The sequence below is a fragment of the Astatotilapia calliptera genome, chromosome 16, assembly GCF_964374335.1.
Source record: "Astatotilapia calliptera chromosome 16, fAstCal68.1, whole genome shotgun sequence".
Classification (NCBI taxonomy): Eukaryota; Metazoa; Chordata; class Actinopteri; order Cichliformes; family Cichlidae; genus Astatotilapia; species Astatotilapia calliptera.
The window spans coordinates 5,607,705-5,679,793 of record NC_137437.1 but is presented as its reverse complement, the minus strand read 5'-3'; the positions used below and the strand labels follow the sequence as shown (position 1 = coordinate 5,679,793).

The window sequence follows — 72,089 nt, the reverse complement described above, 5'->3', positions numbered from 1 at the left end:
TTCTAGAGAGCAAGCAAACTTAGAAAAATAGAGTGGTGCTGGTGGACTAGTTTTGGCATTTTAATAATGGATTGCATTTATATAGTGCTTTTCGGGACCCCTCAAAGCGCTTTACAATACCACTATTCATTCACTCTCACATTCACACACTGGTGAAGGCAAGCTACAGTTGTAGCCACAGCTGCCTTGGGGTAGACTGACAGAGGCGAGGCTGCCATATCGCACCACCAGCCCCTCTGGCCATCACCAGTAGGCGGTAGGTGAAATGTCTTGCCCAACCGAGACGGTCTGAGCCGGGGCTCGAACCGGCAACCTTCCGATTACAAGACAAACACCCAACTCTTGAGCCACGATCGCCCCTAGCATGTTTAGCTGAAAAGAGTAAAGAAAATACAAGTAACTGCACCAACTGATATATGAGCGCAGTATTTCTGTGAAGTGACCCACACATGCTTAACAACTTGAGCTAAATGTGTTAGAACAAAACTGCAAAAAGAGACATGCAAATTTCAGACTTTAGACAGTGTGTTTAAAATGAAAGAAAAAAGCCTTTAAGACCTTCCATGTGCTAGACTGCTGTACACCGTGACCTTTTGAGAACTCAGCTCTCTGAAGACCTGAGACGTGAGAACAATAACATTCAAGTGTCAAAACAAAACAGGGTCAGGAAGGCAAACGTTGTTACCAAAGACCTGAGACTAGACAAGAGTCTGTCCTAAAAGCATACATTTAACTGAAGAGGCTGATCTTTGACTTGCAGAGAAGATTTTTGAATCGATTTACTTATGACTTGACTTGGATCTAATATTGTGAGCGCTAATGTTGTGATGTAGTGTTTGAGACTCTGTGTGAGGCATTCAACAGAGGAAGCATTTCAGATCCAAGGAGTTGCCTGATTTCTTTTCAAGCCTCACCTGATCATGGGGGTCCATTATGGCTTGGTGAGGCCTCCTTATACGCCATCATCAGGCCTTTGCTTCTCTAAAAGCAGCAAGAATATGCGACTGAACGTCAGCTTGCATTACCTCCTGTTAGCTTCAGAAAGTCGGCATGACACTGAAGGTTGTGAAGTCTGAAACGTCATGGTGGTAGCAGGAGGCATTAGGCTAGACGCACATAGGGGGAGGGTGGATTATGTCTCACCGACCCTGCATTCCGAGGTTAGAGAGCAGAGAGAGGAGGGGGGGAGAAGGTGACGGGTAATGGGGACCAGGGCGGAAAGAAAAGAAGCCGTCGGTAATTAAAGAGGGAGGAAAAGAGACGGAAGATGAAAGGTAGAAAGGAGAGGATCCAAGGAGAAAGGGAATAAAGTTTTTGATGAAATGGCACCTCGTAGGTCTTGGCAGCTACTCGAAAAACTTTTACAGCTACAGTGAACGAGGCAGCTCCCTCTGCTGAATGCACCGAGAATAAACTGACAAAAATAGACGCACTGTGCCTTTAGTCGCCAGAAAATGACCCCCTGTCACCAGGTCATGTGGTCTGTGGCTGCAGGATGGCAACAAGTATCTAGTGTGAAATCCAGAGAGAATACGCAGAACTTTGAACCTTTCTATAATGTGAATAAAAATGTAAACACAGCGCATTAGTTGCAAATAAGGTGATTCTAGACAAAGATTCTAATGTACTCATGCTTTGATATAAATATTAGTGCAGCTTTTACTTAGTTTTCTGATAATGGTTACCTTATCTGAGACCTTGTCTACAGGGCATCCTACATGCTTGCAGTGCCACAGTCTTTTCTAAAGATTTTCTCTATTTCTATTAAAAAAGAAATAAAGAAAAAAAATGATAGAAAAGTCCACAACGTGTTGGCAAAAACAGACCATCCATTAGCCTCAGTATCGTGAATCAGTAGGCACTGTTACTGTTTCTGTGATGTCAGATAGCAGACATGTTTAATAGCATGCGCTTTTAGATACAAGCATCTTCCGCTGTGACATGAAGCGTCTGCAGTGTGAAGATATTTAACCAATAAAAACCTTGAAAGCAGAAAGCAGGGGGATGACAGCTTTTGCTGTGTCCGGGGCTGCTGAGGACATAAATGAACTTAAATAATAACAATAATTTGCATGCATGTTAATAATAACATGCATCGGCCATCAACCTTCAAATGCAAAAGCTGCTAGTTCAGTAACAACATGCTCCTGAAGGGACTGAATAATAGACTTGAATTCATCTATCAAATATAGTGGCTAACCCTGAAACTCTTCTTAGAGTCCGAGGTATGACAGGACCAACACTTCAGCACTAAAAAGCTTTTAAAATGACAAAGAAGCTAAGGAAGGAGAAGTGAAGAATCAATGTGTGCATGGAAACAACTCAGCAGTCATTGCATTTCTATAGCAACCATCAAACACAGCTTTCCCTCGATCTGCTGATAGAAAGCCTCGGAGCTTCTCCAGATGGTTTCCAGAGCATTAAAGGAGATAAAAGCCTAGACTGGGCTTTTTTTTTTGTTGCTTTGTTGTTTTAGTGTGTGCACAAATGTGTATGTTTGTGCACGTACAAGTGGTTTGCTCTCCCAAGCCATCCATCAAGCAATTTGGTCATTATGTTGGCTTATTATTATGGGTTTCTGAGGGTGACCTAGTGCAAAATATGCACGGGTCTGTCCGCACACTTATTGCACACGCTGCAAACACTCAGAAAAGACAGAAAGGCTAACAGAGATACAGATGGGAAAGAGTTGTATAGAGAAAAAAACACAGCTAGCAGGAAGGAAACGTGGACAGGCTGACAAAAACAAAGAGAAAAAAAGAAGAAAAGAAAACAATCTGTGATTCATCAGCACGTCAGCTGATTGGTGGATTATAAAGGGAAAAGAAACTGAAAAAAAAAACTAAGAGTGGATTGATATATATATACTGCACGCAAGAAAATGTGGTAGAAACATTTTAGGTCAGCTTTCCGCTAATTATTTCCTTGGTGCTCTATACAAGTGCACAGACTTTGATGCAGGGGCACTGTAACCATGTCAAACTCGCATGTGTTGTGATTGCAATATGTAAAGGTAAACAGTCTCAGCTGCTCTGTAGTGTTTAGTCTGCTTTAATTGCCATAAAGCTTTTTGGTTTCTGTTAAAGTTGTACAAGCTTCATAATGATTACAGTGTGCTGAAATGGTGACTTCCAAACTTTCAACCTCCTAGAAGTTTATGATAAGTAAAATACAAATACTGTATTTGGAACAAGGCTATTATGACTCTGGCTGCATGTTTTTGTTGGATTCCGGCTCTAATTAGGTTGTTTTCTCCTCTCATTTACGTCTCTGACCTCGTGAATCTTAAAAAGTTAAATGCGGGCCAAAACTCTGCACTTGCTCAACATTTTGAAACTTCAGCAAATTACAGTGCAAAGATGAGACATGCATAATTTCTGATATCACATAAAGCTTCCTGTGTTACTTGCTCGATGAGAGCCGGTGTTTTAACCAGCAATCGTCACCGTGCCTTTTAAATCTTATCCGATACTTTCTAGGTGAAGATCAGACAGATAGCCACGCTCTGCGAAACGCCACAGCCCTGACAGCTCTTGGCACTGTGGGTACTCACCCACAGTGCCAAGAGCAGCGGCGGCTGATATGAGTTTGGGTCACGGTTTGCGGTTGCTGCAGCAGATAAATCGTGGTTAATTGTTTTAGTGACAGGAAGGCATCTTTTCTTTTGCAGAAAGATGCCCTGCAATGCAGCTGCAAGAAGGGAATAACGGGAATAAAGCAGCAAATGCATTGCACTTATCTTTGTTGTGGGCAAGATGTCAGAGGCAGTGCGGATTAACATGTTGAAAAGCAGAACTGAGGTCAAACTGGACTTGAAATCAATTATTTTTTGATCCCAAACTGACTTAAAAATATAGAAATCATATATAACTCTCTCAGTTACTCAGTTTGACGTAGTTTGACGAAAGCTGTGCATTCATGTCTGCACACATCTATTCTGTATGCCCATTTATCAATACTTCAATCTCATCTCCAGAACGCAATCTGCTACTTCGCTCATATGCATTTCAGCTAGACTTGTAAGAACTTCAGATAAGACTTTTCACATATGAAGACTAAGACAGTATGACTCTCAATGTGTTGATAACACTCAGTGAGAAACAAAAAGACAAAGATCGAAAACTGAGCTAATTTTAGTTCTGTGCTCATTATCCGATACCACTACTTCTCTTCCACAGTAGTTGGAGCACTGCTATGGCAACAAAGGCTTTAATGACTTAAGTGAATGCTTGCATTTGTCTTTGAGTGTGTGTGTGTGTGTGTGTGTGTGTGTGTGTGTGTGTGTGTGTGTGTGTGTGTGTGTGTGTTTTTGCTCCTTTATGGTACTCTGCTAAGAAGTAAACAGAACTGTCTGCTAGTTTCTGTGTGACCATCTTAAAAGAATCACAGACAAGCTTTCTCTTTCTCTTCCTCACACACACACACACACACACACACACACACGCACGCACACACACACACACACACACACACACGCATTTGCATGAGACAAAAATCGTCCATGAAAACATTACGACCAGTCAGAGGAAGGGGATGACTAATAATGTTGCACTTTTATGACACAACACAAACTTTGCTGCTAATAACCACAAATGATCTTCAAAGGTCTTGTGGTGTTGAAGATGACTTGGTGCAAAGCACAAAACCTTCAGCACCATATCAAGCAGGACTGTGCTCAAACCACAATGCATAGCAACACTGTATTTTAACATCAGTTCTCAGAACAAAAAGTGAAACAAATGCACTCTTTCTAACACAATAATAACAAAGTCTTCTTTCATATCTCTTCTAAACATTCAGCTGTTCACTGTTAATGAGCCAAAATAGCTTCTGTGTTCTAGTCACACTCCCAGAGGACCAAAACTAAAAAAAACATAGATCCAAATATCAATATTATAAGTGGAAATTCAAAAGGACACACATAAAATCATGCAATATAAATGAGCTGAACAATATTCAGGACTTTTACAAGAGTTCAATTACTTGCTGTGCCCCTTTATGTCTATCAGAACATGATGAGCAAAAAGATTTGCACACTGTATAAATCATGAGACTTTGCCTTAGTGCTATTTCTGTCATTGCGACATATTTCCAAATGTGCAATTGAAAGAAAACAGGAATCAGTTAAACAAAAGTTTCTCCACCCAGACCAGAAATGTGGACATCAGACAAAATTGCCTTTTGCTTACTATTAAAAATGCAACTTTGCCCAAGGGTTACCCTGATGTTACAACATCAAACTTCAGCAACTTTATATATCAAGCAAAGTTTTAGAGCTTCCACTGTTAATGTCCCAGTGATGTGTCCAAGGTGAGAGCTGAGGTGAAGGTGTGTTTTCAGTCTTGTCTTCTCTCTGATAGAAAGACAGGTCAAAAAACACTGAAAAACAGCCCTATGTTAAACTATTAAAAGTGTGACAGAGATGTTTATCACTCTCCTTATTTTACATTTTAAAAAGTGATAGATGGGATGTTAGCCTTGATGGAGCGTGCCATTTTTCTCCATGTTGAAAATGCATCATGAAAACTAGAATCTGAAAATGGTGCAGATTCTTTTATTTGTTGGATTATATGCTATGATTGAAAAAAATCTAATGAAGAATCGTCAAATTCATTTTACTTTTAGGCTACATACAGGGAGTGCAGAATTATTAGGCAAATGAGTATTTTGTCCACATCATCCTCTTCATGCATGTTGTCTTACTCCAAGCTGTATAGGCTTGAAAGCCTACTACCAATTAAGCATATTAGGTGATGTGCATCTCTGTAATGAGAAGGGGTGTGGTCTAATGACATCAACACCTTATATCGGGTGTGCATAATTATTAGGCAACGTCCTTTCCTTTGGCAAAATGGGTCAAAAGAAGGACTTGACAGGCTCAGAAAAGTCAAAAATAGTGAGATATCTTGCAGAGGGATGCAGCAGTCTCAAAATTGCAAAGCTTCTGAAGCGTGATCATCGAACAATCAAGCGTTTCATTCAAAATAGTCAACAGGGTCGCAAGAAGCGTGTGGAAAAACCAAGGCGCAAAATAACTGCCCATGAGCTGAGAAAAGTCAAGCGTGCAGCTGCCAAGATGCCACTTGCCACCAGTTTGGCCATATTTCAGAGCTGCAACATCACTGGAGTGCCCAAAAGCACAAGGTGTGCAATACTCAGAGACATGGCCAAGGTAAGAAAGGCTGAAAGACGACCACCACTGAACAAGACCCACAAGCTGAAACGTCAAGACTGGGCCAAGAAATATCTCAAGACTGGTTTTTCTAAGGTTTTATGGACTGATGAAACGAGAGTGAGTCTTGATGGGCCAGATGGATGGGCCCGTGGCTGGATTGGTAAAGGGCAGAGAGCTCCAGTCCGACTCAGACGCAGCAAGGTGGAGGTGGAGTACTGGTTTGGGCTGGTATCATCAAAGATGAGCTTGTGGGGCCTTTTCGGGTTGAGGATGGAGTCAAGCTCAACTCCCAGTCCTACTGCCAGTTTCTGGAAGACACCTTCTTCAAGCAGTGGTACAGGAAGAAGTCTGCATCCTTCAAGAAAAACATGATTTTCATGCAGGACAATGCTCCATCACACGCGTCCAAGTACTCCACAGCGTGGCTGGCAAGAAAGGGTATAAAAGAAGAAAAACTAATGACATGGCCACCTTGTTCACCTGATCTGAACCCCATTGAGAACCTGTGGTCCATCATCAAATGTGAGATTTACAAGGAGGGAAAACAGTACACCTCTCTGAACAGTGTCTGGGAGGCTGTGGTTGCTGCTGCACGCAATGTTGATGGTGAACAGATCAAAACACTGACAGAACCCATGGATGGCAGGCTTTTGAGTGTCCTTGCAAAGAAAGGTGGCTATATTGGTCGCTGATTTGTTTTTGTTTTGTTTTTGAATGTCAGAAATGTATATTTGTGAATGTGGAGATGTTATATTGGTGTCACTGGTAAAAATAAATAATTGAAATGGGTATATATTTGTTTTTTGTTAAGTTGCCTAATAATTATGCACAGTAATAGTCACCTGCACACACAGATATCCCCCTAAAATAGCTAAAACTAAAAACAAACTAAAAACTACTTCCAAAAACATTCAGCTTTGATATTAATGAGTTTTTTGGGTTCATTGAGAACATGGTTGTTGTTCAATAATAAAATTATTCCTCAAAAATACAACTTGCCTAATAATTCTGCACTCCCTGTACACTTTGATCTTGCACACTTAATCCCAGGAATATCTGAATATTAGAAAAATATGTTCAGTTTCAACAGTAAACCTCATGTTTTCTGCATAACAGGAAAGTTCAACTCCAGTAAAGGAAAGAAATCTGTCACCACAACTCTCGGGCCTTAAATCTTAGGAAATAAATGTGTAACATTACAGAAATAGTTCTGGTAACTCATTGCTCAGACTTCACTATTAGTACAAAACATAAAATTTTTTGTTAATTCACAGAAAATGTCCTATTTTTAAATTGCTGTGGACTAAAATACAACAACAACAATGGAAATTTCTATAGTAGTAAAAAAAATTAATAATTCAGGACAATTCCTCTTATTTGTTTTTTGTTTGTTAGTTTTTTTTACTATGGCGTCATATGAGTGTCCGTGTGAAAGGTCGTTATCATGGAAAAAAATTTAAAACTTATAAAATACAATTAAAAGTCTAAAAATTATAACCTTCATATTCAACACGTTCTCACTCCCAAAGCGTAACATTTTACGCTCTGTGACAAATTGTCAGTATATCACGCTTTCAGGCACCCAACACATCCCTTTATTGTGAGATTGGAAAAATGAGGACACATGAGAACCATTTGGAATGAATCTACACATGTACGTTTATTTTACTTAAATCGCTTTGGAAAACACTAACGTCATTAGAGTGGCGGTTATGGTTAGGGCTTGAATACATGGCTGGAATGTCTATTACTGCAGGACTGTTGTTCTACTGGATTTCATCCACAAATCGGCGCGTAGCATAGGAACGCAGAAGGTCACTTTTTGCGTTCCCATGAAGCGCATCGGGACGTGACAAATCGTCGGTATATAACGAAGTGAGAATGGTCTGTCTTATTTTCCGAAGCTGTCCAGTGGACTTTATTAGAGTCTTTGCAGGGCTGATCTTAGCCCCTGGACCTTATGTTTGACACCCTTGATCAGAGCCATTCAAGCTGAGCTGAAACTGATACAGGACCGTTTTTTTGAAGTGGGAAACAGCACGGTGCCAACCAAGCAGAACCATTTTTTATTGATTTTATTAACAGGTGAAACATCACGGAGTGTAAAGGATTCTATTAGTGCTGCTCAGTTATCAGTGCTGATAACTTTTGGTTCATGAGGTTCTCAGTCATGAGTAGGGCTGCCACAAACGATTATTTTGATAGTCGACTAGTCACCGATTATTTTTGCGATTAGTCGACTAATCAGATCATCATCCATTGGACATAAACGTACAGATTATTGCACCAGCATGCATCTGCTCTTATATAAGTATTATTATCTTACAGCTTGAAGTGTTTAAGGTATGTGCTAACTAAAAATAAAGACAAGATGATAGTTTATTAAATTTTAATGAAATTTGCAGATTGTTTCGGTGAAGTTTAATAAACTCCTTGCTATCTAAAATATAACAGGACACCGGAGTATATTCTCGAGCATCTCTTTAATCTCAGCCAAACCGATTTACTCAGGAACAAATAAAATAATAAAAAAAAGCCAAACAATAACATTTTAAAGTTATCCAAGTGATTTATATATCATGTTTAACCTGAGTAGTGAAAGACGGCGGTGGATTTGAAAACGATTTGCCGGGAGTCCGGTGTTCTCACTGGCTCTAGTGAGCCTGGAACCCCGGCTAGCTATCGAGCTAGTGGGTAACAGACGTCTCCGAAAACGTCGGAGCGCTTTTGAAAATATGTGATGTCTTGATAAACTGAGCAGATATTTGAGGTTTACACAGCTACATTCTCGCCTGAAAACATGTTAAACGTTTATTTTGTGACCCAGAAAGAATAATAAGAGTAATATTAAAACTAACTAGCTGCCGCCGTTGTTGGAAACTGAGCTGGGCCGCGCTATGAATTATGGGACACAACTTCTTCTTCGGGGTTTAACGGCAGCTGGCATCTTTGTACATGCAATGCTGCCATCTTCTGTTTCAGTCTGTTATTACACTCTTAAATCCTACTACTTATTCCTGCGTCTTTTGGGATCTTACAAAGCTTCAAACGACGCGTTGACTATTAAATTAGTCGTCGACGATTTTGATAATCGACGTAATCGTGACTAGTCGACTAATCGTGGCAGCCCTAGTCATGAGGCAGAGCAGGTTAATTGTAAGGTCAGCTTCACATGTCAAAGTATCCTCGAACAAGATACCAAATCCCCAAAACTCCCCTTGACATGCGTTACTTAATGTGTGTGATGTCAAAGTGTCATATAAAAATGCACACTCACTGGTCCACCTGTTTACCATGAAGTACACGTTAAATGGACGATTAAACTACTTTTAAAACATTGACGACTGTATTTAAAAATCATACTCTGACATTACTAAGAGCAGTTACATGCTGAGGATGAGGTTATCTAATCTTCTTCGAAGCAAAACAAAACCGGAGCACCAGAAGGCCAAAAGACTAAAACAAAAAACGAGCCCAAAACCAAAAGAAACGAAGCACACCAGAACACAGGAAAAAACAGAGCCCAAAACAGAAGAGTCCAGGGGGCCGACAGCACAGGAGTCCAAACAGTTCAGGGGGCCGACAGCACAGGAGTCCAAAACAGTTCAGGGGGCTGACAGCACAGGAGTCCAAACAGTTCAGGGGGCCGACCGTGCGGACGGCAACGGCGGCGACGTGGACACAGTTCGGGGGGCCGACCGTGCGGATGGCAACGGCGGCGACGTGGACACAGTTCGGGGGACCGACCGTGCGGACGGCAACGGCGGCCACTAAGGCGATGGCGGTCCGGGGGCCGGCCGTGCGGAAGGCAACGGCGGCCACTCAGGCGATGGCGGTCCAGGGGCCGGCCGTGCGGAAGGCAACGGCGGCCACTCAGGCGAGATGGCGGTCCGGGGGCCGACCGTGCGGAAGGCAACGGCGGCCACTCAGGCGAGATGGCGGTCCGGGGGCCGACCGTGCGGAAGGCAACGGCGGCCACTCAGGCGTTGGCGGTCCGGGGGCCGGCCGTGCGGAAGGCAACGGCGGCCACTCAGGCGATGGCGGTCCGGGGGCCGGCCGTGCGGAAGGCAACGGCGGCCACTCAGGCGAAGGTGATCTGGACCAGGCGAGGCTGAAGACTCGGATGAGGCTGGACCAGGCGAGGCTGAAGACTCGGATGAGGCTGGACCAGGCGAGGACGAAGACTCGGATGAAGCTGGACCAGGCGAGGCTGAAGGCTCTGAGGCTGGACCAGACGAGGCTGAAGGCTCTGAGGCTGGACCAGACGAGGCTAATGATGATGATGCTGCAGCAGGTGGCTGGACGGGCTCCTCGGGCCCTCCAGCTGAGACAGGTGGCTGAACGGGCTCCTCGGGCCCCCCAGCGGAGACTGGAGACAACGGCCGGAGCGGTCCCTCAGACCCTCCAGCGGAAACAGGAAACAAAGGCCGGAGCGGTCCCTCGGACCCTCCAGCGGAAACAGGAAACAAAGGCCGGAGCGGTCCCTCGGACCCTCCAGCGGAGACACGAGACGAAGGCTGGACGGGCCCCTTGGACCCTCCAGCAGAAGCCATCACAAAGCCAGCAGGCATGGAGTCCTCTGGCAGACATGAAGGCAATGGGTGCTGTGCTGAGCACTGGCCCTGCTCAGACAGCACTGACACGGAGTTGTTCTCTGAGGGCTGCTTAATCTTCAGGGGTCCAGAATCAGCTGGGGACTGAGACCTAGCCTCTGGGGAAGCCCTGGAGTGCAGAACGGTGCCTGAAGCAGCTAAAGCGCGAGAAACTCCCTGACTGGACCTTAAATTTCCTCCCTGCATGGAGTGAATGAGTGGAACCAGTACTGCTGGAGCCAGAGCTACGGGTAGCGGGGGCACTGGAGCTACTGGGGCCTGCGCTACAGGCGGCACTGGAGCTACTGGGGCCTGAGCTGAAGGGGGCACAGGAGACTGAGCTGAAGGGGGCACAGGAGACTGAGCTGAAGGGGGCACAGGAGACTGAGCTGAGAGTAGCACTGGCTGCGGGGGAGCTAACTGAGCTGAGAATGGCTGCGGGGGAGCTAACCGAGCTGAGAGTGGCTGCGGGGGAGCTAACCGAGCTGAGAGTGGCTGCGGGGGAGCTAACTGAGCTGCCGGTAGCTGCACAGGCGATAAGCAGCTCGCGTTGACATCCGCCACACAAAACGCAGCCCCTGAATGAACAGTCATGCAGTCTGAAAATGAAAAAGAGTCCTCACTCACCACAGCCGGCGATTTAGAAGCCCGAACGTCCGGCTGTGGGGTGGCGCGCTTGCGGCGCGATCGGCGTTTCCTCCCCGCAGACGGCTCCAACGGGCCGGGCAAGATCACATCCGGCGAGTCGGGCAGCGAGGCAGGAGTGGCTGAGAGAAGGTGAGGTGTGTGCCGGAGAAAAGCCTGTATGGTCGGAGGAAGTGAATTCAGTAGCCGGAAAAGAGACGTTGTAGCCGACCTTCCACGGCGCGGCGAAGCTCGTACGGAGGATTCTCCAGCCACAGCCCGAGGAGGATCTCCACATTGTAGCCGATGTCATCCTGGAGCTCCTCGGATGGATTGACTGCCGCTGGGTCCATGGTGGCTGGTTCGTTCTGTCACGGTTTGCGGGGCAAGCCGTGTGGAGTAGTAGAAAAGGACCCAAAAGGCGGCAGCTCAGAAACGAGGATGCAGGGAGGTCCGGGGAAATACACAAGAAGAGACGCAGGGAGACCGAGGGGAAACAACACAGACGAACCAGCGATTACTGTTAACTTGTTATTTTCTGTTTTATCGCGAGAGTACGGTTGCCCGCGAAGTGTTGTTGTTGTGGTCCGTATGTAAAATGGCGGAACGAATAAAGCGCTGTGAATGAGAGTACAACGTCGTGTCTTTTGAGTTAACATTGGTAGCAGAGGATGGTTTCCAATTACAAAGTACCACCAAAGCTTGATGAAGCCAGGCCATACGAATGCTGGAAGAATGAAGTCAATATCTGGAGACGGGTTACGGAGCTGGATAAAAAGAAACAGGCCATGGAGATACCCGCGGAAGATTTAGACAAAGATGACGGTATGGAAATACTACTTGCAAAACTTGACGCGGTGTTTCAGAGAGAAGAGAAAGACCGCGCTTATGAAGCCTACTCGTGTTTTGACTCCATTGCAAAGAACCACAGCGTGTCCATGGCAGACTACATTATAGACTTTGAACAGCGTTATAACCCCTAGAGCTCACTAGTTCGGGAAACTATTGTGTGGACATTAGAGATGAAAATACTACAGAAAGCTGCAATGAAAATGAAGTTCTCATGGTAACTGTTGAAATGTCTACAAAAGAGAAACAGAAAGTCCTTGTGAAACTTCATAAGCAGTTTGGTCATGCATCTGCAGAGAGGTTATTGAGGCTCATCCAAAGCTCTGGCAATACAGATAAACAATGTGCAGTTATTCTACAAGAGATAGTTCGTAACTGTGACATTTGTCAGAAATATTGCAAAACCAAGCCGAGACCTGCTGTTGGTCTACCCCTGGCTTCTGAGTATAATGAGACAGTAGCGATGGATCTACATGAGCTGGAGCCCAATGTGTGGTACCTTCACATCATCGACCACTTCACACGCTTCAGTGCTGGCAGCATCGTAAAGACAAAGAAAGCTGCAGAGATCGTCAACTCCTTCATTCACACCTGGATAAGCATTCACGGTGCCCCCAGACGGCTCTACACAGACAACGGCGGAGAGTTCAACAACACAGACATTCGGGACATGGCTGAAAACTTCAACATTGAGGTAAAAACAACGGCGGGGTATAGTCCCTGGAGCAACGGACTACTGGAGAGACATAACATGACACTTACAGAAATCCTCCTGAAGGTAAAAAAGGAACGAGGATGTGACTGGCACACTGCGCTAGACTGGGCCCTTATGGCCAAAAACAGTATGCTTAATGTACATGGTTATAGTCCACATCAACTTGTGTTTGGCCAAAACCCCAACCTTCCTTCTGTGTTGATGGATAAGCCACCTGCCTTAGAGGGCACAACTGTAAGTGCAAGAGTAGCTGAACATATCTCAGCATTACATGCTTCCAGGAAAGCATTTACTGAGGCAGAGTGTTCAGAAAGGATCAGGAGAGCACTACGCAAACAACTTAGGCCTACAGATGACAAATATGAGGCAGGAGATAAAGTATACTACAAACGAGTCGACTGTACAGAGTGGAAGGGTCCAGGTGTAGTTATTGGGCAGGATGGAACTGTTGTATTTGTAAGACATGGGGGGACTCTTGTAAGAGTACACCAGTCAAGATTGACTAAAGTGGATTCACGGACTGGAGATAAACAAATATCACACAGTACTACTGATGATGACAACAAAGACGCAGTTGAAAATGATGACACTGACACACCCGATGGGGAACAGAGTATTAGTGAGGAAGAAGACATCACTATTGACAGAGAAACTAACACTACAGAAAACATGTCTGTCACACAAACTGAAAATGAGCCCTCTACACCCACTGATCATGTCTCTGCAAATGTAAAGTTAAGATCAGGACAGCTGATTGCTTTTACCAACAGCGACAACGGTGTTCAACACACAGCCAGAGTGCTAGGCAGAGCGGGAAAAGCAAAAGGGCAATACAAAAACTGGTACAATGTGCAATATCTTGAGCATGATGGTAGTGAAGGTGAAAAGAAAGCTGTAGACATGTCACTTGTTGATGGTCTTTGCACTGAAGCTGAAAACAGAGATGCAGATGTACTCATAACAAAAGATATTTCCTTTGATTCTGCTAAGCAGCAGGAGATTGAGAGCTGGCAAAGTAATGGTGTGTTTGATGAAGTGAAAGACCTGGGTCAAAAATGTGTGTCTACTAGATGGGTCTGTACACTCAAAGAAACTACTAATGGTGTTGTCCCAAAGGCTCGACTTGTGGCACGGGGGTTTGAAGAGGTAAATACTAAAGAACTACAGAAAGACTCTTCAACATGTGCGTCTGAGTCCCTCAGACTGGTGCTAGCTGTGATATGTCAAAACAAGTGGAGAGTAAATTCAATGGACATTAAATCTGCCTTCTTGCAGGGAATGGAACTGTCAAGAGACATCTATCTTCGTCCCCCACCTGAAGCTGGCAAGGACAATGTTCTATGGAAACTGAAAAAGTGTGTTTATGGACTTGCAGATGCTTCACTTTATTGGTACAATAAGGTCAAAGACATTATGCTCAAAACTGGTGGTAAAATATCACAGGTTGATCCTGCAGTGTTCTATTGGCAGAATGAACAATCTGAGGTTACAGGAGTGCTTGCATGTCACGTTGATGATTTCCTTTGGGCTGGTTCAAGTCACTTTGCAACTCATATCATTCCTGTACTGAAATCTACCTTCCTTGTGGGCCGTGAAGAACATGACAGCTTTTCTTATGTTGGTATGGACATTTGTACAGTTAATGATGTAATAGAGGTGCATCAACAACTTTACATTGACAACCTACAACCGGTTCAGTTACAAGCAGCACGGGCTGTACAGAGGGAGGCTTCCTTAAGTGAAACAGAACGTGAGCAACTCAGGTCAAAAATAGGACAGATTTTGTGGGTTGCCAAACAAACAAGGCCTGATGTTATGTTTGACACATGTAGCCTTGGATCTAATATCAAAGATGCAACTGTACAGTCTATTCATGAAGTGAACAAAGTTATCCGTAAACTTAAGGCAGAGAAAGTGACTCTTAAGTTTCAGCACTTGGGTAACAGTGAGGATCTGGCATTGGTTGTTTTCAGTGATGCTTCATTTGGCAACCTTCCTGATGGCGGTACTCAAGGAGGGGCATTAATCGTCCTTATGGGTAAAGGAGGAAAGTTTTGTCCTCTCTTCTGGCAGTCTAAAAAAATCAGGCGCGTGGTCAGAAGTACACTGGCAGGAGAAACTCTTGCCATGTCAGATGGAATAGACAGTGCTGTCTTCCTGGCAACACTTTTTTCTGAGCTTACAACTGGTAACACTGGTCTAAACGCTCTTCCTTTGATCTGTGTAACTGATAATCATTCCTTGTTTGATGCACTCAAGTCTACTAAGCAGGTTACAGAGAAGAGACTGAGGCTAGAAATGAGCAGCATTAAAGAGCTCATACAAGGCAAGAAAATCAGACAGGTTTGTTGGTCAGATTCAAAATCTCAACTTGCTGATTGTCTGACAAAAAAGGGAGTTTCACCTTTAACCCTTCTAAAGGCGCTAGATGAAGGACTCTGGATACTGTAATCCTTTGTCTACAAAGTTGTCTTTGCATTCAAATGTACCATTGTTTATTGTGTGCAATGATAGTATGCTTTAAGTAAAGCAAAGCACTTTTGAAATGTTTTTTTGTTTATATAAATATATACATATATGTATACAAATGTTTACAGGGGTGTGTTTATACTCTTATTTTTTTTAAGAAAGAGGGTGATTGTTAACTTGTTATTTTCTGTTTTATCGCGAGAGTACGGTTGCCCGCGAAGTGTTGTTGTTGTGGTCCATATGTAAAATGGCGGAACGAATAAAGCGCTGTGAATGAGAGTACGACGTCGTGTCTTTTGAGTTAACAATTACTAAGACAGAAAATACAACTTAAATACACTCAGAACACAGGGAGATTACACACAGGTGGGAGACACAGCTGGGAGTGATTAACATGACGAGACCAGGGAGGCAAACTGAAAACACTCACATAAGACGCAGACCTTCACAATAAAACAGGAACACACGGGGGGGAACAGGGTAAACACCAATTAGAGAACAGAACCAAAATCGCGAAGAGAAAACACAAAACGCTGGGTCAAAAGGACCCAGGATCATGACATGTACATTGTGCCTTGGTTTAGTGTCTGGAAGAGTCCTGATTCAGTCAATTATAGATGATTAAATAATTTCCCCCAGGGATCAATAAAGTATTCTGATTCTGATGTGAGAGGGCGGGTGTGTGTGTTTAGAGCATGGATGGCTTGGGGATAGAAGCTCCTCTTGAGTCTCTCTGTCCTTGCCCGGAAGATGCGGAACCTTCTACCAGATTGCAGAAGTTGGAACAGTTTGTTGCCAGGATGGGACGGGTCCTTCAGTATCTGCGCTGCTCTAGTCCGGCATCTCCTGGTGTAGGTGTCCTGAAGCGGGGGGAGAGCAATCCTGCAGCAGCGTTCTGCTGTACGGATCACTCTCTGGAGAGCTTTTTGGTCCTTCACACAGCTGTTCCCAAACCACGATGTCATGTTCTGTGTGAGGATGCTCTCCACAGCGCCTGTATAGAAAATCCTGAGGATCTTTGGAGAGACCCTGAACTTCCTCAGTTGTCGTAGGTGATACAGGCGCTGCCTAGCCTTTTTGGTCTGGACCTGAATGTGGGCAGCCCATGTCAGGTCTTATCAGCTGGTAAAACAGTGATGTTGTGGTCTTTGCTCAGGGAAGCGACGGCCTTCTTTTCCTGTATTGTGAGGTTGGATGGAGGGACTTTGGCACTGAGAGCGTGGCTGAGACTTTCATCCTGATTTGCTCTGCTTCTGTCTGTGATAATTTATTAATCCGTATGGCAGATTCTGTGCCCAACACTCTAATGGAAAAGAAAGACAACGCAGGAAATTTCACACCTTGCTTCCAAAAACACACACTCCTCATCCTGAACCTACACAACCCAGAGAAGAAAACACACCTGAAGTCAGTCAGGAGAAATGGGTTAAGAACTTTTCAGACAGGATTCTCACTGAACCTGAAAAGAGAGTATTAGCCAAAGGACTCAATTTTGCCATTTCTCCACAACAGTTGCCCATAGTGGACCTCATCACAGCCACAGAATCTGCCATACGGATTAATAAATTATCACAGACAGAAGCAGATGGCTGATTGGGACCCACACCCAGTTTCACACCTTGGCTCAGGCGATTAGAGGATCATCAGGGGGTCCTTTTGTCCCTCTGTGGGGGGAAACTCCCACTAGGTTTATATCTGGGACTCTCCACCATTTGACCTTAGAACTGAAGAAGCTTCTCGGATGAGAGGTGAAACGTCTTCAAGTAACTTAAAGAAGTCCAGACGCTTTTCTTTGCAAGCTCCTTTGACTACGATGACCTGGATGACTGAGAACCTTCACAGACATAAAACTCTGTATATTCCAACAGATGTTGATACAGTGGGGTGGTTGTGTTTCAGGGATCAGTCCAGAGTTCTATCTACAGTGGGATCCTGGCCACATGCACACGTTTCTCTCAGGCTTTGTTTTGACAGAGCACATGACTGAATGTGCAGCAAGAAGCTATTCCAGTGCTTGTGGCTTGCAGCAGCTCCGCTGCCCGCTTAAAAATAGCAACAGGCGTTCCCTGCAAGCAGAAGGGAGAAAGCTCCGTGTGTCTGTCAAAGTCCAACCAACACATTTTTGTGATTGTGTGTAAGTTAGCATGTGACTAATAAGCATCTGTCTGCATAGTGTGTGTGTGTGTGTGTGTGTGTGTGTGTGTGTGTGTGTGTGTGTGTGTGTGTTTGAAGAGTGCTCTTAAATTAGGGCGGGTTAATTGTGGCTGGAAACTGGAAAAAGTTCAACATTATAATTCTGGTCCTGATCCTGGTTTATTTCTGGCATTGCATAGCCAAGGCGTGCCATCTAGTCTAATTAAGAAATGCACACACAACCACACACACACACACAATCGTGCCTTTTAATAAAATCCAGGCCTTGCTTTGCTGGTTATTGCAGGGTTAGTGAAGCCACACTGGGGTGAAATCCCATCAAATTCCAACAGAGATCTACGGAGCCGTTCCTTCTCTGTCCAGTCAAATTGTTTTCCACACATACAAACTATTATAAAAGTGCTCTGTCTATTCTGCACTTTAGTGTAAATTGTCTGGCTGAGGGTTTGGCAGGGTCTTGGCAGTGTGCTGTTCTTTTGTATTATTTAATAAAGCACATAACAAAAGAGATGAAAAAGAAAACTCAATCCTGCACTTCATTTCCATTTAATTTCAATTCAAATTTATTTGACAGGAACAATTTACAGCCATAACAAAACATTAATCTCCTACGAGAAAAGGTGCAGATTTAGCTAACAGCTAATTAGCTAATAGCTAATTAGCTATAAGCTAATTAGCTATAAGCTAAAACTAGCAAACAAAAATGAGATGCTGAAATTGTTAATGATGACAAATCTGGTTTATCAAAATTCACCTTTTTACATCACATGAGAAAGAACAAAAGTGTATACTGGATTTCAAATAAGAAGCTTATTATCAGCCATTCCCTGATAGCTTTAAGGGATCTACCTTGCATTGTTTGCAGTGAGTTTATATTTTATAATACTTATAATCCACTGCAACTTGGAGAAAAATATGGCACTTTCTTTGTGTACTTGACCATGGTGGTGGTCAGAGGGCCCGGTGGCGCCAGTGTCCGGCAGCCTCGCCTCTGTCAGTGCGCCCCAGGGCAGCTGTGGCTACAATGTAGCTGCCATCACCAGTGTGTGAATGTGTGTGTGAATGGGTGGATGACTGGATATGTAAAGCGCTTTGGGGTCCTTAGGGACTAGTAAAGCGCTATATAAATACAGGCCAGGCCATTTATTTCATTAGATACTTTTCAGATAATGCTAATTTGAAAATCTTGCTAACACATTACTGGATTAGTCTAGTTATGCCGTATAACCTATTAGCAAGTCTATATCATAAATATAACACTGTAATCTTACTGTAGCTACAATACTTCAGTTAATACCTTATCGACACTTTCCAAGGTGAAGATTTCAATTCTTCAACCAGTGACTGATTAGCACTTACATAAGCCCTGATTCACATTCATATTCAGCACACAGTCTTTTGCTGTTTTCCAGTGACCTTTGACCTGATGTTCCTCAACCTCAAAAGGAAACTCAGTCTGTTAAATTTTCCTCTGGGGAACACTTAACTGTCCGTAAATGTGAAACTTTCAAGGCCCAGAGGAACCCTCCTCCGATTTCATTTTTCATTATGAGTTTAGGATCCTGGACATAGGAATGCAGACTTTGACCTCCTGACCTTTAACCCCTGCCGAGGCTGATAAGACTCGGCTGGTAGTGATAGGGGCTCACACACTGATCCTGGCTTATGCTGTGAAAGCATGCGCTGATTGACGTGACTCTCACACACAAGCAATGTGCACAAATCCATCCAAACTCTGGGAGACGGACTTTACAATCACACACACACACACACACACACACACACACACACACACACACACACACACACACACACACACACACACACACATACGCCTCTGGTGATAAAAGGATGAGGCTGCTGACTGAAGTGTACATAAACACAGTTGAAAGTGTCTGATTGATTAGCGCTTCCTTCTCTGCTGCCTGTCTGACTCCTCCAGGAGAGAGCAACCAGTGTTATGAATCCCTGAGTGACTCTCTGTCTCCTCCTGTCTCCCGGCTGAGCTTCCAGACACATTATTCACAATCTAATGTGAGTCAGCACTGTTCACTGCCCTTCAAAAGAAGATGCTCAGATCTTTTATGCAAATTAGTATCTAGCTGGGTACCAGTTCAGGAAAGTTTTCCATCTATTGTTGTTGTTATTAACTCAATTAAAGCATATCAGATGACAATTAAAATCATTAGAAGTGGAAGGAAATGATGGATACCTGCAGTGTGTATAGTGTTGTATAGTTTCTGCATAAACAGAACACACAGCCGCTGCATTAAAACAATGTGGATGGAGAACTGAAATACAGCAAAGTTGTCAGATTAAAAAGGAAATGACACAAATTGCTGTTAACACTCAAATGTGACCAGAGGAGCTATTATACTGAAGTGAGAGAGATTTTCCAATGAGTTTGTATTATTCGCTCCACCTCATCAAGCTGTCAGACAAGTTGCTGGCAGGGCTGATGGGGTCAGCACTTCAAGTCCTGCTGAGAGGGCTCAGCTGATGGACCGGATGGGAACAGATATTAAATGCCTGATGAGCGACAGTGTTGGCTTGCAGGGGGTGGGGCAGACTGACTGCAATTCTAGCTGGTAGAATAAGAACGGGTGGTAACCCAAGTTAACTATCTAACTATCCATAGTCTAGCATGCAAAGATAATACATTTTCAGTGGCACAGAGACCCTCAGGCTCAAGAATAACTAGCAAATAGGGTTTGACATCAAGTTCTGGACAATTCTGACATGGACAAAGACACGTGCTTGTACATGCTGTTTTCCAGCAGATCTGCCCAAAAAGTTGTTCTGCTTGCTCTTTACTGGCAATCCACTCGTCATATACAGGTTTTAAGAAAACGTGCAGCAACCTGAAAAAGTCGTGCACTGAATTATCTCATGCACATTATCTCTGGCCAGCTGATCCTCTGCACCAAGGTCAAACTGCTTGAGTGCAATTCTTGCTTTAGGCTCTCATATTTTGGGAGTGCCATAACTTACGGGGGTAAACATGACCACGTTTTTACTTAAACAGTTCACATTTTAGGAATGATCCAGAATCCTATCTGCTGTCTTTGATTGTACATTATCCTTTCTTTGTGTTGCTGTGCAAACGGGTCAAACGTGATCGTGTTTACTTTGGGAAAATATGCTGCTCAGCTGATTTAAGGGTGACCTCTGCGCATACCCGTCATAGTCATTTCCCGGAGGGATTTGTTCCTACATTTTTCCCTAAAAAAATACTAAAAAAAGACATGTTGAAGTGATGTTTCCCGTGTTGTTTAGATGACAAAGTTTCAAAACATTACAGTCAGAAACTGCCAAAAATAGATGCAACATTTCCTGGCAGCTTCGTGATATATTGTATCAACAATTCTGAAGTAACTCCTTTTCCTTTTCTTGACTGAGAAAGAAAAGAATCAGATATGGATTTTACACTGAAGCATTTTTTCACTGTTTATGGAAGAATATGGCTGCAAAGTGCAGTTAAAAGATTACCTTTGTTTGAAGATGTCATTGCTCAGTGGATGGGGTCGTGAGGGTCAGCCTGCAGGGATCTGAGCCTGGAGCTCCAGTATGTGCTTCCGAAACAGACTGCTGAGTAAGTGCAATGGTTTCATTACTTTAAGAGTGGAAGAGCAGTAATTGATAGAGCTAATATTTTTATTAAACATGTATGATTAAAGTGTTATTGGTTGTATTACTGGTGTGTATCAAACTGTGCAGACCATGAATTTGCAGCGATCCTGGAATAATAAGAACAGTACGCTTTCAGGTTTTCCACTCTATGGATTAATCAACACTTTGGAAGCTTCAGTATAACCATCAGACATTTTTATATTACACTGTGAAATGTGTGCAGAGGACAGGCTGTCTCAAGTGAGGATCAAAAGTTCTCCAAGTTCAGTATAATTTATAAATATTTAATCTTTGACCCAGACTGCGGGCGTAAATGTGCACAACTCTCCTACTTTGGAGAAGCCTGTGGAAAGGTTCTGCTGGTGCCTGATGCTGCAGGTATGTAAAACACTCAAATTAAACAGTGCTATAAACATCTGGAAAAAGGTGATTTTTAGCCTTCTTTGGCATTTTAGCCAAAACTGATCATTCACTGCCTACAGGTGGTATCCTGAAGCTGCAATTTAATTGAAAAAATAATGTGTAAAGCACATAAAACTGAAGAGAACAGTGAATTAGAGGTGTGTGGATTGATCCAAATATCCATGGTATTAATATCCATGCAGGTATTGGTATCAGAGCTATACCAGCACAATAGGACACAATCATATTTTTTTATCCTCTAATTTTAGCATGTCATCCACAAATTGTGTTAAATTATTTTATTTCTTTAACCCCTGGAGGGTCTTGGGTCGATTTGTGGCTCTAGGTCCGATAGTGTATGCATTTTTCTAAGACCCCCCAGGGATTAATGAACAAATATAACTCAATCATTCACAATGAAAAGTGTCTGAACCTTTTTGTACTGATCGACACATCTGCGTTTTTTTTTTATAGCCCCTGTCACATTTATACAGCAGGCACTGACCAGTGATGCTTTAGAGACAGACACACAAAAGCGACAGTTTTTTTCAAATACATGAAAAGCTGAAAGGTGTATTTCTTGTGTTAAGTCATTATTGTGGACATAAAAAATCAATGTGATATAAAAAATCTATGTGATTTAATAGTCATTAAAATGTGTTCAGAATGATTCACCTCATAAATTACGGCACTCTGCTGTCCCCTACATGAGCTACCTCTATACGTTAAAAACACATCAGTGTCGGTATCGATATCGGCGATGCTGGAGACTCGGTACCTATAAAAGCAGTTCTGTGTGCGCCTCTGACAGCACAATGCGTGTTGTAATCCGTTCCGATTTTATCCATCATTCAATAGAAAGCGGGTTTTAAAAATTCACCAGCGTTTTGAGGCTATAGTTTGCGTTCTCCAGAGCGAGAATTTTCGAGATGCTAGGAGCAGCAGATGGGTGGGGTGCAGCGCAACGTGCAAATTTTCAGGTAGGCTTCATCTGAAACAGCTGCATACCTCGAATAGCTCACACTAGAGAATGTCACTCACACCCTGGAGACGTTTAAAAGAGGAACACGCGCCTTTTCTAAGTTTGGAGGAATGTGATGAAGCCACACCAACTTACTTAAATTAGCTGACTTTAAGACACAGGTGCACATAGATAGTGCCCCTTAATACTTGATTTTATAGAAACGGGGGATATCCAGGGATAGGCGCACGTGTGCCACAACATCCCAGTACCACATTGGCTGATCCACAGCGCCAGTGCACAGAGGATCTCTGGCTCTGTAACACAGAAATGTGGTGTGGTTGAATCTGCACCACGCACAAGTTCTGAGTTCTGATTAAATAACCTAACCCGTGTTGCTGCATCCTTAAGATATCTGTGGGCGAGCACGCGTAAACACATGTAAGCAAAACATGTGCACACTCTCCCATTGTCACGGTCCGCTGTGACAGACCGTGTGGAGAGTGCGTGGAGGACTCAGGTGCAGACACGAGTGACACGGGAGTAAACTTTAAACAAAAGCGAGCCTTTTATTGTGGCTGGTAACGCAAGAGAAACAAACAAGAATAAGGGCAGCTCAAAAGCAATAACTAAACAGAAACCTAAACTGGGAATGAACTGAGGTAAGACTATGAATACAACAGACCGGGCATGGAAACATGGAGGGTGGGAACACAGACGACGCGACACAGACTGTACGAAACACAGAGACTAAATACACATGAGGGAAGATCAGGGGAAGTGGATGCACACGGGGAACACAGGTGACACTGATAATCATAACAAGACACGGCAGGAGTGAACGTAACACTGATGGGAGATGGGCAAAGTAAAGCAGGAAGTACACAGAGGTTCAAACAGGAGGAGAGAGAGCACGGGGAGAACGCAGACATAACGGGCTGGGGAAAACATAGAATAAAGCACAAAGAGAGACGAGGGCTCATAAATACACAGAGGGGCACACAGGGGGTAAGAGTCACGAAGGGAAAACACATAAGGAACAACGTAACAGATCAACCCAGGAAGCATGGCCTAAATAAAGAACAAAATACAAAAATACATGAAAACTAAGAATACTGGGCCCACATGGCCCAGGACCATGACACCCATATACGCAGGAAAAAGGAATCCCTGATTATGAGCCAAGTCTCAAAAGCTAAATGAGTCCAAATTGCGGAAAATAAACGGAATTAAATTAAAGCGTAATGAATGTATTCTAAATGGCTTCTTTGTTCTGGATCTGAGTTTAGCTTGATATATTTCGTATTGTTAAGATACTGGATGCAATGCACACTGCAAACTAAGCGAGTGATATAGTGACAGAGAGTCCGTCACAACAACTATAAAGCACAAACCTTCAGTGCATCAGTAGCATCTTTCACTCTGTAGGGATACTGTGCTAATCAGATTACAAGGGCTAGAGGGTTTGAAGGCAGGAGGGTGTGTGTGTGTGTGTGTGTGTGTGTGTGTGTGTGTGTGTGTGTGTGTGTGTGTGTGTGTGTGTGTGTGTGTGTGTGTGTGTGTGTGTGTGTGTGTGTGTGCGCACCTAACTAGAGAGCAGATGTAGCAGGCCAGCAGCCAGGCTTAGACCGTCTGTTTCTCTGATTTCAGTCTCAGTATCTCTGACTGAGTGAATGACAGTCTGTCTGTCTGTCTGTCTGTTTTTCTCAGACAGCAACGTTTTAGACAACAGAAGGTTTCACACAATTCAAAATGGCCATTAAAAAAAATGCATTTTTCACACATCCTCCTTGTTTCAACAATCAATTGAAATTGTTTTTTGGGTTGTTTTTGCTTTCTGTCTCAGAGTTTTATGCTTGTTCCCAGGACAGGGCAACAAAATGGATTGTTTGACCTTTTTTAATGTACTGAAAACAGCTTTACAAGTTGGAGAGGCAGTCCTTAGACCCTCTGTTTGCAAAGAGCCGCCAGTAAGAAGAAAGCTGGCTTAAAGGGAGTGAGGCAAAAAAATTTTTATAAATGGCTGCTTCCACAGTCTCTCTACAGCACTCACCATACCTCTACTAGATTAGTTAAACTCTTCCTCTTTTCATTAATAAAGAATAGAGTAGAATAGAACAGAATAGATCTTTATTTTCACTGTTACAAAAACAATGGGTTTGGCATCTCTCCATTAGCAGCATGTAGATTTTTACATTAATGTGGCTTTAGAAGGGGAAAAACAGTTTAAGAGGTGCCTACACAGGGAATGTATGTAATAACGTATAAATAAAGTTGAGCAACTTCTGTTTTTGAAGCTATACACCGATCAGAGATAGCATTTTGACTACTGACAGGTGACATGAATAAATCTTATTCTCTTATCATGACACCTGTTGGTTGGTGGGATGTTTTAAATGGTAAATGGTAAATGGCCTGTATTTATATAGCGCTTTACTAGTCCCTAAGGACCCCAAAGCGCTTTACATATCCAGTCATCCACCCATTCACACACACATTCACACACTGGTGATGGCAAGCTACATTGTAGCCACAGCCACCCTGGGGCGCACTGACAGAGGTTTTAGGAAACAAATGAACATTTTATTCTTAAAGTTGGTGTGTTGGAAGCAGGAAAAACAGGCACGTATAAGGATTGGAGCATGTTTGACAAAGGGTTCAATTGCATGTAAGGATGCATAGCTGCAGATCAGTCAGGGTGCTCATCCTGACCCCTGTCCATTGCCAAAAGCACCAACAATAGAAAAGTGAGCATCAGAACTGGAGCAGAGAGCAATGGGAGAAGGTGGCCTAGTCTGATACACACAACATGCCTTCAGGGGCCTAGTGGAGTCCATGTCTCGATGGGTCGGGGCTGTTCTGGCAGTAAAAGGGGGACCAACAAAATATTAGGCTTCAGGTTGTGAACTTGGCAGCTCCACCCACCTGCTGGACCAACCTTTCATTCGCAAGAGGCAGCCAATCCGAGAGCTGAAACAATATGTTTAAGACAGTGGATGGAGTGTGAACTGAGGATCTACATCAAGGTCAGTTACTGTGAATTTTACTCTGGTAGAGCCCTTGAACATACGCATGTGGCAGAACTGAGCATAACAGCTTTACTCCAAACGAGAAGAAATGTGACGTATGAACCACAACACACAAGATAATTATAGAAAGCATAAGTAACTTTTAGAACAATTTCTCCAGGATTATAGGCTGGATATATATACTAAATACTGTCCTAAAAAACAGCTAATTTTGTGCCGTAATGTGAAAGTGCTATGATTAAAAAACCCTGTCTTTTATCTAGTAAACAGGCAAATAGAAAACCAAAGGAAGTTCTCAGTTTGGCCTGAAACAAAGAAAACAAACAGCCTTTTGGTGTACAACTTGTGGGGCATAGTCTGCTTTAACGTGGCCTTAACGTGATTGAGACCTGACTGTTATGTAATTTAAAAAAGCTTAAAACCAGCCCTGAAAATGGCGCACCACTTGAGACAGATCTGTTAGAAACAGTTGCCAGCTAACCCACAATTTCCATCTCCAACACAATATTGTTTAGACGTCTTTCTTCGCTCTCCTCCACCTGACTCACTCTCTCACCGCAGGCTTTGTCACAGTCTGTTTCGCCCAGGCCGCCTCCGTCTGTCTCCTCCACATGTCTCCGAGGTCTGATATGCCTCGGCCTCCCCACGCCACAGTGTTTAGACAAACCGAGAGGCACAGAGACACGCTGACTATGGCAAAGAGAGATGCTAAAATTTCTTGCCTTCTCTTTCTCTGAAACTAATCCTGATATTGGTCTCAGAGGCTTTAAAGACTGGATGGTTAAATCCCATAGGAGTAAACAGATGATGGGCTCAGTATGGGAAAACCCAAACAGTGGAAATGAAAACTAGCTTTCACTTTCAGCTGTAGATGAGCTTTCACTATAAACATATTAGGAATTCCCCCGTAAAGGTTTAATCAGAATAGAGTTAGGGGTTTTAAATTCTTTGTGCCTGTCCTCATCTGAAAAAAGAGAGCACAATTTTCTTTTTCAAACATACATATTAGCAGGAACACGAAAAGGCCAAACACCAAGAGTGTTGTAACAAAGAAACATGCCTTATGGAAAATGCTGGGTGTGCAAAGCATTTGGTTTAAATGGTTTGAATCCAGTGTCCTGGCAAAATTTATTCTTGTTCCATGAACAATATTTTCCCTGCATAAATGAAGCCGTTTCTTGCCTAACTACTACTAATACTATGAAATACAGACTGGAGTATCCGCGGGTTGAGCCACTGACCCTCTGACTGATAGATAACCTGTTCTCCTTCCAGAGCTACAGCCGGCCCATAGTACCAACTTTAGTACTAATAATTAGAAATATTTGTTTTCTGTATCACTCTTTATCAGTCCCTCAAACATCAATGTGGAGGAATTTTGGCCCATTGTTCTTAACATTGTTGCTTCAGTTCATTGAGGTTTGTGGGTATTCATTAACGCACAGCTCTCTTAAGGTCCAACCACAACATTTTAATCAGGTTACGTCGGGACTTTGATTGGACAATTGCAACACTTTGATTCCTTATTTTTTCAGCTATTCTGTTGTAGATTTACTGCTGTGTTTGTGTTGCATGACCCAGTATCAGCCAAGCATTAGCTTTTTAGGACAGATGGCCTCACATTTGACTCTAGAAAACTTTGGCATACAGAGGAGTTCATGGTCAGTCACGACTGCAAGGTGCCCAAGGTCCTGTGGCTGCAAAACAAACCCAAATCATCACCCTTTTTACCACGTGTTTTGAGGTCTCTGTGCTGATATGCTGTATTCGGTTTTCACCAAACGTCATGCTGCACATTATCGTCAAAATTCGTCACTTTGGTCTCGTCTGTCCAAAGGACATTGTTCCTGAAGTCCTTTGGTTTGATCAGGTGCAACTTTGCAGACCTACAGTAAGCTGTGCTACTATGTTCTGTTTAGAGAGAAGAGGTTTTGTGCTGACAACCCTTTCAAACAAGCCATACTTGTTCAGTATTTTTTTAATTGTACTATTATTAACTTAAACACTTCACATGCTAAATGAGGTCTGCAGAGTCTGAGCTGTAGCTCTTATGTTTTTTGTTTTTACAATTTCTATGAGCAATGCACAATCTTTTAAGTCACACCTAAATGTTCCAGAGCAACAAACTGTCAACATTTCTGCTTTTATAGCGGTGCTCACACCTACTGGTAATCAGTTAACTGAGCGAATTTGATTTGCTGCACTTGGCTGCTACTTACCCTCTTAATTCCTATAGAAGCTGTAAGGTTTTACTTAGTTTCTCACATAACTGAATAGATTTTTGTGAAAACTTTCCTTTTCACTAATAATTGATTATTCAAGAAAGATTCCAGCCACGTGGAAGTCTGGCTTTTTAAAGTAGCAGCAGCGACAGTGGCTGCTGCAGTGGCGGTCGAGGCTACGGTGGTGGATGCCGTTTTGGGTCACAGTTACTCCCTGTCTGCCTGAAGTGTCTCCGTCATCTAACACACATCTATCTGTCCCTGAATCCGTCTATCCGTTTATCCACTAGAGCCTGTCATCAACCCCTCCCCGTACACGAATATGTGTGTTTGTAAGTGAGCTCTTTAAATAGACACTCTGCTATGTGTTTAAAATGCAAAGTGAAAGCCTAACACCATAACCCTCCAAAGACATGAATGAATCTTTCATAAACAGCTCCTGTCAAAACCCTGGACTCTCTCCAGCTCACTGTCTCTCTCAGGAATCTACTGTTTGTTGTCCAAGTCAATACTCTCCTCGCCTTCAGGTTTTCAATAGCCCAGCTTCCTGGGTGTGACAGAGACATTCCCTCTTCCCACACTTCAAAGAAAACGTCAGATGAAATTCTCAAGGACACGTATTGAAGGTCTGTGTTTCATGCCAGGACAGAATCCCTAGAGCAGATTAAGCTCCCAGTTGTTTCTTCTGACCTGAAGCCATTTGGGCAAACTTGGTTCAGCTTGGTTGGAGTTTGGGGCTGCCGTCTGACACAGAGATTCGTGACCCAATTTGGATTTCTGGCACGAATTAAAAGTGTGCTTTTTGAGCTACCGTGCAGAAATGTATTGCTTTGCCATGGTTACCAAAAACAAAATCCAAAGCACACTTTTTATTGGTGCAATCTAAAGTGGAACATTTAGGTGGTAAAAGAAAAAGCAGTGCAGTGCAGTGCAGAGGCAGTCATGGTCAACCATTGGTGTTTCCAACCACATTTCTGACACACCCTCAATTTAGTCTAACTTTTTTTCTTTTTGTTTCCTTTTTCTTTCTTTTTTTGGTGTTTTTTTTTCTTTGTTTTGTTTGTTTTTTGCTTTGGGTCCCTCCAAACAGCAGGAAGCAAAGGCAGTCATTTAACCCCTAAAAAATAGAGTGCACAAAGTGCAGTTTAGGTTCAGGGACAAATATGACTTGGCCGCACTCTGTTCTGGAATAAAAGCATTGATTTAGTGGCAGAATAAAGGAATGCAGCATTTTGTGCATCAAGCTATTTTCTCTAGACAGAATCCAGGTTCCCCGGCTGCTGTCTCACGTAGCTCGTGACGTGATCAAAGAGGATGGTCAAACACTATCAATGTGTTCTTATCATTCGATGCATGCCACTTTTCACAGGACAGATAAGATGGAACAATCACTGCATACCTTTACATTTGTGCAGGAGAGACAATGGTCTACAGTGGGCCGTTATTGTTCTTTAGCTTTGGAATTTCATAGACAGCAAGGCAAAGAAGAGAAAGAAAGACGACTTGGTACCTACATGTTCTTCCAGGTGAGCCAAACGCTTTTTAAAGCTTTGAAACACACCGCAGTGGCACAAAAATACAGATGTATTCAGATATCATTTATATCAGGTCACACTCATGTTGCTGTTGATTTTATACTCCCTGGTTTCTCCTGTATATGTAAGTCCTAACCGTGAAACCAGTGGACATGTGCAAGAGCTTAAAATTCAGTTCACAGACTCAATAAATCAGTTTAGCTTCAGTGGTGTTGGGTGCTTTTTGATTGCCTTCAGACTTTTAAAAGTAAACACTCTCAATCCACAGAGGAAGGTATCCCACTGAGGTTTACTGTAGCTGCAGCTAAAATTCAAATGAGTCAAGCGTCATGCCTGTGTTAAAAAAAAAAAAAAATACTGTGGAGATTCCTCCTCATCAGTTATTATTATTATTGGCCCTGGAAGTACATTCTTACACCTGAACTGGATCCTCTGTAAACTGCATTACTGTACTGCAGAAACAGGCGTCCTCTATATGGCACCGACTGCCAAAGAAAACACACTCACATGCATATATACACGGGCGGTTTAAGAGTGAAACTAAAGCGTGATTTTAGCAACAGAACTGGGTCAAAACATGAAGATTAGGCCATGACGGGCAGTCTTCAAAATAAAAGGGCCAAATTTGGCACTCATATGAACAACTTAGATAGAAAGTCTTCATTTGACATCAGTTTTTGTTGCAATACAAAAACTGCACTGAAGTCAATTCAAATGCTTGAAACAAGATTCTTTTATTTTGTTTTTACTGACGTGTGTCTGTGGAAGGGACATTGCAAGCAATAATTTACATAATCATAATTTTTAGCATCCTGGTGCCATCATAGTGTTTTCAGTGTTGTCACTGACATCCACCCTCTCTCACAAATGCATACTTGCTTCTGCCACAAATTTGTTCCTTTTACATCAACCAGTCATCAGTGATGTTGGAGTCACCGGTGGACTGAAACAATTATTCAGGCTACTCTTCTGATTCTGTTCCAGGCCTCTCAGACCAGTTATATTCATATTTTAATGTTTAATGTTTATTGCATTTGTCTTGTTTCTATAGGAAAGTGGAGTCTGTAAGCATAACTGTGCCCAAAAAAGTCATTATTTAGACACCTTTTCATAGAGTGAGACGCAAAGTAAGTTTAACTATCTTAGATTGAAGTATTACACAAAACTGCTCACACATGTTTCCTGAAAATGAACGAATTCTTCCTTTCTCTCGTTAATCTTTGCTTTTCCTTGTGACAATCGTTTACTTTAGGGCAGGGGTGTCAAACTCAAATACACAGTGGGCCAAAATTCAAAACTGGAACAAAGTTGCGGGCTAACACTAATATTTATTGGAAAAAAAAATATCTTCCTCTAGATATAAGAATGAATCTTTTCTTATGGACTCAAACAAGTTTTGCTGAAAAACTGAATATGGAGCAAGCAAAGCTTAATACTAAACAATATATATATTAGCTGTATAATACCAGTAGGCCAGCTCTAATAGTAATTTGGTATGGCTTCGCGGGCCAAATGTAATTAGGCTGCGGGCCAGAGTTTGACACCTATGCTTTAGGGAGCTGAAATATTATCAAATGTTGCCTGCCTTGTCTGGACTCTGCACATGCGCCCTTGTGCGCGTCTTGTGCGCACTGCTTCCAGAGTTTATCTGCCAGAGCAGAGTGTGCCTTGATGTGTGGATTCTGAGAACCCACTGAGAATCTTACTTGTTTATTTTACAGTCGAGCTGACTGTTGACGGTAGGCCAAATGACCCTTTAGCTGCCGGGAAATATCCCGGTGCTTCCAGCGGGCAGTCCGCTTCTGCTTTGGAATTTATTAAACCACTTTCAGGCTTCCGGAAGCTGTTTGCTCTCCACAGACATCGAGCTGTTCTTCAACTAGTCTACGCTCACTGAATTTCTAATTTGAACAAACACTGCAATATTCACCACTCACCACTGCTGTTGTTATTTTTATATCAACTTGTATATATATATATATATATATATATATATATATATATATATATATATATATATATATATATATATATATATATATGTTATAGTTTTGTTTTTGATTTACAAAAATGTCTCGTGATATCTTTGGATGGGCTGAAAAGTGACTTTATTTTGAAAAGCACGGACGGAAGCTGTGTACCTCATTGTCGTTAACTTTGAAGTTCAGAGTGAGCTGAAGTACACCGTAACCGCTGCGCTCAGAGCAAACAGCGCTCAGAGAGAGACACACAGACAGAAGAGAGCAGTCACCTCTTTTCATACTTCAGATCAGACCTCTCCATCATGGATTCGTTTCTGGCTCGCTCTCCCTTCTCCGCCGGATAAACTTTTGGACTTACTTACGTATCATGGGAATATACCGTGGGTGCGCTCGGACCCGTGGATTTATACAGCCTTGATGGAAATCATGTCACCGCAGCAGGGGACCATGGGACAGAACAGGTCCGACTCTCTGACGGGAGAGAGCAAGGCGCTTCCCGACAGCAAAAAGGTACATCTGAAGTAATGTAACGTTATCTAGACGCACTTTCTGTTCACGTGTGCGCGTTTTTGCGCATCGGGTGCGCTTGTTGTGGGTCTTCTTTTACTTTTGAATGACAATATGAGATGTAAGACACAGAGCAGTATCTGCAAGAGTGAGTTAAAAGACCGAACGCACGTTTCTGTTCCTGGCTTGTTCATTGTGTTATTTTCTGATATGTGTCTTTTTTAAATGTATTTTTAAAAATCAGTCTTTAAACCCTCATCTGTGTGCTGCGCAGCACGTCTAGAGGATCTGAATTAAGACGCTTGACTGTTCCTCGTCCATGTCATTGTGATTGTACATAGTATGAGCGTTTATGTGATCACAGTTTTTCACAGGCTTGATCAAGGTTTGTCCTTGAAGACTTGTGTGGATCCACCCTGTGCACGTGGAATCGTGTAATCTTAAGTGTGGAAAAAAGAAAAGCAAAACCAGAGGACTGGATTCTGGTCTTTCCAACTTGTGATTTATTATTATTATTATTATTATTATTATTCTATAAAAAGTTGAACTTTTTACCCAAGAAAAACTCTTGAAAAACAAAACGGGTCATTACTTTGTTTTTTCATGCTTAGTGCAGAAAGTATGGCTGAAGCCAAACAACAGAAAAAAAATATAAAGAGCGATTATTTGTTAATTTCACAGGCAACACGGGCATGGATGTTGCGCTTCGGTTAGTTGCGTGGCTTCTCTTCACTGAGAGCATAGAGTATTTAAACAGAAGAGGGGAAAAATAAACACAATTTTGCGTGTCATTCCACATTACCGCCTGTGCTGTAAATCGAGGGCTATGCATTACAATTATTTCATGTAAATATTTCCCTCCAGATCTTCGTCGCTGATAGAGCAGACGATTCCCAGCGGCTGCTGAACGAACGCGTAGCGCCCCCTCCTCACGCCTGTTTAAAGCAAGTAACTGTAGCTTTCAGCATGGGAGGATGTGAGCGCTAAGTGTGAACATAAAAGTGCCGCAATGCCTCCTGAAAGCAACAACTGGGTTAGAAAAGTTGACCATAGGTTAACAGGATGTGCGTGATGGTTGGCAAATATAATATGTACTCATATGATCTCCACTAGTTACTTCTGCACAGTACACTGGTGCTTTCTAAGTATTTCACCACTTTCCAGGCCTGGAATTTTATAGTGAAAAATAGTGTTATGGATTTACAAATGATGTTGCTGTAGCCCACCCCAACCCCTCTCTTCTCTTTCCCTTCTCTGAGCAATTGCTGCTCTTTGGCCTGTCTGCAACACACTGGGCTCTGCTCAGCCTTAGGAAGTTGTGAGAAATGCAATCTGTCAGCCAGAGCCTCACCGAGTGAGAAAATGCTCATGAAAATAGAGTTTCCACATGCATCTCTTTGAGTAGGACTTGTTTTTTCCTCTCGGATATTTCTGTGAGAATGTGCTTTCTTGAATTGTACGTGACAGGCATGACAGGCACATAATGTGTACTTGTCCTGCAGCTTTACAGTGCAGACTTCCTCTTTGGCTTTAGCACACAGGCTGCATAATTTAAGACTTGAGGCTTCAGGGTGTCCTGCCTCGTGTCAGTCACCACGGCAGAACAACGAGATGACACCTGTCACCAACGTCGCTGGTGCGTTTGAAAATCTGCGTGGAAACGAACTGAATTATCAAACTTACCGTACACAAAACTAATGGAAAAACCAAACCCGATTTAAAGGGTTTCCACAAAACCATCAAGTCAATTCAACTAATTTGTAGGTGTCAGATATTCATCTCAGGCAAGACGTGTCACTGTGAATTATTGTTCCTTTAAAAAAAAAAAAAGAAAATAAGCACATTGAAGCTGATGCTTCTTTCCTTTTTCCAAATGTCCAATAACTCACAGCATGTTGGGCTGGGCTGTAGCAACTCTGACCTCTATTACTAACAGGAGTTTGTTAAGAGAGGAATGTCACCCTTAAGTAACTCCAAAAAGATTCCAGGAATCCGAGTCTTATTTAATTTGGGTCGCTACTTTAATTATTTCTTGCCTTCCTCTGATTGAATCACTGTAGTGTACGTCGTGGGGGAGGAGGAGGGGGAGGTATTGTGAGCTAACAAGGTTTTGGCATGCTGTAGGTTTAAATGAAATAGCTGTGGCGGACATAAAGATGCCTGTCATACTTCTGTGAGTGAGCGCACCATTTATCGTGCCACAGTGGGAATATGTGAACCATCATAAACATCACACGCCGATGATATATTTCCCAGCTCCGGCCATCTTTTCTGTCTCGCTGTCACTTATTTTTCTGTCTGCCTCCATCTCGCTCGTTTCCTCTTTTCCCTCCTTTTTAACTGCCGTCACTTCTCCTATTAGTCGCTTTCTTCCCTTCTCTGTGAGTCCTGTATTTCCTGCATCGACCACAGCTAAACAGCCAGCTCAGAGCAGTGCTGACTGTGTACTTTGCCTTCCGTCTCTGTAACCATTGCGTGTCGTACCAAACCGAAAACAGTGACGCAAAGTAATGTCTCTGACCCACCTCTCTCTCTCTGACTGTGCAGAAGATGAAGACCCTGGCGCAGAGACGACAGTCAGCTCCTTCACTCGTCATCAGCAAAGCACTCACCAGATCAAGAAGCACATCCAGGTATCAGCAAACACACATACTGAGCTGCTGAGGTGCTGTCACCACTGTGTGCCATATTTCTCCCCTTTTTCTTCATAAACTATTGACCCTACCATGCATGCTTTATAAAGGCTTTATAAACTGAATTTAATGTATTGAAAAAATCCTTTTCCTGCTTTCTTTGCCTAGTAACCTGTTATTTTTTGCACGTACAGACTTTCTAGATTGTTTAAACATAACTTTTCTAGACTTCATGCATTTTGATGGATATTTGCACTGACTCACAAACTTCCTAGAAAGTACTTACCTGTGGGTTTGATGAGGTGACAAGAAAGAAAGTATAGCTACGAGGCTGAGATAAAAATCACTGATTAGAAAATATATGCCTCTGATGAGCAAAAGTGGAAGCCTTTGGTTCCAGGTCTGAGGTGTTTAGTATTTCAGACACACATTAAAGTGTCTAATTTCATCACTTAGATTCAGATATCTCTCCCCTTTTCTGTCACATTCAGTGTCTTCAGACATCAGCATTAAGACTGCCAGGCCTTTCTGACTCATTCATCGAGGGCTTTTAAATCCTCACTTCCATCAGAACTATCGGGCTTTTCATCACCCTCGTATCTCACAAATCCCTTCATCCTCCTTCAACAGTTTCGGAAATAAGCTATTACAAACCCTCCAGGAAGGGTATTTGTTTACTAGAAACTTTGTTTCTGTTATGCACTCTGTTTAATTTTCTGCCAGTGCCAGCTTTTTGGGGTTTTTAGAGGAAAAACACTTTGAGGCAGGCTGGCTTTTCAAAACACTTTGAGGCTTTAGAAAGTTTTCATGTTGTCATGATTTCACCTACAAGCGAGTGCCTGGTGAATAAACCTGATGCCTTCCCACTGCCAGCGTTACATTATAGAGAATTGCTGTTGGCAGCTTTTATGGAGATCAGGATGGTAAATCTTCACGATTTCGACAAAATCTTAAATAGGCCAGTGTTGTTGTAGGGTCTGTGTGTGTCTGTGTGTGCATATGTGCTAAACAGAGTTAGAAAGACAACTTAGATGCTCTGTTTGGATGCAGAGTGAGACACCATGAGACCATTTATTGAGTGAAAGACAAACAGAGGCTGCCTGAGAGTCTGTCCAAGTCTGACCTGTGTGTGTGTGTGTGTGTGTGTGTGTGTGTGTGTGTGTGTGTGTGTGTGTGTGTGTGTGTGTGTGTGTGTGTGTGTGAGCTGACCTGACGCTCTCTGCTGTCACCCTTAACCCCTGACCTCACATCAGGAGGCTTAGAGGCCGGTGGAGGTCAGCTGGGGTCAGAACCTAACATGTCAGTGAGTGTGTGAAGTAGTTATTAAGGTCCGGATATGTGTGTGCAGGGTGCTACCAGCAGAGTGCTTAGATGACTGAGAGTAGGTAAAGGCTGATGTGACTCTCATGCAGCAGGTGCTTTTCTTTCTTTCTTTCTTTCTTTATTAACTGGGCACTTTTTATTATGAATGCATATTTGTTGTTGTTAAGATTTGCAAACCACATGCAGGCTGTTATAAAACCCCGGAGTCCCAATTAAAGCAGTTAGAATGGGAATATCCATGTGCCAGCAGGTCTTGGCAGTGGGGTTGCACATCATTGTATCACTGCTGTGTTCTTTAAAAAGGCTCTACTCTCCTTGCACAAATTTTTATTGTAAGCAGCTTTTTTGTTCTAGTTGATAACTTCTTGCCCTTATAGGCTAGGATTTATTGTCAAGTCTTTAACTTTATGCTTAAGAGCTCCTCTCTGAGAATAGCACTGACTTGCTGAGTGTCCTGTTGGTCTGGCATTTTCATCTTGTTCATGAAGCTGTTACTCACTCACAGTCAGTTCATTTTTCAGTATTGAGAACAGCTGGAAAAAAACAGGTTTAAATATTAAACAGTGCAGAGCAGCTAAAGCAGCTACAGAGTGAAACACACCTCAGGCTTTGATTTGAGTTTCTGTTCTGTTTTTTTGTCTCATCTCTGAACTCTTTCCCCCCTTTTTTTTCCTCTGCTCATGACTCGTGCAGTCAGTGAACAGCGCTGAGTTTTGGCTCCTGTTCACTTTTTTAAAATAACAGTGCTACAATGAACTGAGTTCTGAGGTACCGGGGGAAAAAACAAAAAACAAAACGAAGGATTAAAAAAAAAAATTGGCACGGTGAAGTTTCCATTGTTTGGAGTGTGTCTTTTTTCACAAGAGATTCTTTTTTCTTCTTTCCCTCCCCTCTGTCCCTGAGATGCGTCCTTGCCTGTGTTTCCCATCAGCCCTAAGAGGCACCGGAAGGGTCTCTGGACCTTTAGCGCAGCCATTTACATCACCTCCGTGCACAAACTCTCACACTTCATCTCGAAGTATAACGTCATCCCTTTGCCTCCCAACTACAGTGCGGGGGATTAAGGGTCTCCTTCAACCTTCAGGCAATGAAATCTATACACATGGACCCCTCCTGACCTCACACTTTCACGTGCTATCAGCCGCGCACACATAAATGTGACAACCACACGGCTCTTTACTTAATCTTAAATCTAATCTTATTTCTGAGTAATGACTTTTAGAAATGTAAAAAAAATTAAAAACATCTCAGTTTTCAGTTTTTTTCCTGGTTGTTGACATCTGGATCTCAAAATGACAAATTCAAGAACACACACCCACTTGCACATCATGCAAAAATCATTTCCTGGTTGTAATAATGAGCTCTGTTAAGGATATCATGGCTGACAGCCCCTAGGCAATTCTAGCTCCTGATTCTGACCTCATCCCTGTGTGTGTGTGTGTGTGTGTGTGTGTGTGTGTGTGTGTGTGTGTGTCTGTGTGTGTGTGTGTGTGCTTCCTCGTCTATATCAGGGCACTGGTGTCAGGATGAACTAACATTATATTTTGCCTATGAACCTATCTGATGCACGCAGAGCAAAAAAAGGTCAAGTTTTAATTGTTTTATGTGCAGTAGTGAGTTGTTAGTGCGTTATTGTTAATGGTTATTATAGTGCATCTGAATGAGATGTTGCCTGGCTGTTCAGTTTCCTTCAAATCTGTAGAGCTTTTTAGCCTTTTTTAGCTTTTGGTTTTTTTGTTTCCCATTCTTCTAGGGGTCTAATTAGCAATAGAAAGATGCAAAATAGTCCCCTTTTCAGGTTTTAGGAAGGTTAAGGAGTTGTTCTGTAGAAGGAAAAAGGCACCTATACAGATAAAAACAAATCAAAGCTCCTGACCTAGTTACAACTATAGTAGGAATGTAATTCAGAAATGTGTGAGTAATGAAGTGAGTAATCTCTTTATTGCCAGTCTTACTGCAGCCTTCGGGGGTTTTTATGCCACGATAAACAAAAGCTTCCACTGTGATTCGGGCGATGGTGCGGAGTGGAGTGTGTTTATGCAAAAATGATGTCTTCCCAAATCCGCTTGTTAACAGACGGTCTCTTTTCACTGCTTCGTGCACAGAGATGCCAATTGTTGCTTGTCTGAAGATCTTTTATCTGGGACAAAGAGGTCAGGCTGTTGGTGATTCAACCCTCCTCGTACAGAAACATATGCAAAGGTTCAACGGGTGACATCTCTTGTAGTTGGGGGGAGGGGGTCTCCAAATTAAAAAACGTTATCTGCACTTCACAAGTCTCTCCTCTGCTCTCTGTTTCACTTTGCGCAGAGCAGAGGAGACAAAAGAAGAAACTAGCTTTGACTGAAGACTGCTGAACTGTGCTGAAATTTAATGAATGGTCACAAAAATGAATAAAATATTTAGCTTCTTACATTATTTTCCTTTCGATTTCTTCCCCCTTTAATTTCTTGTGGCTTGGGCTTCCCCTTTAAGGCGGTGAAAGAGGAAACACGGACATCTCTGCCTTTGCTTTTTCGTCCTATCTTTATTTTTATTCCCTGTCAGAATTTACGCGTTTCATGAGAAATAAGAGCGAGGCTGAAAGTTTGCTCTGAACACATTTCCATTTATTTGCTTCTTCTCGCCATGTGTTGACTTAATACAGGAAAAGCAGATTTGCCACCAAAGACAAATTAGCTGCAGACAAATTAATGACACAGATGATGCACAGAGACACATAAATGACACTCGGCGTTCTTCTCAGGGTTATTATCAAAGCTGAGCAGATGGACAGAGTTATATAAGTGTCATTTCTGCCCTGAGGGAGTCAGTCTGTTCTGTCTAGGCTGACTGTTTGACAGCTGGGGAGACTTTAAACTGTGCATCAAGACACAGCAATATAAGCAAAACAGCGCATCTAGCCCCACTAAGATCCCGTTACAATGGGAAATACCTGGAACTGGAAATAAGTGGTAAAAAGAAAGTGGAAACAATGAGTGGAAAGAAAGCTAAGCAACAAACAAGACAAGCATAGAAAGTTCCAGCTGTTTGTCCAGCTGTTTTCCCTCTGGGTATGTAGCACTCACACCTGATGGATCATACTCATGTCCATGACTAAGGCTTTACTTATCTTCCTTCATGATTTAAATACTCGGTGCTTTTGCTGCACGAGGCTGAGGAGATGCCACAGCCAGGCTTTTCTTTACACGTGAAAAAGCTCCATTTCTTTCTGCAGATGGGTTTTCATTTGGGCCGTCACAACAAGTTAACAGAGTCTGGCTCAGTGATGAGGATGCTTTTCTTTGTGATTCAAATTTGGCCTTTTTATTGAACACCGATTCTGTCTTCTTCATTCTCTGTAACGCTTGCTTTTCATAATTCCATCCCTCGAGCTTTATAACTTCGTAGTTCTCGGTTTCATGGTGTCGTTTTCTTTTCTCGATACGCTCAACTCCTCATCAATCAGGCGTTTAATGATTAGGAGCCATTTTTTCACAAATCTGTCAGTTTTTGCTGTGTAAATGAAACTCACTTGTGACTGTCAGACTGGGTGATTTATGCTTATAAGACTTTCATGCAGAAATGTTTCCCGCTCCTGCTTAAATATTCATGCGGGGACATTAGTATGCGGCGTTGTGCAGCTCATTGTACAACTCCCGCTCCCCCCTCCCATATCGTGTTTTAGAAAGTCAACAGTTCTCCTCACGGAGCCGTGCCTGAACAAAGGTGGCCATGTATGCGCGGGCGGGGTGGACGCTCAATTTATCAACATCACACGATGCACATTGGAGCCATTAGCTGTTCATCCGTCCGATTCAGCTGTCACTCTAACATTTAGGAGGAAGGGATGTGCGGTGAATACGGAAGATGTTGCCCTTTTTGTGGGGAAGTGAGATGTGAAAGAGGCTTTACAGGAAGGTGTTATTGTCCATGTTGATCTGTGCGTGCGTGTGTGTGGGCTCTTCTGACAGATGCATTTCTCAACTACATTTCGGTGTCCCTCTCTGTTTTAGGGGGTGTGCAACATTACGTTATGGTGCCACCTTGAAAGATTTAATGAGAGCCAGCTATCAGCTGTGCTTTGGAGAATTTATATTTGTGATATGAAGGCGATGCAAAGAAAGAAATGCATTAGTTATATGACTGGAGGGTAAGGGTAAATAGACAAAAGAAATGAAACTGCGTCACATAGAAAGTATTTATTTTTAAGCTGTGAGTGTGCCCGTGTAGTCGTCCTGGATCCTGGTTCTGCAGGCCAACATGTTCCACTGAATCACTGATGCTCTGCTGGCTAAATTCATTGAACCTAATTAAATTTACTGAGCCCACATTTGAATTTATTTTTGGATGACACACAAAGAGAAATAATATGAAAGCACTCTAGCGTGGCCGTCTGGTTTTTGTTAATTAATTACGTAACCGCTTATGCTGTAGCTGGAAGGACTTTGGCGAGTAAGAGATTCATCTTCCCTGGCTTCCAAATATTGGTTCTTTCTCAGATTTTTGCAGCAGAAAAGTGTGTCCTTGCATGTGTCCTGGTAGGCATCGGGGGTGAGAAACTATCCTAAGAAGAGGGTGTGTGCATGCATTAGTGTGTGTGTTTGTGTTTGCACACGTCTGTTTACATGAAAGAGACTAAGAAAAGCGGAGAAAGATTTAAAATGTGTATGTAAGTGGATATTTGGGTCTTTTATCAGCCACCTCCAAATAAACAGGAAAGGATGGAGCTCTCAAATGATTTCCTCTTCCTCTAAAAAATGATTTTGTCTCGTCTTAAAAAATAGCCCTTCTGATTTTTCTTTGTAGCCAAACAATTTCCCTGATGTTCTAAAACTATAATCTTGTCTTTTTTTGTATTAGTTAGATTACGTGCGTTGGGAATAAGAGTCGGAATGAGGAGAAAAATGAGGAGGAATGCTCAAATTTGGAGGGTCAGCTAAGCCTTTTCACAGCTTGGCTCACATGCTACGTGGGATTCCTGCTTTCACTTACACCATTCCTGGTTGTTTCACATTCTGTATAAGTTTGGAGGAAAAAAAACCCTCCACAAGAAAATATGCAGGAATAAAGAATAAAGTATTACTCCACCAAACCAAATGTATGTGGAAATAAAGTCGTGGTCTTGTGGCCAATATAATACAAAACGTTCAAGGTTGTTCAGATTGAGCTATACCATGGGTTTTGTTTCAAAACCGCAAAGCATTGACTCCCGACCTTAAAGTCGTAATAGCTTCCTCAGTGTTTACCGGGATGGAGCTAGTTTCCTCATACGATGCCAGGCAGACATTTTATGCCTTAACGTCTTCCTGGTGGTAATCCAAATTAAAGGGAGGTAGTGTTTGAATTGCATCCTTCTAAGCTAATAGTCTTTCATTTGATTCTTGAGTTTCGTGATGGTGGTAGGTATCTCAGGGGCTGGGGGAGCCTGATTTGGATCCATTAGTAAGAAAGGTGCACACTTTCTTAAGTGTCTTGCTCAGACGAGTTACTTAAATCTCCTCTTTCTATCCTCACAGTGGATTACAACTGCTTTGCTCACTTTTTAGGTGTTTCAAGCTCACAATGTTTCTTCACTCTTTTTTATTCTTGTCACTCGGCAGCTTCTGTGAGCTATTCAGGAGCTCTGTGGCAATTTTGCAATAGCTGTTGAGCGAAGCAAAGAGAAATTCAGTCCAACTGTGTTTCCAAACCTGTTGTTTCAGTGCATGCTTCCACATACTCCAAACCACAAATTTCTCCTTTGGGGATCAATAGTGTAAATCATTCCTTGCGTCTGCGTTGTCTCGGTTTTGTCCCCCCAGGGAAAGCTGCTTGACGCCAGTAAGCCCAGAGACTTGTCCTCTAGTCCAGGCCTTCCTGGCTGAGTGTCCAGGCCGTCTGTTCCTGGGTCACGCCCAAACACAGCTAAAGACCGGCTTGCAGATCCAGGAGAGACACCTTTTCCTCTTCACAGACACCCTGCTCGTCACCAAGGCCAAGTAAGTTTCTTTCAGTGTTTTGTGAAATGACAGGGAGATGTTTATACGTGGTTGTGAGTGTGAGAGGGGGCGGAACAGGAAATAGAGACAGAGTGACATAAACAGGGAAAAATAGGAACAAAAAGCGGCCGTGCAACATTTCATTGTTCCTAGTTGTTTCTCTGCTGGTCATAGCAAAAGAAAATTTGTGAAGGATGGAGTTTCCCCCTGTCTCTCTTTACATACTCTCCTGCTTCTTTTACTACTCTGTCCCTCATTTTTCCCCCAGCATATAATTATTTCCCAGCCAATTAAATCCATATGAAGCCTGGCTCAGATCAAAGCCAAACTGGCTCGCCTTGGGCCTAAAGTATGGGGCTTCCCACCCACAAACTACACAACACAAGCACATTCAAATATAGAAAGCAAAGAGCACATAGACAATTTTGAGGTCCACACAAACACACACACACTCACACATACACATAAACACACAAGCTCTGCACACTTACAGTATGTACTTACTGTACACACAAACCCCTCAGTGCAGACACAGCAGGATGGCTGCGGTCTGTCCTGGGAGTCATGTGCCAGTGGGCGGAGCTGACCCTCTCAGTGGAGAGAGTGTATGCTATAATTGGCTTTAATACATTGTGGCTGAACCCAGGGTGAGTTAGAGGAATGTGTGTTGGTGTGTATGTGTTTGAAAGATAGTGATAGCAAGAGGGAGGAGGGGAAATTTTTAAAAGTTGAGTGGTGTGTGTGTCTGTGTGCGTGCGCCTTTATATCCATAAAGCAGAGAGTATGTGTTTGTTTGCCAAATGTATGCATTCGGATCATCTCCCTCGATAATTACAGATGCTGTGGCACATAAATACATGTCTACTGAGCATGCCTGTGTTTAACGTCTGAGAATAGCTGAATCTTTTAATATTTTGCTTCTATATTAAGTGTTTTTTTAGATTGCCATATGCCACAGGAGGTTTATGGACATCAGTTATTTAAAGAAAACTAAGTCAGATTCCGCACTTAATGCCCAAAAAGTTCCTTGTGGAATGCCTTGAAACCCTGAAACCAGTTGATAGATATGAGCACTTATCACATTTATCACAAAACACTGTAATATAGCATGCTGTTTTGCTTGTTTGCAGGTCTCCTACTCATTTCAAGGTGAAGGCTCAGGTCCGGGTTTGCGAGATGTGGACGGCTAACTGCATGGAGGAAGTGTGCGAAGGAAGCACGAACCCCAAGAGGAGCTTCGTGATGGGCTGGCCCACCTGTAACTGTGTAGCCACCTTCAGGTATGTACAAATTGTTCACATCCAAGAATAGGAATTCCTAGAAGGTGAAATGTAGCCATGTTTTTTCAAATTATCTTGATTCGATCAAACAGGAGAAGCTTGAGGTAACTCAATTTCCTCTAAAGTATTCATTGCCAGCCCGTTAACCGCTTACTCCTGAATATTTCTGGAAAAGTACGCAATGTACTGAGGCGCAGATGTACAGTATAGTAGAGAACCCCACCGCAAAATCCATAAAAAGCTTAAGCACAAAGGCAGCTTTCAGTCATAAAGCTGTCTCAGTAAAAATAGAGCGAGTAACCACACACAGGCACAAACATGCAGCACGTACAGATGTATTCAGCGCCGTATATTTGCACCTGCCTTAGCAGCATCTACACCTGTGTACCCATTCACAAACACACCCATTATATTTTCCATCAAGAGGAATCCAGTCATGGCTCCAGGGGGAAGTCTGGTTTTTAACTGCGGGAGTTACATAACAAAGCAAGAGCGACAGTTACTTTTCCTCTGATTGTGTTTTGTAACATCACTGATTTCATTTCAGCTCTGAAGAGACTAAGGACAAGTGGCTGGCGCTCGTCAACAGGTAACATATTGATTAGAGGTTCTTTTTCTTTGGCCCTAATGCTTTGTTTAGCTTAAAGTTCTTCCTTGCAAATCAGATTCCCCTCTACAGGCCAGAAAGGATTTGATTTTAAAGAATAAAATGATTAAGCTGAAGCCTCCACAGCATGAATGTTTTGTATTAACAGACAAATTCATAAACTTATACAAAAGTGTTATTCTAAAACAATATTCTCGCTATAACACTGACCTCCTTCCCATTCCCTGTTTTCCACCAAACTCAGTCGGATAAGTGAGGGAAAAGAGAAGGACGACCCAAAGACCATTCCTCTGAAAATCTTCGCAAAGGATATTGGAAACTGTGCATATGTAAGTTTCCCTTCATCCCCCGTGAGTTTTCATTGCCTCTGTCAGCACAAAAACAGCTATTATAACATCTCTAGCACCACTATAACTTACGGATCACACAAACATCTACATATTTCCGTGATGTTTACCCAAAAATGTTTCCACCAGGCCAAGACGCTTGCGGTCAGCAACACAGACAGCACCACTGAAGTCATCCGCATGGCTCTGCTGCAGTTCAGCATATCAGTAAGTAACCGAAGGCCTGTGTTCAGGATCCAGTGATTGATGATCGCTAGATATTAAACTTTGTCGTGCGATGCTACAAAACTCTCTCGAGGCTCTCAGTAATGGACCTTCTGGGATTCACAAGCTCTGTGAAACAGTGCAAAACCTGATGGCTGAAGTGGTGTCAGAGCAGTTTTTACTAAAGGAGTTTCTTTTTGCAATCTCATTAAAAGTGATTCTCTTTTTCTCTTCTTAGGGTTGCGTTAAAGACCACCGGCTGTGGGTGAGCTCCATTAAGGATGACCCTCCATATCCACTTATCGGTGAGTCCTACTGACATCACTGTATAAAACAAAATAATAAAAAATAGCTTAAAGCAGTCACATTATACCCCTTTTTAATGAGTTTATGTAAGTCTCACAGGTACCTCGAACTGGTTATGAAACAGAACTTTATTTCAGCCTTCATGAAGACCCCGCAGTTTTATCGGCGTTTTTAAATCCAACTAAGCCGTTGATGCCCACGGCCTTTTTAGGTAGCGCTCTGTGAATGAATGACTGCAGCAGCCAGTTGGCGCAGTAATCCATTCATATATCAGATGCAGCCATGATTTTGCTTCTGGCTTTCTCTCTAAGTCAGGGATGTCCAATTCTAGGCCTCGAGGGCCGGTGTCCTGCAGGTTTTCAGCTGATCTAAATGGCTAAATTACCTCCTCAAGATGTCTTGAAGTTCTCCAGAGGCCTGGTAATGAACTAATTTGCTTCAGGTGTGTTGACCCAGGGTGAGATCTAAAACCTGCAGGACACCGGCGCTTGAGGCCTGGAGTTGGACACCTCTGCTTTAAGTGATCATTTTAGATCTAAATGAGGCCAAATCATTGCACAGCGTAGGCCTCCGTGCGTGTATCATGATTTTATAAAATCAGGTTTTTATCAGTGCAGAGGGGAAGCTTGGAACATGGTTTGCGCGTGCTACTTCATAGGCACGGTGTTGTCTGACAGCAGAAAATGAAAAGCACAGAAACAAGAGGGACCCTGCTGGGATTTCATGGGTTTTAAAATTCAGTACAGAGAAGGGAAGAAGTAAGCAGAGTAAAAATGGAGCCAAAAAAAAGCAATCTGAGGTCAGTAAGGACCAGAGAACAAAAGAAAACATAAAAAACGCAGTAACTGACACACAGTCTTTTGTTTACTGGTTCCCATAATTTCCTATTCTCCCTCAGCCTTCTGATATCATTAGCTGCGTAATTTGTTAACACTTGCTGGCACGTTGTGCTTGTAGAACAAACAGTTTGGCCCTTGAGTTTGGAGAAGCTGCTCTAGCTAGGAAATAACAATGGCTCACTGTCCTATTTTGGCAGATCTGCTGACCAGCTGGGGTATGTGCTTATCTAGTTTTGATGTCACAACCAGCTGCAAATCTGAGCACCTCATTCAAAGACACACACTTTCTGATCTGCGGAGAAAAGGAACAAGGAGACAAGGTCTCTTTCTTGTGTTTTTATGGGTCTCCAGTCACATCTGGGACACACAATAGATATGGCTGAATTTGATTACCTTAAAATATTTCCCTTTTAAAGGCACCCTTAAAAGAAGTAGTTCAACAGTTGGGTAATGATGTAGGATGTGGTGAATAACAAAACGTACTGACATCTAGAAACACAGCGTCTCTTCCTCAATGAGTATTTAGAAAAAAACTCTCCACTTCTCACTTCTATGCATGCATCAGTGGTTCAAAACTCACCATCTGGGAACATTTCAGAGGACGTGGTTTTCTTGTGGGTTTTTTGTGTTACCATAATCTTTTGTTTTGTAGTCCACACAGAATTCCTGACACGCAAACACAGAAGTTATGACGCTTTGTTGCAAAATGCAATGCTGTATATGCCCCTTTTTTTTAAAGCATCATGTGAGGTGCACAGACTGCAAACACCAGGCCCTCCAGCGCTAAACTTTGACCTTTCATTCAGGCCACGAGTTTCCCTTCAGCATCAAGATGAGCCACATTCGAGACGTTGGGAGCAATTGTGGAGGACTTGGAGGAGGAGGAGGGAAGGATGTGCTGAGTCCCACAGACTGCCCAGGGGTTCTTCTGTTGGACCAGTGTCTCCCTCCAGACACGCAGTGCCAATTTATACTGAAACCCAACAAGGCTGTCCTTGGGCAGACTCAACTTTTAGGTAAGGGATTTCATAGTCAGTATGTGTCTGGTATTTTGGTTGTGTTTATTAGTAGTAGGTATTAAAATTACATCCACCATTAAGTATTTAAAGTTAATCGTTTGGGGTTTAAAACGGTAGCATTCTGATGATGGCCCTTCATGCACCACGGAATATTCATGAAGTGAGAGAAGTAAACATTGTTGTTTTTGTCATTACCGTGGCAGCTTAGGTTTTCTGAGTACATGGTTGGTCACTGTGAGGAATCCATCCATAAATCTAACTCTCTGTGAAACCACAAGAGGAAATATGAGGATACAGAAGTATTAATACAGAACTGAAAGTACTTCCCAGAGCGAGTTCCACTTATATAAAACATTTCAGTATGTTTGTGCTCGTCTTTGAGGTTACCGTCGTGTTTGTTAGTCCTCAGTTTGAATCAGCAGGTGGACAAGAAGGGGAAAAAAAGCGTCATCGACGGTGGGAAGAGCATTTTAATGGAGCGGTGGGTTACAGCAGGGGTTGGAACAGACGCGGTGTCAAAATAAGAAAAACATCGGACAGACAAAGAGGAAGAAACCCCAGAAGGACCGGATAAATGTGGGAATAGGAAGATGGAAAGTAGAAAGAGATGACACAGCTATTGAGTAAGTGTGGAAGGTCAGTAGAGGTGAAGGAAAAAGAAACAGACAACTATGGCAGAGAGAGAAAGGATTTGCAGACCAAAAGACTGAAACTTGGACCTTAAAGCGGAGAGGTACGGATAAATTAGGAGGAAGAAAAACAACATGACGGTGGACAGGAGTGAGGATGAACTGCGGGTACGGAGACCAGGATGGAAAAAGGACATGATGAGGTTTAGTGGCGGGAAGAAGCAGAGGAGAAAAAAAATGTGTGTTTTCCAGTCAAGTAGGCTCCAGTTTGCCAACCGCAAGCTTTGCCTCAGATTCCTTTGCTTCAGGCACAACAGGGTCTTACGTAATCTCTCCATAACAGCCCCGCCACCATACATGCCTAATTGCTCGCGCCCAACCAGAAAGCTAACGAATATGTGTTTACTGGCTTGTAGCCCTGACAAAAGCCTCATTTCAGTCATTTATTCTCAAACAATCACACAGGAAATTGTACATGTTTAACAACTAGCGGGTGTATGACAAATAAAACTCCTCCAGTTGTTCCCCAACATGCTTCATGTCCAGTTTGTGCCAGTCTACTGGGGAGATACTGTAACTGGACAAAAAGCCTTTGAGGTGGCTCATGGCAGCAACAGAGAGTGAGGCTGAACGTGGATAAAGAACCACTGCACACAGCAACACAGATCTATGCTGTCTCAGCACTTGAAAAATGAGCAAAGATTTTGTACTAGACCTATAAAAACAGGTATTGTTGTGCATTCAACTGCAAGAAGAGATTTTCTATGTTCCCATTACAATATGAACCATATTACTGGCATGTCCACCCTTGGAAGTGGCTTAAAGTCTGCTTGTCAAAGCATTCATTTCCTACAGTTCAGTAGAGCCCAGTGTTGCCAACTCCTCAGTAAGGAAAATCGTTATTGGTTGTCCTAAAAGTCGCTAAATGACGTCATCGCCTAATTTGCATAATTTGTCATGCTTATGTAATTGTAACCTAACTTTTAGGAGAGAGAAATAGCATCCTGGACAAGACGTAAAGTGAGTAAAAAACACCCTAAATGCATTCTGAATATATTTGGAACTACAAATTAAATTCTTTTAGCAATTATTGTTTTTTTAGTCATTCCAACCCTCCTCCTTTATCCGGGCTTGTGACCCAAAACAGCCTCTGGCGGAGTTACACACACACACATAGACACACAAAAAAGTCTGTGTGTGTGTGTGTGTTTTAAGTAGGTTTAAAGCTTGTGATCCACAAAAAGTAAGAGTAAAAGAAGAACTGACGTCATTACAGTCAGGGCTGGAGCAGCGGCTTCGCTCACTGGAGGTTCATTTGCAGGATGCGTAGGGGTGAACGTCTCCTGCTCTGACAGCAGCTGGGGGGGAGTGTTGCGTGAGGACTATCCGCCGCCTGTGAGCGCTTCGGCACGGGCGAGGTGCCCACGGTAGCACCGCTGCTTGTTGAGAGTAAGAGCGATACGTGCTTTCACGTCAAAAAGTGGTCATACGTCTTCCTAATAACACCAGCAAAAGTCGCCATATTTGTCGTTAGTCGCTTTTTTTGAAAAAAAAAAAAAAAGTCACTAAGGGGGTCTGAAAACTCGCAAAGTATAGCGGCAAGGTTGCTAAGTTGGCAACACTGACAGAGCCAGGTTGGCCCATCCTCTGGAGCTAGCTACACCGGCAGTGTTGATTTGGTTATTTGGAAAAACTAAGAATCGAATAGAATTATTGCATTTATGCAAAGATGAAAGATTATTCCATTTGCCTAAAAATGAAATAAGTAAACTACTAACATGTCAGCACCTGTAATCTGGGGTTTCTATTACAGGACACTGACGTCACTGTGTAGTCATGTCTGTGGTAATTTCATTGTCAATGAAGAGAAATACAACATCTAGCACCTGTTTTATAACACAGTAGAAGATTAGTGTAAGATGACAGAGACTGCCCACCCAGACATGTCGTCTGTGTCTGTTTCCTCATTCCACTGTCTCTAAAACGGTTCCCTGCCTCGAGAGCCGTAATGATGTAACACCTGATTTACACCAAGGTCATGTTTTTTCATTTTTTGATGGCAAAGGCCTGCTGAGAAGTGCCAGAACAGGCCAGTAAATCTGTTACTGTTGAACTTTGTTCCAGAGTGTATTTGGGCATCACGCCACGGCAGATTGTTAAATAATGAATTCTATGTGAGGTATGGCGTGTATTCTGAGGGCCCTTTCGGGGCCGATGGGTCCCCCGCCCACCGAAAGAATCTTTTGTTTGTTAGGTTGAGTCCCACCCTTGGATACAAATCACCGACGCTTAATAACATAAATGTTATCATTTCAAGATTGTTGGCAATTCAAAGCTGCTACAATTACATTTCACTACAATGGCCCTTTAAGAGATTTAATGCACTGTTTGCACATTTTGCCCGTCTAAAAACGTCGGCGGTGGCTCAGAAAGGCAGTGCTGCCACAATTAGTGACGAATGAGTCATTATCATAACATTTGTGATATGAATCAAGGTTTTTGAAATGCATTTCAGCCCGGAGTGACATTTTATTTAATCAGCAGTCCAAAACACAAAGAAATTAAGTCATTATTAAATATACATTTCTTCTGTTTAGCAGCTAATTGTAATTCTAATGCGCTCCACGGGAGTTAATCATGCTAAAACTAGCTTTTTAAACTGCTTGTTTATTTTAGATGTCTAATTACACGCTAAAGTAAATGTACATTCTTATTTATAGGCACTTCAGTGCACACGTGCTATGCAAAAACATGCTGAGCTGGTGCTTGAACTACACAGGCAGACATTGTGCCTTTGCACTGCTGTGCAAAAACTTAGGAAAGGGAACACGCAGTCACATGCACATGTTCTTTTTAGCCTTTATTGAGACAGGAAAGCAGAGATGTGACCTATATCAGCTCGCTATGAGGTTTTGTTAAACGCACCCGCATGAGTAAACAGAGTAAACCATCGTCTATCACATCTGCTTTCATTGGTTTTCATTTCTCAACCATGAGCAGCGCGTTAGCATGATGCATGATGAAAAGCTCCTGCATCTGACGCTGATGGGCAATTCGTAAGCAGTTCTGCCCGAAATTCAAGCCCACAAAAGTAAACATTACGAAACAGTTTCTGAGTCTGCACTTTTGAAGCTATGTGAATCAAACAGTTTGGTTTCCTGAACGTACCTTGGGGCGCATTCGCCATCCATTACTCAACAACAAAAGTTTGATTATATCTCAAACTAAAGTTCTCCTTCCTCTATTTTTATTTTCCTACCCACAGAGCCTGGTCAGCAGAAGTCTTTTAAGAGAAAGAGATCTCTGATCAATTGGCCTTTCTGGAGAGGTTCGAGCACACAGCTGGACGGCGTGCCCCTGTCCCCAACCTTGCTCTCCGCCGCTCACGGTCGGCTGTTCGGACAGCCCTTGAGCTCCATCTGCTCTCCAGAAAACGGCCTGCCTAAACCTGTCATGGTAAGCCGAGTGGAGTTCACATAACAGGGGTCAGGACCCTGACTTGAGGGAACACAGGTTGACTGTTTAGTTAGGGAACGAGAGACTTGAGGGTGTGAGAAAGTAGATTATTTTAGGAGCATTTTATTTGACTTCTACTGCTGCAATCTTACTATTCTATGACTTTAATACATCCACCAACCACTTAAAATAATTGGCGGACCCATTTTCCATTTTAGATTAAATCAGATTTTTTTTCCTGGAAACAGAATATATTTTAATGTACACATTCTTCTTATTGGGAGTGAGTGACCCTCTCACTGAGGTGTCCTCTAAGAGAGACGTCTTTCTTTCGTTCTTTGTAGAAACACTGATTCAGACACGTTCCTCCTGTTGGTCCACAGAAGAATCTGTTAAAGGGAGGTGCCAAATTGAAATCGAGATAAAAATTCTGGCAGGAATTCTTTGCAATTAAGACCTCAGTGGAATGAAATGCCTTCTGCCATTAGGGCCTGTTTCCTAAGCTCCCGCTTGTGTAATCTCTGACATTAAGTTCTCCTGTTTCATCAAATGACATTGTTATTAAACTGAACAAGTTGGTAACCTTCTGTTTCGATGTTTCCCCCAAAGGACATGCTGGCATTTCTGTACCTGGAGGGGCCATACACCAGAGGCGTCTTCAGGCGTTCAGCTGGAGCAAAAGCCTGCCGGGAGCTCCGAGACAGGCTGGACAGTGGGAGCGAGGACGCGGAGATCACACACCAGTCTGTGTTCGTCATCGCTGCTGTCCTCAAGGTAACCACACACACACAGCTCTTCCCCCGTCTCTCTTTCTTGTTTGAAACTGAAAACAGGCACGACTGATGTTGGTCCAAAGTCACCTTAGTCCAGACAGGATAATCTGTCTCTGCATAGCCAGGCAGACGGCCAGTCACACACACAAGGTGCAGCATTGTTCAGGATCCAGGCCAAACGGCTGTCATACAGTCGGGCATCCAGGGAGTAGCTCGGGCCTTCTTCTTCTTCATTTATTTCTTTTTTTTAGAGATGGTCCAACTCCCTTTTTAAATTTTGTTTCACTTGTTTTCCACATAGAGTGCAAGGATTGTCAGCCTCCTGTGATATAAAGGGGTGGCTGTAGCCCTTTAAATTGCAGGACGGAGAGGAAGTCATTTACTAGTCTACCGGTTCAATCCCTGGCTGCTCCAGTCTGCATGCTAAAGTATCCTTGAGGAAGATATATCACTGTCAGCAATCATCACAACTCCTACCTGTTGTGCCAGTAGCCTAACTTTAATTTCACAAGTAAAAATGCACTAACATAATTGGATTTGTTCAGTGATTATTATACGACCACCAAGCTAGGATCGAAAGAACCACAACCACAGATGAAGCCATAAAAAAGTGAGAGCAGCAAAAATCCCTTTGACAGTTGTTTCCAGTCTATAATGCCTGTCTGTCAGTATAAGGCATTCTTCAGCTTCACTTATAAACGTTTTGCATACAGGACTTCCTGCGAAATATCCCAGGCAGCATGCTGTGCGTGGACCTGTATGACCAGTGGATGGAAGCGATGGAAGGAGGAGAGGAGAGGATACCAGCTGTCCAGAGGTAAGAGATCTCTCTTGAAATCCTAAAACATGCGATATCTAAGGCCGTGATCGTCCTGCTAATCGTATAGCTGTCAGTGTCTGACAAGAAGATGCAAATCCTACGCGCATTTTACATAAGTCAGCAACACAGGACAGGAAAGATTGAATAAATGGCTGTTCTGGTGGCCTGTGGTAGAGCAACACCTTAGACGCTGTTGGTTTTTTCCTTTAATTACCTACAGTTTATGTTTAGAATGAGAACTAAAAACAGAGAGCAGGGATGTGTGTATTTCCAGTAGCAACAAACAAAATTCCTTCTGCTTAGGAGAAAAAGCAACAGTGGAAATTCTCGTCCGGGCAGAAACAAGCAGCCGTACTGAAAGGAAGAAGCAGGGACCGAGGATGTTTTTCGTAATGTGTTTGATCTCATTTCCTGCCCCACTCCCATTAGGCTCCTCCACCTCCTTCCCAGTGACAATCTGCTTCTGCTGCGACACGTGATCGCGGTACTCCACTGCATACAGGGCAGTGCCGACGACAACCAGATGAACGCCTTCAACCTGTCTGTCTGCATTGCTCCCAGCATGCTCTGGTCTCCGGCGCCAAGCACCCCTGAGATGGAAGGGGAGGCCACTAAAAAGGTGAGACGGGACAGGCCTATGGACACTTTAGAGCAGGGGTAGGCAACTCCAGGCCTCAAGTGCTGGTGTCCTGCAGGTTTTTGATCTCACCTGGGTCAACACACCTGAATCAAATGATAAGTTCATTACCAGGCCTCTGGAGAACTTAAAGACATGTTGAGGAGGTCATTTAGCCATTTAAATCAGCTGTGTTGGATCAAGGACATCTAAAACCTGCAGAACACCGGCACTCGAGGCCTGGAGTTGCCTACCCCTGCTTTAGAGACTTATCCAAATATAAAATCTTTAACTTGGCTGGTCACATTTAGTACAATAATGTGACATGTTGGGGGAAAACGCTTATCCAGCCTTCTTGCTGAGAGTTGAGGGAGATGTTTGTTGGAGTAATATGAGTCTCAGTGTAACAGCGGAGCAGTTTGCCTGCTCGGGGCCAAGAAATACTTCTGCACAGAACCTCTGGAAAAACCACAAATTTCTACACTTTGGTTTTTGTACATGCAAAATAAACGAGACACAGCATGAAACTTAAAGACTTTCAGAGGTGCTAATAGGAGGATTAGGTTACACAGAGCAAGGAGACCTACTTCCTTTGTTTCCCATCTACATACTACCCTGAGATCTGCTGCCTGCAGCTAAATTTTCTTAATGTATAGAGATTAGAGTAGTATCGTTGTTATCATCCCGCTCGCAAGAAAATGCGTTTCTCAAAAAGCCAAAGTGCTCTGATCTGCTTCCACAGGCAGTTTGCAGAGTGCGAGGAATTTAACATTTGGAGGGAAAAAACAGAAGCAAACTGCTCGTGACCAAGCAGAGACCTGAATTTGACTGACAGTTAAGTTACAGAGGCTTCACTGACACAGGTGTATACGTACACTAAGTGCTCACATGCATACTTCACGTCAGGCCGAGAGCCATTTGTCTGCAGACTGAAGGCTTTCCCCGTGGACGTGACTGCCCACCTCAGATCAGGAGCTGACCCACTGCCACACAGCAGTCACACACACGCAAACCCCCGTCCCACAGACGCGCACTGTCAGTCTCATTCACATGTGATCTTTGACAGTTTAGAACAAGACTCGGCAAGTTTAGCTTCTCGTATAGAGAAACACATGCACAGCATCTAGTTTGGTGAGTGTCACCGGGGTTAATTCTCGTTAATTGTAAAGAAAAACAAGAACAAAAACAGGAAATTTAATTTACCTCTCGAACTACTTTGTGACAATGTTGGAGTAGAGTCTGCATGAATATCACTGCAGTTTCTCTGTACTTTTGTGTATATAAAGTGAAGTCTGCAGTGAAGCAACCGTATGTCTTAGCCAGCCATTCTGGCCTGGAATGGCTTAATTCTACAGCCAGAGCCCACATAGGAAGGCCCCTCGCCCACCAGAGCCCATCATATAGTCACTGAAACCCTAAGCATACAAAGTCTGCTGATTTGTGGTCTGTTTGGAAAGTTACAGTTATTTAGTTACACATAATCTCACTGTGTGGCTGTTTTGCTTATCTTTTCCAATCTGTGTGTGTATGTGTGTGTGTGTGTGTGTGCGTGCGTGCGTGTGCATGTGTGTGTGCGTGTTTGTCTAGAAGTGGTTGAGGTTCATTTGAGAAAACACGCAAAGAATTTCCTACAGAATCTGAGGACTGGGATGTTTTTGTGGAAAATTGTGTCACTGAAACACCCTCTTTCTCTCTCCACACACACACACACACACACACACACACACACACACACACACACACACACACATAAGTGCTCGTTGGCAAAAAATACCCTCATCACCCACAAATACTTAAATATCAGCTTCACAAATACTCCCCTGATAACACTTTCCCTCTCGCACACCGCATATTTGTGTGTTCGTCTCGAGCACAGGCGGCTATTTTCTGGGGGGGGGGGGGAAGACAAATTTTCAGCATTCCCACCTTGCAGTCAAAGACAGGGGCCAATTTAAAACTTTTTTGGGGGGGATCGTGGATGTGTATTGGCCGGTTTTCAACCTTTTCCGAGGACATGTCTGTGCTCACTGTTGGCCAGTTCAGTTTAGCCTTCGTGTCCCTCCTGCTTTCATGAAGCATATAATTTAAAGGTTTTTGGCTGAACATATCCCTTAAAGAGCATCTGAGGTAAATGCAGTTTGCGTCTAACTTTAAATGGAGACAGGAAGAGATAAATCATTTAGAAGTAAGTTGTTTTTCCTCAGGCTCGGCTCTGGAGAATGCAACTTTTGCTTTTCTTCTGCTTTGTTTTGCTTTTCTATATTATAGTAAAATCACAGAAAAGTGATACCCAGCTCAGAATGCTGCACGGATGGTTTTCCAGCGTGCACAGTTGCAGCATTTTTACGCACATACACGCCCAAATACTGGAAGATTTCTTCCAAATCTTGCAGTACTATTGTATACTCTTACAGTAGGAATCTGCAGTTCATGCAACAGATACATATTTTGTGAATGATGCATAGAGTTCGTATTTCCTGGTTTTCTGAATGCTTGAGAGAGTTAAAGATGACATCTCACTGAGGTGAACAAGAGGTTCTGAATGGGCTGCTGATGGATGAATAAGTGAAAATCTCCTGGATGCCCACAGGCTCCTTTTGTTCAGTGCTTTGCATCACGTAGCAGTGCTCACTCTCACTGGGTGACAGTGAGGAATGCTGAGTGTTGCCACAGTGGATGGATGCACAGATTTGATTCAGGGTAGATTTTTACACCTTCGTGATGCTAGCCTCCTATTTACGCTGCTGGTTTATATCAGCTAATTATTTGCTTCATTCGAAACACGCGTGTTGCCAACAGGGAAGTTGCCCTCTGGTTGACATACTATGCAAAGTCAACACCCATAACACGGTTGGAGGATCTTTCTCACCTGTTTTCTGTAATATTTAAATTTTATTAATGCCATTATCCATAGATAGAGCTATAGATCCAGTATCTAACGAGAACAAAAAGAAGGAATCCAAGGTCTAGGTGTTTTATCATGGCCATATGGCACCAATTCCTCCTTTCCAAAGAAACCTAGGTTGTCAGTGTTGGGTTATTTAAAAGTCTTGATCAGATATGTTATATCCAAAATATTGGAGGCGGATCAACTTTAAATACCCGCCTAATGTTAGCTCTGTTTGAAAATCAACAATTACCTTTCTGTTGCCTCCCATGCAGATGTAAAAAGTCAGTGTCACGGGAGAGATTTGCAACAAGATCTATGTAAATCATTGCCAAGGTCTGGCAGGGACTTGTTTTTGGTGGTTGGAACTGCGGCAGGTCCTGTATATTGATCGCAAGTTCCCAAAACTCGCACCCTGTTCACACATGTTTAGTTGTCTTCTTTAAAAACCTGACCCGAGTTTGCTGGAAGAGCAATTTACCCTCCAGGACTTTGCGGCAGCAAACTGTGAGCAACTGCAATATGACTCCTTTTATAGAAAATAGAAATAAAAAAACTAGTTCAACGAGTCATAAATAACCACATCATCCAGTTTTAAATGATGTTTCATTTGTAAACGGACGGATTTAGGACATAATTCAGATTGACTGGGTGCTGTTGATCACGAACGCCACCGTTTGATTGATAGCGTGCATGTATGACCTCGACTAAAGTTGTTTGTGATGATTGGCTTCCTGAACACTTCAAAGAAACAGTTGTGGAGTTCATTGCGTTACATAACTCTGAATGTACAGCTCATCATCCATCATCTGCTAGCTTAAATGTAAATAAATAAACTGTGAGTGGTAGTTTAAAAAGTGGATTTTTTTCAAGCTTTAATAAAACGCTGGGTTTAGAGGAAAGAAAACCATTTTAAAGGACTTTTTAGCACAGCCTGATTACTCCTTGTTTGGACAGACGACGGTTTTTTGGCGCATACGGACACCGTGCAGACACAGACCAGACAACATCTGGCCCACAAACAAACAAATGAGTGTTTACCGGCGCAGTATTTCCATAGTGTCACAGGCTTATTTATGTACACATCAGGCAGATTTCAGTGGAAATTTCCCAGTGGCCCCGGCGTTTGCCAACTATTTGTGTCACAGGACGTCATGTGTGTAAATTTTGTCTGTTTAGTTTTAAAGGCAGCGGTTTCTGCCAAGTAGTGTGATTTGTTTGAGGATGGATTCCAACTGGGCTGATAAAACTCATAAAGCACAGACAGCGTTACAGTGTTTGAAGACATCAACTGAATGTGCTTAAATTAGTCGTTAAGCGGCGAACGATTGGTATTTGGATCCCTTTCAAAGATTCTTGCCCCTTTGTGACATTTGTGGCCGTGGTTTTGCTGCGAAAAGTCGTGATTGGCTTTAAGTTAAAAAAAAAACACAAAAGCACACAAAATGGGGAAAAAACTACACCTACATTGTATTCGGTATCAAAGCCAACTGATGATGTCATAGCCAGTATTATCAGGACATTTTCCAGGGCTGGTAAGAAGGAATGGATGGAGGAGAGGGAGTCGATGTTTTCCCGTTCACTGTGGAGGTTGACATCAACGCAAGCAAATGAAAAGAAATGTTTCCCCAAAATGATAATATGGGAAAAAAATGTTAAAAAGAGCTTTTGACAGCTGTTTGAAAACAGTGCCACAAAGTTATTTGGGTCACTATATCATAGAGCAGTGATATCACAAGTCAGTAGCTACAGTATTAACAACCACACACAAGTTTAAGCACTCTGCTTCTCAGACGTTGTTCTGAGCATCTGCGTGACCCGTTTCCTGCTTTTCTGTCAAGTCAAAGTCAAATTTATTTATATAGCACATTTAAAACGAAAACGTTGACCAAGGTGCTGTACAATTAAGATAATTAAAAGAAATAAAAACATAGGGAGACATGATAAGAGTTAAGAAAAAGAATCATAAAATTAGAAGATTTGAGTAAGAAATAAGATAAAAGTAATACAAACTCATTCTGATTTAAAAGCCAAGGAATAAAAGTGTCTTTTCAGATGGGTTTTAAAAGTGTCCAGTTTTGGGGAGGTCCTGGTGTGAAGGGGCAGTTTGTTCCACAGTTTCGAATCAGTTACAGCAAAGGCCGGATCTCCCCTGTGCTTTAATCTGGACCTCGGGACAGCCAGGAGCAATTGATCCGCAGACCTCAGCGATCTTGCAGGAGTGTAGCAATTTAAAAGATCAGAAATGTATCAGGGTGCTGTGAAAATCTACACTTTTAAATGCTATTGGATAAATAGAAAGGTGTGAGATCTAAAAACACTTACATGTCTGCAGAATGTGCATCAAGTACAAGTATCAAGTTAAAAATATGACACAGGCCGTTCACACGACCATGGCTGCACAAAACTCCGGTTTTTAGTCTTATTAAAAATGGATTGTGTCAGTAATTTCAAATGAAATCAGCAGTTGGTACCTACACACCGCCTGGGATGTGGTGGCAGCAGGCAGACCTCTCTCTGCTCCGATTTGCCTCTACATCGCTTTTATTGGACCACTGACTTAGACATAAATGTCTTTGTGCCCCAGGATGGAAAACACAAGCTGTCGGCTGGTGCAACCCAGTCACGACGCCACGTTTTGTGTTTCACGTTGCAGTTTGTGAGTCCGATCGGTATTGCACAGACACATAACAGTAAACTTTCTGTGTTGCTAAATTATGGCTGAACTGGCTGCTTCCGTGAGGTCCAGCTTCAGCAAATGAATCTGTAAACACAAACACCTCTTAATCTATAAGAGTGAAAACTAATCGTTTGCCACCGAAGTAGAGCAAAGTGAAGATGTTGGTGAAATAATCAGGCGCTGTTTGTTCCTGCAGGTTTGTGAGCTTGTTCGCTTCCTAATAGAGAACTGCAGCACCCTCCTGGGGGACGTCACATCACTCTTCAGAACCTTCAGCCAGAAGAGCAGCAGCAGCGACCATGGATCTGGTAAGAACTGAGATTTAGGCCAGACAATAAAGAAAGGACAGAATATCAGTAGGAATTTAATTTAAAAACAGTTAATTAGGATGTACAGGCTTTTTCTTAACATTTTATGATTTTGTGATCCAGTTTAGTTGTATAAGCTTGTAGGAAAAAACTGTTAAGAATGGCTGAGACAGTGACAAAAAAGCCAAGAGGTCTAGAAGATACTGCTCTCTAATAAAGTGCTTAGTATTGAGACTTGATTCCTACATTGTTAAAGAGTCTGATCCCATAAAAAACAAACAGGCTGCAACTGTAATGGAAACATTTACAGATTTTGCAATTTGGGTTTCTTTTGCTTTCAGTTTTCTGACTTAATAAATGCAAACTGAAACCGCACAGCCAGAGCTATTACAGGGAGAGGTGTGGCATTAAAAAAATCTTGAATTGAGTCTACTTCATTGACGCATAAGATGGTAAAATTCCACAATACTCTGCACGCTCGCCCCTACCATCAACTGAAACTGAAAAAGCCACTAATGTTGTTGCACATGTAGTTGTATAACCTGCTGGTAAAAAAAGAAAGAAAAGCCTGTTAAACCTTATTTTGGGGGCAAAACCACCAAACATTTTAAGCGTTACTATCTAAGATTTAACTGGTTATTCTGAAAATGTATTTTAACCCAAAATAAATGCCTGGAGTTGATGACGCTCTTGTGGCAAAGCTTTGTTCTAGGAGGGTTTTAGCACAGCTAGTCCTGTGAAAAAACATAACAAAAAAAAAAACAGATGCACATGGAGACGATGTTCTTGTGTCAAATTTGTTCTAAAGGTCAAGTGTGTGTGTTTTGTGTGTGTGGGATAAAGGATCCTTTATTTATTATCTGAAAAAGTACTGATAAAGCCTCACTGTGTTGCATCAAGGTGGTTTGGGACTGACTAGCTTGCTCTGTGTGGGTGCAACTGAATTGCCCAGGAGCTATAAGTCATGTTGAGTGGGGTCAACAAATTGACCTGCAGTAATTTCAATGATTGCCAGGATCACATGATTAAGATAGCACTGAATATCCTCATTCATGCTGTTAGCTCTTCCTCATGCTGTAAGTAACCACCAGGGGTCAAAGAGCACATAGCAGAGATATGCTTTGTCCTCTGTTCTCCTCATGTGCACCAGTGAACTGTGACTTTGTTCATTCAGCTCAGGAAATGCTCTCAGTTAATTGAATCTTTTTTTTTGTCCTCTAGCAATGGCAACCAATCAGTTAAAGCGACTCTTTACAGTGAAAAATGGCACTGTTGCTAATTGCTAATAAAGTGAACCATGTTTTCTCCTTTTCTTCCCAGATGTGTCGTCCTTCCAGATGAACGACTCGTCTTACGACAGTCTGGAGAACGAGCTGAACGATGATCCCGAGTCTCCCTTCCAGGAACAGCTTCAGCTTCGCGACAAAGACAAGCCGGACAGCTGCAGCCGTGACTCTGTCATCACGCTCAGTGATGGCGACCCTGAACCTGACCCCGATTCTAACCTTTTGCTGCAGCTCCCGCCTCTGGCCAGACCCAGTAGGTTCAGTCCCGTGGTTCGACAGCCTCGCGTACGCCACGCCAACGGCTCGTCGCAGGGTCCTAGGAGACTGAGGAGGAGCTCAGAACCGGCTTTAGCCCTGGCTAGCATGCCGAGTTCAAGCATGGTGTTGGCTCATGCTGATAACCGCCACCCGTCAGTGAGGAAGGCGAGCTACGATGCTGCCATGGAGGGGGAAGCAGATGTGGATGAGGTTTTTCTTGAACAGGGGCTGAACGGGCTGCAGCTGAAAGAGGAGGGAGAGGATGGCTGTGAGAAGAGAGGAGTCAAAATCCAGAACAGCGGGCAGAGGAAGACGAAGCATGCCCCTCCACCGCCACTGCGACTGGATGCCAGTTGTTCCAGTCTGTCTTCACCGGCAACCTCACCAACCGGCTCCTCCCTCAGCTCCTTAGACTCTGCTTTCTCACAGTACTCCACTGACTACGCCACAAATGTGCCACTTCCGTTAAATGAACCCCTTCCTCTCTCCCCCCTTTTTCCTGGACGCCCACAGCAGTCCTCAAGGAGCTCTCCCCCTCAGAGAGAAGCGCTGGCTCATTGGCCACAAGCCACCCAACCCCCTCGAACCTGCCAAAGTGCTTCCCACTCTCATGGCCTCCACCCTAACACGTGGCTTAAAAGGGACCGGTGCCTGACGCTAAGGCAGCCCGATAGTGGACACACTGAGGAGGACCTGCCCGTGGTTAACGGGAAATCCTTCTCAACCACTAACTGCTTCTCTGTCAGTGCCCAGGAGGCCATGGTGACAAATCAAGACTGCAGACATAGGTCAAGCAGCCCTCCATCTTACCAGCAGGCTCTGCTGCAGCTGCAGCGCAGCCACTCTCCTTTTTACGGTGCGACAGAGAAGCCTCTGACAGTCAAAGATCTGAGACAGCTCCATGACCAGACCTCTCCTAACAAACTCAAACCAAACCCAGGAGCTGAGATCGCACAGAGGCTGGCTGAAGGTGGCTGCGTGCAGCCCCCAAAAGGTGTTTTCTTTGGACAGAGTGCCACCACTCTGGTCCTCCAAAGACAAAAGTCCCACTCTCTAACTCCTGCCATGGACATCCACAGAGGGAGGAAGACCCTTCCTCGCCGAGCATCTGAGCCTGCTAAGGTCAATGTGAACTCTAACCGTGGCCCCAGCCTTATCTTAGACAGACTTCCTGCTTCTAAAGCCCGGCCCCAAGACGGCAGAGCGTCAGATATCCACGCCAAGCCGCGCCTCTGCTTGTCGCCCTCTGCCACCAGGGCTGTAAGGGACTACTTTTCCTCACAAGGTCAAGAGGATGTGGACGCCTGCCTGCAGAGGAGTCATGAGGTCGCGCTAGCAATTGTGCAGGGTAAGAAGGAGTGGCAGAACAGGCGGTGCAGTGACCCGCGGCTGGAGGACTTTGAGCAACTTTTTTTTGCAGAAGAATCGTATGTGTAAAAAGGAACTTTGGAAAGACAAACTGTACAGGGGAGACTGACTTTCATGTGATATTGTAACTTGTACACAACTGTCTTTTTATTGTATTATTTTTCATATACTCCTTTAACCTGTTGCTGACTACTGTAATGGTACATCAGCGGTTTAAGATTTTTATGAGGTACAGATGCAGCGTAAGTGTAGCGTCTCGAACACCAAAAATCTGGTTTCTCTGGACAAAATGTTTCTCTCACCGCATCCTTGTGCACCTTCCAGATCTATGGTTGTTTCTTTTTCAGCATGTGATGAAAGTCTGGAGAGCTTGTCAGCAGTAAGAAAAAGAAACGACAAAGAAATCCTTTTTTTCATGTTCGGGAAGCTTGCAAAATGTTTAGAAAGCAAGCAGAACATCCATTACAGCTGATGGGAAACGAAGGCCGTGACAGTACAAACAGTAACATTAAAAACTTGAGCAACATTCGTGCCGCTCGTGACCGATCGCAACCATGAAGTGAACTAATTCTTTTCCAGTGACTGAAGTGTTTGTCTGAGTCAGTGAGTCGGTGGGGGCAGTTTTTGTGTTCGTATAAGCATCCTGCAGACACACAGCACAGCGTCGTCCTCAGTAAGTCTGGTTAATATCTCTGACCTGGAAGGAGAAGATATCTGCGTGTGTGTGTGTGTGTGTGTGTGTGTGTGTGTGTGTGTGTGTGTGTGTGTGTGTGTGTGTGTGTGTGTGTGTGTGTAAAAGAAAGCATTGCTGATTGTCAGCGTGTCCTGAGCCAAAAGAAAATCAGTGCCGCTGAAAGAGAAATCGCATTTAGTTTTGCTTTCAAAACACTTAATTATCCTCATCAGGACCCTTTGGGTATCGCAAGGAGACACCTTGTTGAGCAAGTGCATGTTGAGTTGGATGTACCAGTTTGTGTGTTTTGTCCATACATGTATGATCTTTTTGTTCCAGCGCTGCAGTGTTGACTCCATAGTGACACTTAACAGTAAATGGCCTTATTCCACTGTCTATTACCGTGATGAAAAGTATGTAAATACATACCCACAGATAATGTTAGCTATTGTTAGTTTGCACCAGTAATAAACAGTGTTATCTCTTACATAGCTTCTTCACAGGACCACACACACAGAAGTAAGGCCATTGTCATGTGCTGCCATTTTAAATGATCTCATGGAGTACTTTGTCCTGTATTATTATTAATATTATTATCTCCTTTACAGAACTGTGTTCAGCCTGTATAGTTCTCCATATTTATGATGCAGATATATATATATGTATAAATCTCTATATAAATATATTATCTTGTTGTTTCGTATGTGGTGTGTGGTGTGAGGAAATCAAATGTGTATTTTTGTACATGCCAATTCTGCTGCTGCTGTCTTTATAGAAAGAGTATTTGCTACCAAATGCACCCTTTGTATATTGTGTACATCTGAATTCCAGCAGGAATTCACAAGAACCAAAATATAATTGATTTCAATAAATGTTGCTCTCGTGAAACTACTTTGCCAGTCAAATGTGAAATTTGTTCACAGGGGTGGTTTCGCGTGACAGTTTTGTGGCTATCACCAGGGTGGGATACAGGATGAGGATCATCATTAACATTTATTGCAAACAAATGAACAGCGTGTGGACACACTCCACCCTTTGATGGCTCTGCTCGGAAACCGAGGCCAGTTTGCTGTAAGGTACACCTTGCTGTAATGGGTTGGATCCACTTTTGCCTTCACAACATCCTTAATTGTTTGTGTAGCTTTAACAAGCTGCTTGGAAACATCCCCCAGAGATTTTGGTACATCACACAATTACTGAAGATTTGTCTGCTGCACCACCATGATCTCCTGATCTGGTGACAGTGGAGGCATTTAAGTGCAGTGAACTCCAAGTAAACTAATTTGGTTCAGGCTCAGATCATCACAATCACCAGCCTGAACTGTTGATACAAGGCAGGATGGATCCATGCTTTCATGCTGTTCCTGCCAAATTCTGACACTATCATCCTTATGTTGCAACAGAAATCAAGACTCATCAGACCAGGCAACATTTATTTTCCAATCTTCTGTTGTTGCTGCACACATCTCTCGGCTGACTGTAGATCAAGAGGTACAGCAGATCGGTTGGAAGTTTAACAGTTTGATCCCTGGCTGCGGCACACTGCATGCAAGACTTCTTGTGCAAAATACTGAACCCCAAGTTGCTCTCTAATGCATCAAGTGTTAGAGAGAAAGCTCTTAGAAAAAGCATAGAAAAACATGCTAGCAGGGATCTGTGTGAATGGGTGAATCAGCCCATTTACCACAGCTGAACAGGTGTGTCTAATAAAGTGAATTTAATTTGTAAATGAATTTATTAAAATGTCTTCAAATTTCCTGAAATCCAGCTTGGTAGTCCTTACTTACTTACTACAACACAGGTGAGCATTAAAAAAAGTGTAAATATCCAAATATAAACTAAGGACTGTATGTAAAATATGTCTCTGTCCTGAGACCTAGTGGAACTGAAATCTGATTAATAAATTCCAAAATATGACAAAAGTGATGTTTAAAAACACTGGTCTATAAAGAGCTCATTACAGCTACATTTAAAGCTAAAAAAATAACACTTCTATCCATATTTTAATAAGTCAGCTTGTAAAGGAGGTCAGCTAATCAGAGCGCTACTCAAAAGTACAGCTTAACAAAGCAAGAACATAAGAAAACAATCTGGCCTAATGAGTACGGTTGAATAGTCCAAAAAATTTACCTCATATCGTGTTTAGCATTTAGTTTAAAAAAGGTACAATTCCCTAAAGCCAACACTTATTCCAGCTGACCCAGAGTCTAAACTGATTCATGATTCTTCATGCATGACAACACCTTGACAAGAAACGGATCGTAAGGCAGCGTAATGTTCACAGGCTGTTTTCAAAAATCAAAACATATCAGTGTGCTGTGGCACGAAGTGGAAAGCACATGTTTTATTAACGTTTCCACGATCTCCACCACTTTATCAGTTTTGGTGACAAAAGTTTTGCTGGGGCATATTTACTGATCTTCAGAAGGTGAATCACTATGAATTATGGGATGGCAGTATCTTCGTTTCCTTGCTAAAGTATGGTGTGATGTATCCTGTGCTAAAGACGGTTTAACAAATCAGTGAAAAAGTAGTGAAAACCAAATGCACTCCTCATCATTTAGAATAAAGTGTTGTGTGACGAAATGTGTTGAAACAAATTACCAAACAAGCTGCGCGTGTGCTGTGAAACTCTCATGGCTGCAGCAAAAAGGAAATTAAATCTGGCAACGGTGCGGGAGAGGGAGAAACTTTAGACCTGCACGTCTGATTAATGTGAGCGCAGAGAGTGGATGAATATCACCAAACTTGTTTCGAGTGTGTGGTTGTGGATACGGCCATCACAGCAACCGTGACGTCACCTACTGGTTAGTGAAGTCCCTTTGTGAAGGCTGGAGCTGAGCGACTTTGCGGGGGGTGATTCTGACTGAGGAACTAAAGAACACTGCACGCTCAAGGTCGACGTCTTTTGACTGGAGGTTTTCATTAGAGTTCAAACTCATTACGAGCATCTTAAAACCAAAGATAAAGGGAACAAGTGTCCATGTTTCCATTCCTCTATTGGGTTTTCTCTTACATGTTTTCCAAGTTTTGATCTTTTCCTTTATCACTCCATGAGTTTTTCTTCTCCTTGGACATCTCTGAATCGGTTTGATAACTTGAAATTAAGTTTTTTTTATGAACAATCCCTAGCTACATTATTATATAATCAAGGCTCACAAATCATGGTGGGATTCTTACAAAAAATCCCCAGTATGATTCCTACACAGCGGCAGAGGAAGAATTAAGTGGGGCTTTGTGATGGTTTCTCTAACCCTTGTTTATGAGTTTTTGTAAAAACCTTCAACACCGGCAGCCACGGTTGACTCATATATTTACAAGAAAACTTTGTAAGACGTCAACACCAAAAGAAATATAGACAGAATCATCAAAACCTTTCACATCTGTACACTTATGGGCCACATGTTTTCCACTAATGCATGATGTGGAGATATACAGGCACAAGCTGATGTTGCTAGGGAGACAGGTTGCACAGCAGGTTGGGAGAATTAGTCAAAACACAGCTTTGTCGGACAAACAGAGAGGTTCAGCTCAGTGTTAGAGGAACTACAGGCAAAAACGGGTTTTCTTACTATGAGTTCTTCAAGAACTCATGAGTGGCTGATCTCTCTCAGCCATATCTGACAACCAGCAGGCACCCTAACACCTGCTGGCCTCCTGATTTTTGCAAACTTCTGTTATGGGGGTAACAGAGCAAAATAGAGGAACATGTTCAGAGCAGCAAAATCTTCTAAAGATAGAATAAATCAAGTTGTTTGATGCTGTGCAAAAGTCTTGAGCGACCCCTCACTGTCTTTATATGTCAGTAGAAAAATGAGAAATGGGTGCATTTATGATGTTGAGGTCCAATGTGGAATTCATTGTGTGTTTTTCTATCCAGGTATGCTTTTACTGCACTGGCGTCGTGTCTGGGATCATTGTCGCACTGAAAGTGAAGCCTTTACCAACCAGATGCTTCCAGCTTTTATTGCACGGATCAAAATCTGACAGCAATTTTCTGTGTTTATAATTCAAACTGATCGAGTAGTATTTGAAATTGCCTTTGTTCTTGTTTTTTCCTGCTGCTGCTTCGTATTTTTATGCAATGCTGTTGTTCTCTATAATGGATCGGTCTACAAACTTTTAAGGGCAAGAATACAGGTATTCTTGAGGTTCGTACTCTATTTTAGGTCTCTTGCTAGTTTTACAGGTGCAGTTTGCGCTTCCAGACCTTAAGTTGCTCCCGTAGCAAAAGAAAGATTTGCTTTTATTTTCAGAAGGATGATAAAGGTTGTTTAACAGCCGCTTGGCTTCTCCATGAGATTCCTCAGCCAACGCCGAACTCGATGCACAGTGAGGTCACACTCGATCCCAGTCATGAATTTCAGACAAATCAGCAATCAGTATGCTTTCCCTCCCTTTGCTATACTGTTGACCCACTCTGAAAAGCATGCAACTCCCTGGGCAGTAACCCTGGTGTTATTCCCACATATTGTTTTTCTGACACACATTCTCCAGTTTTGGTGAAGCAGTAACGCTGCAGCAGGCGTGAGTGAACTCCCATTCGCTAAGACCCGCTAGACCCTGAATGTGATGTTGATTAGTTTTCTAAAGGCAAAATACAGGATCACAACACAACTGCACTAACACAGCAATACAACTGTAGAAACCTTCACAATGTTTTATAGAAGCTGCTGTAAAGAACCAAGCATGTTATGGCATTGTTTCTCCCTAGCTGAAAATCATAAAATAAGATTGTGTGATGGTTTATGGGGCTAGGTAGATGTACACAAGCACAGGAAAACATTTTTGTTTTACATTTGTACATATAAATACAGCAAATTATAGGAGTAGCTTAGAAGAATGTAAGACCTCCGACAAAGCTTAGTTACATAATAGGAGGGAAGATTTATGGGGTTGAAAAAATGTGGTCAAGAGAGCCTGGTAAAAACACCTGGTAAGAAGTCAGTGAGGGAAAAGACTGGATATGTGAAGGCATTTGAGCATATTAATGTGTATTCCCACTGAAATACTGTACGCAAAGCTATTTCTCAAACTTAATATTTCATGCGGTCAGTTTTAATGACATTAGCCATTTTCTACATGTTGCTGTGTGCTCAGCTAGCTAATGAGCTTGATTGTGTCATATTTGACTCAAGCTGTATATAAAAAATATACTTAGTCTCCAAAAACCGTAAAGCAAGAGGGAAGATTCAAGGGTTAACTATGATAGGGTTAAAGTTGGAGTTTTCAGTGGCAAGAAGGTGGCTTTCCTTTTACCATTGACAAGAAGCGTGATGCAAAGGTGACAAGTGTTGGTGTGATTATTTGGAAATAGAAGAAATATAAAATCATGTTGGTCTGGAGCTCCAGGCAAAATGTTGCCTCGTGGGGTAAGGACTTGGAGGGCTATGAGAAAGGTGGTGGATTGCTCCAAAACTACACGGATAGAGGTTGTTTGTGATTTGAAGGCAGTTAGGACCACAGTCCCCAAGAACACCATTGGTAACTCACTATTCTATAATGGACTTAAATGTTGCAGTGCCCAAAAGGTCCCAGTGCTCAAGAAGGCACATGTACAAGCCTGTCTTAAGTTTACCATCTACCTGGGAGAAAGGGCTTGACCTTCCATTGTTGGAGGAAAAGAAATGCTGAGTATGACCCAAGGAACACCATCCCCACAGTCAACCACACAGGTGGAAACATTAAACTTTGGGCTGTTTATCTGCTAAGGGTAGACACTTGTTATTAATCTCTGTCTTTCTTCCACAGCATGTCTTTTATCCTGTTTTCCTTCTCTCAGCCCAACCGGTCGCAGCAGATGGCCCCGCCCCTCCCTGAGCCTGGTTCTGCTGGAGGTTTCTTCCTGTTAAAAGGAAGTTTTTCCTTCACACTGTCGCCAAAGTGCTTGCTCATAGGGGTCATATGATTGTTCGTTTTTTTTTCTCTGTGTGTATCCGGTTGTTCAGTCTGACGTCACTAGCCGTGTCTGGGTCTAAACTCCGCTGCAGGTCCCTAAGTCACACGATCACCGCGGGATCACTGAGAGTTGAAAAACTGTCTAAATTATTTCGTCTGTAATAAAATGATCAGTGTGGCTGCTCTACCAGGTGTAACAATTAAGTTAAACATCCAGGCATCCATGAAAACGGAATTTATTAAATTTAACGGAGTCAGAAGTTAGCAGGAAGTTAGCTCGCTAGTTTCCATCTAAATATAATATACCATGTTCTGACTGAGAGATTTCTGAAACAAATTCAAACATACAGCTCTGCTATCACTTCCAACATAAATGAAGACAAAGTAAACAGCAGTGACGTTTGTAGGGTTACTGAAGTTTGGCTAGCTGGTATATAACGATGTGCTACGTGATCGCTAGCAACACAGCTATGTTAGCATAATATAAACAGTGAAGCTGGAGGATGAACGCTAATTTTTTCCACTTGATAAAAGTTAACACGAGGGCTCCCAATGGTCAGGGACAAATGCAGTCGCATGGCAGGATGGCAGGCTGTAAACAGACCAAACTTCAGCCAGGAGAACAACTGAGATAATCCATCCAGAATACGAGGTTAGTCATTCATATACTGCTGCATGGGCTGGGCTATAGTTACATCTAAGGTCTTAAAAACTGAGCTTTAAAATGATTAGCGGTAATAAAAACCGAGTGAAAAACAGTCACTGACTGTTTTTAGGGGCTTTTTGAGATTAAATAGAATAAGATACAAAGCATTAAAACATGTTAAAAACACAACAGTCTTATTAAACGCAGGGTAGTTTGGGCCCGGAAGCAGGATTCATCACGTCATCACTTAAAGACCGGATTGACAATTTGCTACTGTATGCTGAGTCAGCACTACCTTGCATGTCACTTCAATTTAAAACAAACCAACCAACAAACAAACAAACAAAAAGCAAAATTAGGACCTTTAATTCAGAAGACCTAAATAAAATGGTTGAAGTCCCCCCCTTGGCTGTGTGTGTTTTATATACACCCGTAGTCAAGCCCAAATGTGAACTAGAAAGTGCATTTTCTGAAGAAACTGCAGTGTGAATGCTTGAATCTGAATGTATGCACTGAAATGAATTAATTGCTGAATTTTGAGTTAAAAATATTGAATGAGATAAAAAAAAAAAAAAAACGAATTTAACCTGAAAACAAAGGTGCTGAACTGCTAAAAGCTGAAGGTTACACAGAAGAAGAAGTTGGAAAAAAACTGAAAATGTTTTAAATGTAAATTAGAAAACCCTAAGAAATGAGAAAAGAACATTTAGAGTCAGAAAACATCTGAATGAATATTAAAAGGTCATATTCTTTGAATCACTGAATGACTAAAATGTGATCCCTCCACTTTGATCCACACAGTTTAAAAAGTTTAAATGCCTGAGCTTTGAAAGATACGGTGTTGGAAAGAGAACAATAATGGCGACAATTTGAGGGTAAAATGATGGCTGTAACACTGTGGACACAGCAGCAGTTGAAAGAGAAGTGCTTAAGATGAATCTTGGTACAGTGGCAGGCAGAGCTCGTTAAGCAGGCAGGTGTGAGCCTGGTTGCTATAGTGACCGCACCCAATGGCTCCATACACACGTACACAGACATGCGCCTCACTTTTGCTGCTTAAAATGAACAGAAAAGTCAGGCCGAAACAAATCGCTCCCAAATGAAAAGTAAAAGTCGTATTGACAAAATTCTTTCACCGTGAGCGACAGCAATGTCTAGTCTACCTAATTCTCAGTTTTCATGCCTGTGGAGCTTATTATATGGACGTGGTGACAGTGGAAAGACACCATGCTCTTCTGATTTTCAAACGAACCTTCTGAGCCATTTTAACATTAGAGTCTATGGAAGAGTTGGAGGGAGGAGGCTGTGCATTGGTGACATTTATGAAAGAACCATAACACCTAGTACAATAGTAAACACATTGGATGAAAGAGGACAGCCATGGCTACGTTTTGAGGGTAAAATCATACCTGTAGAGCAAACGCTGTGGACACAGCAGCAGTTTTAAAAAAGATTTTAAGATTAATTTTTTTGCTCCTCTCACTCTAGCAGTTGAGCTGTCTCACTCTAGCGGCAACATTCCGTCCCATACACACCCATTATAAACTCTGAAACGGGTGAAAAAACATCATGAAACTTAAACTGGAACTGAAGAAAAAGTATAATAGATATTGAAAAGATAAATACAAGTTGAGTAGTTGAATGTCTTGTCTTCGTTTTAAAGTTTGAATGGTGGCTCTATGTCAATGTATGTGGAAGTAGTAAGAGTTTAAAAATGAGTAAGTTGAATGAGGATTTGAAGGGTCTCCCCATTGAAATACATTATAAATTTTTGTTGAATAAAGTTGAATAAAATTAAAAATATAAATGTTAAAAATATGAAAAATAGAAGCAGTGTTGTCCAAAAGAATAGGAATCTAACGGTGTTTGAATGGTTTTTCTAAGTTGAACGGTTTTGAAGTTATAGGATTACAAAAAACGTACGGAATACAGAATAAAATATAATAATAACTAGAAAGTGCATTTTCTGAAGAAACTGCAGTGTGAATGCTTGAATCTGAATGTATGCACTGAAATGAATTAATTGCTGAATATTAAGCTAAAAATGTTGAATTAGCTGGAAAATAAAGAATTTTTAACCTGAAAACAAAAGTGCTGAACTTTTGAAAGCTGATGTTCACACAGAAGAAGTTGGAAAATAACTGAAAATGTTTAAAATTTTAATTAGAAAAAGATGAGTAATGACAAAAAGAAAATGTAGTCAGCAAACCTCTGAATGAATAACAAAAGTTCATATTCTTCTAATCACTTAAAGAGTGGAATTATGTTTTATAAATCTCTAATTCATAAAAAAAATAATAAAAATAAATGTAAAAACAAATTTGTTAAATTGAACTGAAAAGATGAACAAACATTCTGGAGAAAATACAAACTTTCATATACAGCATAATGTTTTTCAGACATATACACATATGTATATCATGTTTAATAGTACCGGTATTATATACATCAATTTGTTTTGTATGTCATAGAAAATAACATAAAAATCTTAAGTCATATTTTACAGCTTCTTTCTGAAAAGGACTAGTAGAATAAATAAAAATAACTAAATTAAATAAGTAAATAAAAATAATAAGCAACATATGAAATACATGAAAATTCCACTTTTAAAACCACAATCCTGAACCTTTAAACTGTGTTGGTTTCTTAGAACATGGCTGAACAACTGTTTCTATTGGTCTACTTAATCTACTGATCTGTCTACACATCTCTTTATTACTCATTCTTTTTTATGTTTTAATGTAAACAGAGTCCACACAGTGGTAAAAGAGAACTGTATAGAGACTTTTGAGTAAACTCAAATGAAAGCGTAAGGTGGTGACACAGTTTAACACATGCAAATAATCAAATAAAAACATTAGTCCTTTTTGTGAACATGGATAAATAAGTATCAATAGTTTACAGCATTGTTCAGCCATGCCGCTAAATGCTTTTTTACACAGTGTTTTAACCTGGGCTCAGACACAAAGTCCCAAATTTAGTTAGTCCCTGACTTTGAGTTGTGCTTATGACTAATTATTATACACGTCTTTATCTATCTGAACTCTAAGGACACAAATATGAAAAAACCTATACTTACCAGCTGATACTCCACACTACACACTAGGTGTGCCATGTGACCTGAAACTTTGGTACAAACTCATCATAATCATTCTGTTAACACTGTTTTTTAACACTGTTTGTGTTGCTGTTCAGCAGTTTAAAATGTTTTAGATTGGATTACATGGAATGAATTTGAATTTTCTTGGGGGGTTTTGTGTGTGTTTTGTTCTTAGCAGATTTTTTCTTCCATACTGTTGAATTCCAGTTACCACATTTCTGGTCATATGACATCCCGAGTGCCCACTTAAAAAAATCCCTACAGTTAATTCAACATTAAAACAAAATAAAAATATGTTAAATAAATAAAGGTTTGCTCTGTGATGAA

General features: G+C 42.4%; 1 protein-coding gene and 1 long non-coding RNA gene across 2 annotated transcripts in view; one reads left to right on the top strand and one right to left on the bottom strand.

Moving 5' to 3' along the window:
- Positions 1-31,530: 31,530 nt before the first annotated feature.
- arhgap20 (Rho GTPase activating protein 20) lies at positions 31,531-63,009 on the top strand. The gene is made up of 15 exons (XM_026144434.2): positions 31,531-31,849; positions 34,394-34,479; positions 41,586-41,762; positions 42,893-43,042; positions 43,590-43,631; positions 43,894-43,978; positions 44,126-44,203; positions 44,439-44,505; positions 46,152-46,361; positions 50,259-50,449; positions 51,059-51,223; positions 51,936-52,039; positions 52,472-52,661; positions 58,422-58,533; positions 59,854-63,009. Exons 1-15 carry the CDS (start codon positions 31,757-31,759, stop codon positions 61,512-61,514), a joined length of 3,411 nt encoding a protein of 1,136 aa, XP_026000219.2. The 5' UTR covers positions 31,531-31,756; the 3' UTR covers positions 61,515-63,009.
- A 7,534-nt stretch (positions 63,010-70,543) lies between these two features.
- The window catches only part of LOC145420974 (uncharacterized), a 2,643-nt gene continuing 1,097 nt past the window's right edge, over positions 70,544-72,089 (bottom strand). Inside the window, exon 3 of the long non-coding RNA XR_013902219.1 lies at positions 70,544-72,089. This exon is cut by the window's right edge and continues 242 nt beyond it. This is a non-coding gene — a long non-coding RNA (uncharacterized LOC145420974).

Coding starts and splice junctions, on each gene's coding strand:
- arhgap20 (XM_026144434.2), top strand. CDS start 31,757: ATGGAAATCATGTCACCGCAGCAGGGGACCATGGGACAGAACAGGTCC. Junction 43,043..43,589: donor AACTGTGTAGCCACCTTCAG/GTATGTACAAAT, acceptor ATTTCATTTCAG/CTCTGAAGAGACTAAGGACA. Junction 51,224..51,935: donor TCATCGCTGCTGTCCTCAAG/GTAACCACACAC, acceptor TTTTGCATACAG/GACTTCCTGCGAAATATCCC.